At 34.1% G+C, this 65082-nt stretch overlaps 1 protein-coding gene and 1 long non-coding RNA gene across 2 annotated transcripts; both read left to right on the forward strand.

Moving 5' to 3' along the window:
* Positions 1–31106: 31106 nt before the first annotated feature.
* Positions 31107–57175, forward strand: LOC21410600. Its single transcript, XM_024175444.1, has 6 exons — positions 31107–31390; positions 31520–31693; positions 32191–32424; positions 32669–32758; positions 55923–56042; positions 56997–57175. The coding sequence occupies exons 1-6, from the start codon at positions 31205–31207 to the stop codon at positions 57054–57056; spliced, it is 864 nt and encodes a 287-aa protein (XP_024031212.1). The 5' UTR covers positions 31107–31204; the 3' UTR covers positions 57057–57175.
* A 6750-nt stretch (positions 57176–63925) lies between these two features.
* Positions 63926–65076, forward strand: LOC21410601. Its single transcript, XR_002903556.1, has 3 exons — positions 63926–64021; positions 64476–64568; positions 64862–65076. It is a non-coding gene; the product is annotated as an uncharacterized LOC21410601 (long non-coding RNA).
* Positions 65077–65082: the final 6 nt, after the last annotated feature.

Genomic DNA, 65082 nt, shown 5'->3' on the forward strand with positions numbered 1-65082 from the left:
ATAGGATAGAGGAAAAGAGGAGTTTTGGTTTAAAATTCAAATAGGAGATAATTAACAAGCTTTATCTTAGAGATAGAGATTGGATTCCTTCTAGAAGTTTGACTTCTACTTTATAAATACTATTTTTGAGACAATTTTCTGAATGGTTTTTTGCCCTAATTTTAGAGGTAGCCGAAATTTCTCTATAGAAATTTTAGAAACAATTTTTCAGCCCTAAGAGTTAAGGCTTGCCGAAATTCTCAAGAGAGAAGGAAACAATTTTTCTTCAAAAATTCCACATCGTGCATGTGATGGTGTTTGTGGAAATTCGAGTGTTTATTGTAACCCGTTTTGTCTCATGTGTGCCCACACACACGTCTTCGTGGATTCTAGGAATTGATGTGGAAGACATTGGTTTTCTAAACACAAAGATTGGAGCAAGGACTGTTCGTGGTCAAAGAACTCAAGTTATCATCCGAGTCGGCTTCCAGGTATTTTTCCTGATTGAGTTCTTAATAAATGAATTAATGAGATTAATTTATTCGTGCATAAATTAATATAATCTATAGAGTATCTCAAAAGTTTTATGAAAATTTTTGTTATACACGATCCGCCTCTTCCCCCCGCACCACCACGCTTCCGCAGCCGGATTCGATTCGGCAACCAACAAAGCTTATTCAGGTCGGCCAGACTTAACCTAAATACCTTTTTTGAAAAAAAAAAAATTTCTAAAATACTTTATAAAATTTCAGGCCAAGCCGGCTCTCGGACTTAGGCATGAACTTTCACCTTTAATCCCTTCATGTTGATTACTATCTTGCTAGGCTAAGACAATAGTCGTAGGATGACTACCATTTAGTGAGTGAGCACAAATATTTTTACTTATTGTGCATGTTTTTCTGTTATTATCATTATTTTCATCTAAGTTTTAATTGCTAATTCCTTAATTGTAGTTGGCGTGACAATGTATCCCTGATCTTCAAAATGCATCGTTCATTCTTTTTGAATTTATGAAATGTTAAAGTAAAACCCTTTATGTTATGATTTTTAATAGAAACAATTATTGGGAATGGTGTCCTAGAAGTATGAGATGTAATAGAATATTTATTATTTATTTAATAAAAGAGTTCATTAATCATTTTATGTGCATATATTTATGAATATGTTATGAATATCAAATGAAAATTTCATGATTATTTATGTGACCTTAAACATTATATATAAGTGTTACATGCAAGAGGACAATATTTAAAGATAATAATAAAAAAATGATGTTCGCAATGAATTTAATTAAAGTTTAGAATCTTTAATTAAAACATTACTAATACATGTCATTCCCATTTAGAATGGAACGGTGTTATCAGCACTGTTAATATAGTGAGACATTGAATGAGTGTATTACGCATAATGAGATTATGTGGAACAAGGACAAAGACACAATATGAATTTTTGATAATTTCCATTAAGTATAGAAATTCTAATGAGTCTATCGATGGTCATATATAGAGTGATTTTAATCATGAGTTCTTAGCAGCCTCTTATTTATGGATTTGTGTCTTTTGATTTACTCAGTACAAATTCTGAGATCTTGAATCCTATTCCTTGTACTTTAGAGACATGATGAAGTAGCTAGTAGCCAGGAGTGTTATTATACGAGAAGGAATCCATTCCTTCTTAAGAAAGAAGTAGATAAATAATTCCCTTGCAGTGTTGATTTGATACTTGGATTAGTAAGAGCGCTCTAGTTCATGAATGTGTTTTATGAATCACTGTCCATTAGAGAATTAATATTGCTCAAGGATAAAGATATAATTAGAGAGGTTAACGGATTTCAGCTAGCTCTAATTATGAATTATTTATGGATGATTGATCTATATGCAATGACTATATCAAATAGACACTTTAGAGTTTAGAAGTAATTTATGTCTATAATTGCGAAAGTGCAATTCCAAGTTTATAGTGGAGTAACTATTGAAATTAATAGAATTAAATAATTAATTAAAGTGATTGATTAATTATTAATTTTATTGGAGCTCGGAATTATAGGTCCATTAGTCCCCGCGTCGACACAAAGGGCAAAATGAGAATTTTAAAATTACAGAATTCTAAAATTAAACACTCGAGAATAATTAATTGAAAATTAATTATTATTTAAATAATGTGATTATTTAAATTTAAATTTAAATTTTAGATCACTTATGTGAAGGTGTTCACATAGTGTGAACACACAGTATGAACACATAGTGTGAATACATCTAAAATTATCCATTTAACTTATTCAATAAGTTGTTCAATTTAGAATTCAAATTAATTTAAGTTTGACTTAAATTGACATTTGATTTTGAGTCAAAATTGGATTACAAGATAAAGGACAAGTTTCTCTTCCTTTCCTCTATGTATTTGGCATCTACCTCAAGGATAGGATCCTCTAGGTGTGGCCGGCCAACAAGGGATAAAGGAATGAGAGATTTTATTTCAAATTTTAAATGGGAGATAATTAACAAGCTTTATCTTAGAGATAAAGATTGGATTCCTTTTAGGAGTTTGACCACTACTCTATAAATAAGAGAATTGTAGAAAATTGTGAGACACCTAACATCTATAATACTAAAACCCATAAAATCTAAGCTATTTTCTTCAGTTTTTATCCAATTTATACAAAAAATGAGAACATTAATGAAATTTACTTGATGTTCCTCGCTAATTTGTGGTCCTTCCAGGATTTATGGAGAAAACGGCGGCGGACGAAAGGAAGAATGGGCCTATTTGGGGTGGCGGTGCAGTCTGGGTAGATAGATTGGCAGAATAACTCTGTGGGCAGGCATTTTGATTTTGAGTAAATTTTTACGAAATGAAGTTTTTCTGGGTTAAAAACTAGATTCTATAGTTGAAAAACCATCATTAAAGATACCAATATTAGACGACGATTTTTTAAAAAACCGTCGTCTATAGTTGCCATGTCAACCATAGTGTTTTTAATGGCACGTTTGACGACGGTTTTGAAAACCGGCATCTAATTAGCGTCGTCAAATCCATAATTTTTTATAGTGCAATTAATTTAAACCATTCAAAAATACAGACAAAGAGAGTCTAAGAGGGGAAAAACATGAGCTCTCATGGCTAAAGGCTTGGTGTATTGTCAGGCCTCTGGTCACCAAATTTTATTTAGAAACTCGTCATTAGATGCTGAGTCTTTGGTAGGGTGAGTGCTACAAGCACATGAGGATGGTTGCTAGATCAATTATATGATAGGGAAGGGGCCATTGTTGGTCTTTAGGTGTTTTTAGATGCATTGGTCTTTTTTGTCAACCCGTATGAAGGTTTTGGTCTGAGAGAGAAGTTGCGTCGTATTGTGGACACACGTAAAGAAGTTGAGTCGCCATGTGAGCACTCATTGTCCTTTGTCACTATTGCCTGCATGTGTTTACGAACACTCATCTTTTTTGCCGTTTTCTTTTGTTGATGTTGAAGGACCTCGCTCTCCTTGGTGTTTTGATGCTCTCACTTGGGGATCTTTTCATCTTTCGTTTGTAATAATGGTAGTTCTTATCCAAATTAGTTTATATTATTGTTTTGTTTGCTTAGTGTTTTCTTGTCTATTTAGTATGCAAGATTTATTTCGTTGCGGGTTTTGTTTTCCCTTCATGCTAAAGGTTTCTCGACATAGGTTAATGAAAATTTTCTTCCATCGACTGTAGACGATTTATTAAATAGTCATAAATGCACTTGCATTTTATTGTACCTTTTTGAGTGATTTCTGTTTGTGAAGTTTGGCATACACTATTTTTCTTGAGTTTTAATCGAATATATTAATGAAATCAATTATTCATGGATACAATGGGCATGTTTGGAAGTGTTTTCAAAATGGTTTTGTTTTTGGTATGAAAATGAAAATGAAAACATTTTGAGATTGTGCAGGGACCGTTTCCAAAACTGCGTTTGGTTGTTTTATTTAAAGATTGTTTTGAATATAAGAAAAAAGATAAACCATGTTTAGTTATATATTTTTAAAAATATTTTTTAAGTACATAAGTTATTAATCTCTAATTAATACATTAACTAATAAATAATTAATAATGACAATAAATATTTTAGGCAAGGTCTCTGGTCAGGCACTTGGAAAATGCCTGACCAGAACGGCACTTGTATATTTTTGTATAAAGTGTGTATATTTACAGTAAGTTGTGTATATTCACACGTAAGTTGTGTATATTTACATGACACTTGTATAATTGTGCAATCGTGTATATTAACATGTAAATCGTGTATATTTACATATAAATCATGTATGTTAAGTTATAAGAAATGACAATGTATATTAATCCTCAAAACATGTTTTTTTTATAGCAATTAGTGAACACGTAGCATGAAAATATGTATATTGACTGATTTATTGTATTTCATGTTAAATATACGTGACTTTACATGTAAATATACATAATTTACGTATAAATATACACAATTTATACATGATTATACAAGTGCCTGACTGGTAGGCATTTTCTAAGTGTCTGACCAGAGACAATTCCTTTATATACACTAAAATAATATATTAAATAATTAATAATCAGTATATTAGTTCATATTAATATATTACTAGTATACTAATAATCATTATGTTAGTTCATAATTAATATATTACTCAATAATTAAAAACTTGAGATTGCATCTTTCTCGTTTCAAGGATTCTACCTAATGGTTTGATTGAGAGGGAGAGAGAACCAACGACCTGCAGAAGACAGAGAGAAAAACAAATCAGTTGGATTTGCAAGTTTTGTTGGTAGCTGGGATCACGGAGGAGTAGCTGTGTGTGCGAGACTGGGTTGTCGAATTGCTTGGGATTGCTGGTTCCCAAAGGAGAAGTTGGGTTTGTGAGATTTGTTGGCGGCTGGGGTTCACGAGCTTTGTCGGCGGCGTCTGTTGGGTTCGTGACATGGGCAGAGGTTGGAGAGAAATAGTGAAAGAAAGACAACTGTAAACCCAAACCAATAATCACCAAAAATAAAATCTGCAACGAAAATGGAAAATGAAAATGAAAGGGGGAAATGGTCTTTTATCGTTTTCAGAAACCAATTCAAAGAAGAGAAACGAGGAAGACCATTTTTCTGTCCTGTTTTTAATTAATTAATGCACCAAACGTGTTTTGCTCACCAATTTCATTTTCAGCGCCTCGAAAAAGGGGAAATATGTTTTCAAAAACTGTTCTAAACGTACCCAATGTTTTCTACAGTAAGAACTATATGTATGAATTGCTGTTTACAATTTTTTTCATAGTTTTGAATATATTATTCATTAGAAACAAAATTCCTCAAAATAACGACAAAAAATAGAGAAAAAGAAAAATCAAAGCAAAAATAGCTATTCCAAAATATTCATATTTTTTTTACATTAGAAAATATTCATACATTGATAATCTATATTTATACATACTTAAAAAAGTTAAAAAGTTACCTTTTAAAGAGTTCACGTGTTGGCCTCTATAGACCGTCACATGTTGATCTCAACTTTTTTATTTATCTTTTCATTCTCTTTTTTTTTTTTTTTTAATTTTTAGACTTTTTCTTTATATTTTTCTTCTTTCTCTTTTTTTTTCTTTACCTATTTCCTTTTTTTTTTTTTCATTTTCCCTTCACTATTGCCTACCTATTACCTTTAGCAGTAAATTTTTTATCTTTATTTCATTCACTAAGCGTGAATGAGTTTTTTTTTTTTTTTTTTTTTTTATTCTCTCATTTTTTCCCTACCTATTTCCCATTTTTTAATCCAGAAAATAACTTTCAATGTTATCAGGTTGCCGGTTAAAAGATAACTTACATGCCCTTCTAGAGATGCAACAATGGGCCGGGGCCTGTGGGCCGGTCCATGCCCATCTTGACACAGTGATGGGCCGGGCCGGCACGGCCCGTCACTGTTCAAGGCACGACTCAGCCCATAAATATTGTTGGGTTGGGCTGGGCCAACATATATCAGTCTATGGGCCGGCCCGGCACGGCCCATGAAAAATCATAGGCCAGGCTGGGCTTGGGCCGGCTTGTATAAGCCTATCTAGGCCCATAATATCTTCATGTTTTTTTTTCTTTTTTTTAGTAATTTTGTAAACATCTTATGTATAATTATCCTAATTGTACTCTTTTTTTCTTACCAAGGTTTTGTCTCACTGGGTTTTCCTTAAAAAGATTGTTATTTAAAGAGGTAATCGTAAATAAAATATCCCTGTTCATATTTCCATTGATTATTCAAACTTATATATTTATTAATTTGTTTAAAAATTCAAAAATAAAAATTAAAAATTACATGTTTAGATAGGCTGGGCTGGCCCATCTAAACCCATGATGGGCCAAGATAGGCCTTGAGTGGGCCAGCCCATTCAAGGCCCATGGCACGGCCCATCTTGGCCCACGATATGGTTCAACTTAACCCACGTAAAATTAGCCCATGGTATGGGCTGGACCAAGGTTATTATGGCCGACCCAGCTCACGAAATTCGTGAGTTAAGCTGGCCCAGCCCGCATGGACTTAAGGAGAACAGGACGGGCTGGCCCGTTCTTGCATCTCTATGCCCTTGAATGCCCTTGATCAGAACTCACCGTTCAATTAAACATAAAATGATAAATAATGTCACATCATGCATTTATACGGTCCAGATAGTGTCTGTGGAATAGGTGGAAATGCAATTTCGTTGGCTGTAGCAATATGTTAATAGTGTATATAAATGTTTGGAAACAGATTCATTTGTTTTAACAGTACTATAGCTTCCTTTAAGGAGCAGTGTAGCATCTACCACATAAAAAATTAAAAAAATAAAATCTTCTTAAGTCTATTAACATTAATAAAATCTTGATAAAAAAAATATTCAACGCCCCTACTAATGAATTCTGACTCTGTGGCTGTGCATCTATAACCACTTTTCTACCTGATGTACACTAATACATACGTATTCGTAGACTATTGGACTATATGCGATAAAGCAAAAATGTTTTCAGTTTTTACTTTCAAAAGAAAATGCAAAAAAAATAAAAAAAAATAAAAAAAAATAAAAAAATCTCTCTCACCTAGTATCTATTGGACACGATCCTCAATGTCCATAGTCTAATTAAGCCTCTCATCAGCCAGCCAATCAACTCTTTATTTATTTATTTGGTAAAAGAAAAAATCAGCATTATTCAGTAGGCCTGGCCGATTACATTACTATTCACTATATTGCCGTAGTAGGCCCGAGCAATAAGTATATAATGTTTAGCTTGAAAATTTAATATAATGTACAGCGGTCAGCAGATTTCCAATATATGTTTTAAGAGACATTATTTATGTATTTCGGTCATTTTTTAATAGTTATATTAAATTTCACTACAGTAATAGTTCTCAAAGTTAGCAAAAAAAAAAAAAAAAAAAAAAAAAATTGCAATTAGTTAATGGCTTAAGCAATAGAAAGGAACCATAATAAATTAAGCATGTAACAAAAGTTTAATTGTAATTCGTGGAGGTAAGTGATATTTGTGGCGGGCAAGAGGTGACTTCCTTTAGTTTCAAGTTCTATTTATTTTTATTTTTATAGTTTTAATGGTGACCAATTGGCAATTTAATTTTGAGAATCTGAGCCTTCACCTTAGATGCTCTTTCTATTGTTCACATAATGTTAAAAAAATATTGCACCTTGGTTGGATTTTGCCATCGATTTCTTCTGTAACATGAAAACTGTAAAGTAGGTTTTACAAATTTAGGATGTGCCATGCAACCTAAATCTAAGACGGACGAAATAAATGATTTCAGTCATCAAAAAAGTTTCAGTCTCGCTCAACTTGTTTCTATTCATCATTCAACAACTAATATTGAGCTGTACGATAAGTCCCCAAAAATATATAAGGATTTACTATATACTAAGCTTCTTTGCTTCTATAATTCTAATTTATTTTTAGAAGTATGGATAATACTCCCATTGAAATTATTGAATCATAATTTCTCTTGAGTGAGCCTTATCTTAATTTGTCCTTGTATCGATATTTTAAAATATATCAATGTATTTTTATCAGACATGAAGACATCGATCGATTGATGTGGAAAGTCCATATAAAAAACTTGCTCCACTGCGAGCCTTATTAAGCAATCATTCTTTCCATGATGCGAAAGAAACAAGCAATAAGGCCTCATTATTCTATGGAGTTTTATCATGAAAATCTTGAAATTGAGTTGAATGGTTGAATTTAAGACTCCCGGCCCTGGATGCTAAGTTACAGCATGCATCCTCTAATTCGTTAATTTGAAATTGGATTTTGGTTTTTCAGTGGGATTTGTATTGTTTTTCTCCGATTAGTCTGACAAAGTTGTCGTCAAGGTCATAACTTCGAGGACTATACAACTATGATCTTGATAAATATCACTGGCCCTTGTGTCCCTGTCTTAACACAGTTTCAATTTAATAAAATAGTTATCCATTCTTGTGCAAATATATTGCACAAATTTATGATCTAGGGGAAAAAGAGTGCTTTTGTTGAAAAATAAAAATAAAAATAAAAAACGACATAGAAAATGTGAGAAAAAGGGGAAAAAATGGATAAAATTTCAGCGAGTCGGGATATAATAAGGGTGCTTTTGTTGAAAGTGCTCTCTAGTTGAAGATCATAAGTTCTGACCTTGAACTTAAGTGATGACTTCAAAGGTCATAGTAACCATATTTCTCTCTTTCTTGGCCAGATAAAAGGTTGTAATAATTGTTTTTCTTTCTTTCTTTTGCGGGAAAAAGGTTGTAGTTACTTTTTTTTTTGTTTTTCTTTCTTTCTTTTGCGGGAAAAAAGGTTGTAGTAGGCCAGTATCAAGGATGAAAAATATTGATATTAGTGAAAATATCAGTACTCTAAATTTAAAGAAATTTTGGAGAAAATACGATATTGGTGAAAATATAGAAAAAAATTATAGAAACTACAAATATTTATTTTAATATTTATTATTTTTGTTTGACGTCTTAAAATATGATAAACATTTAAAAAAAGATGCATAAATAAACAAGTTTATATAAAATATATACAGTATGACCTCTACGAAATTGATAATTTTATCTATATATACATTCTGATATTTACTGATATTTTCCATGAAAGTTGGTAAAATTTCTTCGAGAACTTGTTAAACAAGTAACTGGATAACTTTGAGAGCAAGCAACTGAATCCAGAGTAATTCACTGTGCATGTTGGTCCTACCACATGTGTGTTCCAAAATACTTATTAAATAATCACATTATTTAATATCTAATTAATTCACAATTAATTGTAATGAGTGATATTAGTTTCTGATAATTCATATTGTCTCACAAATATTGCAAAGATGACGTGGGACTCATTGACCAATAATTTTGAACTCCAATAAAATTAATAATTAATAAAACTCTTTAATCAATTAATTAATTCTATTAATTCTAAAGTTACTCTACTAGAAACTTGGAATTGTACTCTCAAAATTATGGACATATAATTACTTTTAAGAATTTGAAACGCACATTTGATATAAATATTACATATAGAGTGATATTCCATAAATAGTAATTCATAATTAGAGTTAGGTAGAATCCACTCTAATTACATCTTTATCATTGAGTACCATTGATTCTTCAATGAACAACAAATTCATGAACTTAATCACAAATTTAGTGCTCTTACAATTCAAGATAGAATCAACACTCAAAAAAATTATTTATCTTCTTTATTCAAAAAGGAATGGACTGCATCTCGTAATATTAACATTTCCGCTGCCTACTTCATCTTGTCTCCAAGATATAAAGAGTAAGACTTAGTAATCTCAAAATCCGTACTGAGTAAGTCTAAAGATACAAATCCATTAAAAAAAGTGTGCTAATAATTCAGAATTAAGATCGTTTCATATATGACTATTGATAGATTCCATTCGAATTTCTATACTTAACGTAAATTACTAGTACAGACGGAAGAATTAACGACAGTTATTAACCGTCATTATTAAAAGATAAAATGACGATTAAAAAACCGGAACATATCAAGAGTCATTAAATCTCAACAGAATTTGACGACGGTTTCAAACCGTCGTAAAATACTAACTTTAGACGATAATTTTGTCCTTAACTGTCATCTAAAATGCACACAATTTGGCGTCTTCACGGATATTAGATGACGGTTTCGCCTAAAAACCATCATCCATCTTTGATGTTTAATGACGGTTTCCCTTTTTAACTGTCGTTATATAAAAAAAAAGCACTAAAAAAACTCAATTTTTTTTTATTTTCTTTTACGGGTGGCCTGTTTAATCCCGTGTGTTTTGGCATAATTCACAATTCATAGATACAAATTAAGTGCAATAATATACTAACAAAAAATATTTACAAACAATTACACATTTATATGTGTCCCTTTACAAAGTATATTCTTTCACCTTAGTTAGACTGTGAACTCCATTAAACATTACATTTTGCTTATATTTTAAGATGAAGTAACCACATTTAACAACCCCTTCTTGCGTCGGAATTTTCTAAAAATTAAATATTTTACGTTTTAGATATTATTTTTATGGATTTCTTATAACCGAATAATCAACATTAATGAAAGTTAGAATACGTACTTTTAGACGAAAAAAATTTGTTAAGCCGTCCACATGGCGGACATATTGCACATCTATTGTGTTCTTCCATTCACGTGACGCCCTAATAATTAAAGAAAATAAATTAATTCACATAAGCCATATTACAAAATGGTAATTGTAAGCACTATAAGCAAGAATAATAAACTTACCGCGCAATCGTCTTTTTGAAGTCTGATCGTACTTCCTTTCTAAGTAAATCCAACCATATGACCCTGTCTAGCATGGGACAAAGGATGACCACTTTTTTTAAGAATCAACATAATTAAATGTGCATTCATCCCTGAACAAATCAAGCTCCGTAATTATTGTTCAAAAATATCACATCCCGCCATGTTTATAAGAATTAGCATAATTAAATAACATTAATCCAAACCTAATCAATATTTAACGAAACATGTTCAAATACAACTAACATATCTAATTAAGAATCAATATTTAAACAAAATGAATTAAATAACAAAAATAAAAAAAGTAACCAACATAAAACTAACCTAATCTAACAATCAAAATATGTGTACATATTTAAATAAAACTAATCTAAACTAAGCTAAAATATATTTTTGCAAAACGAAACATCTAAGAATCAATTTATATATCAAACCTAAGGAAAAAAATTGTCGTCTAATAATAAAAAAAACTTACCTAAAACCGTCATATAATGTCAACCTCTTAAAAATAATTCAGAAAATTTTAGAAAAGTTAAACCTAAAACCAAACCTAAACTGGGGAGATTGGGTGATGGCCAAAGGCGAAATGCTCGCGATAGGTCTCGGAGGCGGTGGTCTTTGAGTAGCTTTCCCGAAAGAAAGAGAAAGTGTCCGCCATGAGAGAATGGCTGGACAACGATGGGTCTCGGATTGAGAGTTCGCGAGAATAATTGAAGGCGGAAGGCTGTAGGTGCGCGAAGGCGAAAAGTTGGCAGAATGGCCGGACGGTGGCGATGTTTGTGATAGAGAGAGAGAGAGAGCGACACGAGAGGAATGGGTCGGCGGCGGCAGACTTTGCGAGAGAGAAAGAGTAGGTTTTGCGAGTGTGCTTCGAGAAAAGAGAGAGAGTCGTTTTTTCAAGTCATATTAGACAATGGTTTACGTCAAAACTGTCATCTAAATTATAATTTTAGATGACGTTTGCTACAAAAACCGTCGTCTATTCTCTTTAATTCCCATGCCGTATTTCTAATGAAACTTATACGACGGTTTCAACATAAACTGTCATCTTATATGTGTTGTTATGTCTGCTATTGTTTGTAGTGAATTATTAGAAATTCAAATCGTGTTTGTGTCCTGGTCTTACATAATCACATTACATACAGTATACTCATTCAATATCCCCCATATTAATATTGCGAATAACATCATTCTATTCTTAATAGGAATGACATATATTAGTAAATTTTTAACAAAAGATTCTGAAGCTTTAATTAAATTCATTACAAACACATTGCAATTATTACTCTTAAATATTATCCTCTCGTATATAACACTAATATACAATATTTAAGATCATACAAATAATCGTGAAATTTTTAATGATATTCATAAAATATTCAATAATACATACAATAAAATAATGAAAATATAAATTTATCAAATAAGTAATAAATATCTAATTACATCATACGTTAAGGATACCATTTCCAATAACATTATCTATATGTAAATATTACATTGTTTGGAAACTCATATTATTTTTAGGGTTATTAATTCTTTTAATCCCTAAACTTTTAGTATTATGAGAATTTAGTCTCTAAACTTTTAATTTTAATAAACTACTCCTTAAACTTTTTTTAAAAATTTTTATTGTTTTCGTTTCTAACACTAAAATTGAGAAACAATTTTTTAGACTTAATGATAGTAGTGATGTTACATCACGTGAGAACTTGAAATTTTACTAGAATATTTATACAACTTGCGCAAAATGTTCCCTTCACTATTGGTAAAACCCATTCAGAATTAGAACATTTCAATTTTATATAATTATGTCTGTAAAACTTTTAATTGTTATGCAATATATATAAATATATATGTATATATATGATTATCAATGTCAAATTTCAGAAATCTGTTGTTAATTTTAGGACTAACTTTCTAAAAAAAATACAAGGATTAATCTATCAAGATTAAAAGTTCAGTGACTAAAACACCTCTTAAAATTCACGAACCGATGGCGTTAATAACCATTGTTTTTGTCTTTTTTACTTAATATAGATAGATAAATAAGCCATCCATAACTACAGAGATTGTGAGCATCAATTAAGACTCTCTCTTCCTCTCTCTCTCTTGGTAAATTTTAACATGAGAAAATTTGTTCCATGAACTTTGGTTTTGTTTTGTGTACTTATGACTTTTTAATTTGGTTGTTGGTTTGTATTAAAACTTCGAATGATAAACTTTTAGGCATTTTTTATTCTTAATTAGATTGTAAATTTTGAATGATATTTTTATTTATATGGATGAATAACTTTATAATTTATGTGAAATATTGAAAAACTTTTCGTCTTTAAGCTTAAACGGACTAAATTAAAAGGTTGTTTGTTTCAAGGGTTGTGGAAGGTTTGAACCATTAATTAATTAGCTGTTAAAACTTTGAACCTGAAATGTAGCTGAGAACCCAAAATTATGAGCTTCGGATAACTTAACCTCCTTAAGTTCTCATGGGTTTGAATTGCTAGATTATTTTAAGTTTAAAACTATGACTCGATTTTTGGTTTACTCTTAATTTTCACACTAATTAAACACCAGTTTAAATTTTTACTCTCTGGTATGATGTTTTATTTCTAGTTTAGACCTTACTCTTTAAAATGCCAGTTCAAATCACAAAAAACCTATATATAGGTTCAAACCCAAAAGTTTAAAACCACACAATTTGAATCACATGAGACCCAAATTGATGGAACCATGTATAAGTGATTTTATTTATTATTTTTATGAAAATATATCAAATAGCCCAAACCGTCTAAAAAAAGACTTTGAGAGTGTTTGGTATTGCATTTGATTTTTTTTCAAATTGTTTTTACATGTTTTTTAAGATAGAAAGACAAAAATGTTCTGTAATTCATGTTTAATTTAACAAATGCTTTGAAAACAAGAACGAAAACAAAAATGGTAATGATGGCTTTTACTAAGAAAATGAAAAATTATTCAAAGTTATTTTCTCATTTTAATTTTCATTTTCTAAGACATAACAAAGTTTTAATTTTTTTTTCTTACACTTGAAACAATCTAAAAAAGATAAGTAAATACAATTTCAAAAATAATCTCAGTACCATTTCAAAAAAAAAAAAATCTTTTTTGGTATTAAAAAAATCATTTTGAAAATCATTTTAAGGCAAGAAGTAAAAAAAGAAGGGGGTCAAAAAAAGGACTAAAATGAAGAATAAATAATTTTTAAGACATCTAAAATAAAAAATGGCCAAAATGAATAAATAAATAAGCTTTAAGACAAAAAAACCAAAATGAAAAACAAAATAAAATTCCATGACAAAAGTAGAAAAAGGTCAAAAAGTTCCAAAATGAAGAAATAAATAAGTTTTAGTTCAAAAGGAAAAAAATAAAATTTCAGGAAAAAATAAAAAGGGATCACATAGAACTAAAATGAAGAAATAAATAAGTTTTAGGGCAAAAGAAACCAAAATTAAAAAAGTAAAGTTTAAGGGGAAAATTTAAAATAAAGGTCAAAAAATGGCCAAAATTAAGAAATAAATAAATTGTAGGGCGAAAAGAACCAAAGCGAAAATAAAATAAAACCTAAAGACAAGAATAAAAAAGAGTGAAAAAAGGACTAAAATGAGAAAAGTTTTAAGATAAAAATACAAAGATAAATAAAAGACGGAGCAGAAAAGGGGGTGGGTTGGCTATTTCGACCAAAATGTCGCTGTTTTGGTCAAATATGACCTAATAGTAGAAAGTCAAGCGCTTTCTATTATACTAGTTCAATTCCACATGTGATGCACATGGGGAGTAATTCGAGTGTTAAGTTTTAATTACTGTGTTATTATTAATGTTGTGAATGGTGTCTTAGACGCATGCGATATAATATGATATTTATTATTTATTTAATAAAAAAGTTAATTATTTATTTTATGTGCATATATTAATGAATATTTTATGAATATCAGTGAAAATTTCATAATTATTTATGCAACCTAAAATATTGTATAAGTGTTACATACAAGAGGATAATATTTAAGGATAATAATCAAAACGATCTTCGTAATGATTTAATTAAAGTTTAGAATCTTTAATTAACATATTACTAATACATGTCATTCTCATTTAGAATGGAACGGTGTTATCCGCACTCTTAATATGGAGAGATATCAAATGAGTGTATTACGCATAATTAGATTCTATGGAACAGGGACACAGACATAATATGAATTTTTGATAATTTTAGTTAAGTATAGAAATTCTAATTAAGTCTACTGATGATCATATATAGAATAATCTTAATCTTGAGTTATAGCATACTCCTATTTATGGATTTATTTCTTTTGGTTTACTTGGTACAGATTTTGAGATGCCGAATCATATTCCTTATATTTTGGAAACATGATGAAGTGAGTAGCCATAAATGTTATTATACAAGATGGAATCCATTCCTTTTTGAGAAAGAAGTAGATAAATAATTCTCTTAAGGGTTGATTCGGTACTTAGACTAGCAGGAGCTCCGATTCATAAATTTATTTTATGAATCACTCTCCCTTAGAGAATCAATGGTACTCAAGGATAAAGAGTTTAATTAATTATTAATTTTATTAGAGCTCAAAATTATAGGTCCATGAGTCCTCGCTAGAGTTGTCAAGCCTGGCCCAGCCCATAACAATGTCGGGTTCGGCACTGCTCGGGCCTATACTGTTATGGGCCGTGCTAGCCCGGCACATTAGACGGACTAAGGCTGGGCCTCGGTTTCCCAACCTACAACCCAGGCCCGGCCCTAGCTCATTAAGGCCATGATTTGGCCCGTGATTCGGCCTAAGCCCGTGATGCGGCCCGCGATTCGGCCTGCCAGGCATGCTACAATGTGACCGTTGGGCCCGTCGCGTGCCCAACGGGTGGTCCGTTACGGGCCTGTCGTTAGGCCAGTAATGGGCCGACTGTTGGGCACACGACAGGCCCAACAGTCACATTGAGGAAAACAAGCCATAAAATGCCTATAAATACCCTTAAATCCCACACAACATTCACCTCAACAACTCACTCTCAACTCCTCATCTCAATCTTATTCTATCTCTCATCTTGTCTCTTTGATATTGATTCTTAGCTTTCTCTCTCGATTCGTAATTTTCTAGCTCTTTCATTTACAAAATTAAATCAATTTGAAGAAATCCTGAAAAAAAAGGTATTCTACTTATCAATTATATTACATAACAGTGTATTACTCAATGTTTACTTATATTGTTTATTGTTTGTAAATGTTTTGTTAACATTAGATTCTATTTTTTTTACATAAAATGGCCGCATCAAATTTCTCTGATTTCCTTGATATTGGAGATGAACCATTTTACGAGGATGAAATGTTGATGCACAACTCTAACCCTACTGAACCGGAAACTATTCCGGTTGATAATCAATCGGTGCACAATGAGGAAGTTGGAGAACATGCCAGGGAAAAAAGACCATGAACTGCTCCCGCATGATAATATTTCACAGAGGAGCCCCGACCAAATCTAAAAACAGGTGAAATAGAAATTTATGCGGTATGTAAATATTGTAAAAAACACTTTCATAACAAAAAGGGTGGGGGTACTCACCATCTTGATAGACATTAGAAAACATGTCTACCATTGCACCAAGGTGCTAGTGTGGACTCCCACCAACAAACATGGTCACTAACCTCACAAAGTTTATAAAATTTTACATAAGATGCACAACGTGCTCGTGAAGGACTAGCTAAATTTTTAGCTAGTGCCAAATTACCTTTGTCTTTTACAGATGATACAATGTTTGAAAAATTCATACAGACGGCCTTTTGTCCACAATTTAAACAAGTAAGTAGAAACACAACTCGATCTGATTGCATGAAAGTTTTTTATGCTATGAGACAATCTCCAGTTTATAATTTTAGGTCTTTCAATGCTACAATATCTTGTACTTCTGATCTTTGGGAGGGGTGCAATAAAACTGAATATTTATGGGTCATGGCACATTATGTTGACGGGGATTAGGTTTTACAGAAGAGAATAATTGGTTTTCATTTATGTCCATTTCCTCATAATGCAAATGCTATTTTTTCAACTATAATGGAAATTTTTTATTTTTATGGGATCGAAGATAAAATTTTAACTATTACTTTTGATAATGTGTCAGCTAACATAACTGCAATTAACATATATTTAAAGATAATTTGAAACCACCTTTTGGTGACGAAATGTTTCATCAATGGTGTGCATGTCATATAATAAATTTAGTAGTACAAGCAGGAATTGAATCTATTTCCTCTTATTTAACTTAAATTAGAGAATCTTTGTCCTTCATTTCTAGTCCTGGAGCTTGGCTCCAAGAATTTCAATAATATTACAGGAATAGCCAAATGCGCCCAAGAAAGTTTCCAACTGATGTGAGACATAAGTGGAACTCCACCTACTTAATGTTGAAGACTGCAATTCCGTATCAATAGATCATCACTACATACGTGAATAGTAATCATGGTGAGCATTTAATTTTCAATTTAGATTGGAATATTGGTGAGTACTTTTTTAAAATTTTAGAAGTATTCTGCAACGCTACCGAATTACTTTCTAGCGTTTATTATCCTACTACGCATCTAGCTTTGCATCAACTTTTTAATATTTTTGAAACATTTACATATTATAAGGATACTGATCTTTTTGGGCCAATAGTTAATCAAATGGAAGCTAAATTTTAAAGTTATTGGGCCGGTTGTCCTATGTTATATGCGTTAGAACCAATTTTAGATCCTAGGTGTGGATTAGATGGGACCGAATCGTTGATGTCTGCCACAGCAAAACTAACCGTTGTCGAAGCTAGGAACATGTTAGAAAAATTATTTGCTTTGTATGAAACAAAATACGGAACATGACAAAAAGAACAAGCAACTTCGACGTCGAGGAGCAGTTCGGGGCCTAAAGGTTCATCATGGAGCTTCTTAAAGAAGAAGGAGAAACTGGGGTCATTGTCATCAACACAAGCGTCTTCAGAACTAACCAAATATTTTGAAGTAAATTTTGTAATCCATGACGAGAAATTAGACATCTTACAATGGTGGAAGAGCAAGATAGATCATTTTCCAACACTGTCTACGATAGCACGTGACGTTTTGACAACTCTAGTGTCAACTATAGCATCGGAGCAAGCATTTTGTGCAAGCAACCGAATTCTTGATGAGAAGAGGAGCAAAATGTAGCCGGATATCTTGGAGGGACTAGTATGCGTTAAAGACTAGGAAGATGCCAGAAGTCGAAAACAACACTATACAGATTATACAACTCATGAATATTTTTTGAACTTAGATATAACAGAATCTTCTGGAAGCAATTCTTCCATAGTGTAATTTACTTAAAATAGAATACTGCACTCTTTTTTTCTTCGCTAAGGTTTTGTCTCAATCTCCCCACGGGTTTTAGTTGGTAAGGTTTTTAACGAGGCAGTCATTTATGTGTACTTATTCGTATTATTTCAATTCAATAAAATCGCATCTTTTGAGGGCATATGATACGTTTTTTTTAATTAAATATTGCAATAAAATTTAAAAGGGCTTCGGCCGGCCCGTGAAGGGCCTGGTCCTGGCCTTTATGGACGAGGGCCTAGGCCTGAGGGTCTTCCCTCAGGCCCGGCCCAGGCACAGCCCTGAATTGTTCAGGGTCGTCCTGGCCCGGCCTAGGCCCGTGGCAGGCCTGGTGTGGGACGTGTCGTGTCGGTCTGGCATGGCACGTTTGACAACTCTAGTCTCCGCGTCGTAACTCCAATTTAAGTCAACCTTAAATTAATTTGAATTTCAACTAAACAACTTATCAAATAAGTCAAGTGGATAACTTGGAAAGCAAGCAATTGAATCCTAGAGGGATTCACACTGTAGTATGCATTCACACTATGTGAACACCTTCATATGTGTGTTTCAAAATTTAAATTAAGCTTAAACTTGAATAATCACATTATTTAATTTATAATTAATTCTCAATTAATTATCCTTGAGCATTTTATTTTAGAATTCCATAATTCTAAAAATTCCTATTTTACCCTTAGTGTCTTGTAGGTTTACAAGAACGACGCAGTGACTCATGGACCTATAATTTCGAGCTCTAATAAAATTAATAATTAATTAAACTCTTTAATTAATTAATTAATTCTTTTAATTTCAAAAGTTACTCCACTATAAAATTAGAATTGCACTCTCATAATTATAGACATAAATTACTTCTAAACTGTGAAGTGTCTATTTGATTTAGTCATTGCATATAGACCAATCCTCCATAAATAATTTATAATTAGAGCTAGGTGAAATCTGTTAACCTCTCTAATTACATCTTTATCCTTGAGTAGCATTGATTATCTGATGGCCAGTGATTCATAAAATAAATTCATGAATCATAGCGCTCCTACTGGCCCAAGTACCAAATCAACCCTCAAGAGAATTATTTATCTACTTCTTTCTCAAGAAGAAATGCATTCCATCTCGTATAATAATATTCCCAGCTGCTCACTTCATCATGTCTCTAAAAGACAAGGAATAGGACTCAGGATCTCAGAATCTGTACCGAGTAAATCAAAACACACAAATCCATAATAAGAGTTTGCTAAGAACTCAGAATTAAGATCATTTTATATATGATCATCGGTAGACTCAATTAGAATTTATATACTTAATGAAAATTATAAGAAATTCATATTGTGTCTGTGTCCCTATTCCATGTAATCTCATTATGCGTAATACACTCATTCAATATCTCGCCATATTAACAGTGCGGGTAACATCGTTCCATTCTAAATGGGAATGATATGTATTAGTAATGTTTTAATTAAAGATTCTAAACTTTAATTAAATGCATTACGAACATCGTTTTGATTATTATCGTTAAATATTATCCTCTCGCATATAATACTTATATACAATATTTAAGGTCATATAGATAATCATGGAATTTTCATTGATATTCATAAAATATTCATTAATATATGCAAATAAAATAATGAATAAACTCTTTTATTAAATAAATAATAAATGTCCCGTTACATCTCATGCTTGTAGGACACCATTCTCAACAGTTTTAGGTGTGCCCACACACACGTCTTCGTAGATTCTAGGAATTTACAAGGAAGATTCAGGCGTTCTAAACTAGCTTGGTGCAAGGAACGTTTGAGGTCAAAGAAATCAAGTTATCGTCCTGATCATATGCTAGCTAAATAAATTAATTTGATTAATTTATTCGTGCATAAATTAATGTAATCTATAGAGTATTTCAATATTTTATGAAAGTTTTTGTTATACACGATCCTCTAAACACACGCTTATGCATCCAAAATCGTTTCAGAAACCAACAATTGGCATCAGAGCCAGGTTTATAGGCTATATTAATTTATGCTCTGAGTATACGATAATCAATATTGTATTAAATATGTGATAATTAATTTGTATGTATGTGATTGGTAGGCACTTTCATTGATTTATGGATGTTTCTATTAATTCATGTTGATAAATGTGTAGATGATGGATTTGGTAGTTAATTATATGTTTCTATGGATCGGTTATATTCGTTCATTAAATTATTTGTAATTTTTTTTAAAAAATTAGAATTATTGTAATTCTAGAATTTGGGTAAATTAGGGCAAGGAATCAACAGTACAAGAAGCTTAGAAAAATATGAAAGTAACGCCCTAAAGCATCTCTGAATCGATGCCCATACAAGCCTCGCGCGCACGGTCAGCACACGTAGGTGGGCCTCTTGCGGGCTTTTTAGGTTTTTAGAACCCTTGTTATGCATGCCATCGTATCCGCAAGAGTTTCGCGCCCCGAAAAAGCTAAAATCCGACCCGAGGATCAAGAACGAAGCCAATGAATGAAGAATTCAAAAATTGATGACTCGTTGATGGAACGAAAGAAAATAATTATTGTAATTATTTATTTATTCGATTTGGTTGTAATAATTCGTTCAATATGGTTGTAATTTATATTTTCTATGGGACCCGATCAAATTCATCTCAATAGCTGATTACATATTTTATACTTATATTTAATTGATGATTGTGTATTATATGTATCCATGCATATAACATGCCATATAGATATAATGTGCCTACTTATATGTTTTATAACATATCATGCATACACACGCATTATTTTATTTATTTAAAGGAGTTTTGAAAAATAAAATAAAATAAGAACCATGCGCTAAAATTGATTTAATATCATTAAATTAAAAAGTTGCAAAGTTCATTTGCAGGATTATGTTTTGTGTGAAATTGAATTTAGGAGTTAAATTTTAGAATTTCACATATCTAATAAATAAGTTGTTTATTTATAGGGATTTGAAAACCATTAGATGATTTTTAAATAAAATACATATTTGCAAGATATTGAGTGGGAGAGGATTGTATGACAATACGACCCACTAGTCTCCATCGTTAGTTCAACACCGTGAGATTCGAAAGGGACTTCACAGCGGCTAATTGAGAAGGTCTCGGTTCGATTTGTGAATATTTTGACTTACCCTACGGTGGCACTATATTCATGGTGAATTGGATTATTGTTGGCACCTAAAATTAAAACATGATTTACGTATTTTTCATATGCATCATGCATCATATTTAATTGTGCTAAAAACTCACATGTCCTGATATTCATGCACAAAAAAAAATTGACTACATGAATACTTTATTTAATTTCAGCAATATGTTTAATCCCATAATCTCACTACTCGAGGCTGAAAAATTGGATGGGGATAATTATACAAAATGGAAAGTAGCATGAATATTCTACTTTTTTGTGATGACTACAAGTTCGTCCTTCTAGAAGAATGTCCTTAAGAACCCGCGGTAAATGCATCTAAAGCCGTAAAGGAGCCTTATGATTGCTGGAGTCAAGGCCAACAACAAAGCAATGTGCTATAAGTTGGCCAGTATGAACGATCTACTTCGTAAGAAGCATAAGCAGATGGAGACCGCATATGACATTATGAAGTCTTTAGAAGCCATGTCGGCCGCTCCTTTAGAGAAGGCCCATTTAGATGTTGTAAGGGCTTTTATGAATGACAAGATGAAGAGTGCCAAATCCGTTCTTAACATGATTGAGCACCTCTAAGAGTTTGAAGTCAATGGTATCAGGATTGATGAAGCCACTTAAGTTGGCATCCTCTTGGAAAGCCTATCCCCTACCTTTTAATAGTTCGCTAACAACTATGTTATGAACAAATGGAAAGCCAACTTGACCAAACCGTTGAATGACTTGCAAAACTTTGAATCCACCAATAAAGGTAAAGGAGGAGAAGCAAATGTTGTTGTTGCAGCTGGATCTAGTAAGAACAAGGGAAAGAACTAGAACAAAGGAAAGGGGAAAAAAAGGGAAAACTAAGAAGAATGGTTCCAACCAGAAACCTAAAGGAAAGTGTTGCCACTGCAACAAAGATAGGTACTAGAAGAGAAACTGTAAAAAGTATCTCTAGGAGCTGAAGAAGAAAAAGGAACAAGGTAAATTAGATTTGCTAGCTCTTCAGGAATGTTTAATAGAGGGTGATACCTCGACCTGGATAGTTGATAGAGGAGCAACTAATCATGTTTGTTTTTCTTTGTAGAGCCCTAGTTCCTATACTGAGCTGGAATACATGATGAAAGAGGGCAATTGTGCAAGAGTTTCGGCAAAAGCAGTGGAAAAAGTTAGACTTTGATTTAGGGAGAATTAATTTTTAGTTTTGAACGATGTTTGTTTAATTCCAAATATTAGCAAAAATTTGATTTCTGTAGCTAGGCTAATTGAACAATTATTCAAAGTTTATTTTGATAATGAATTTGTTCATATTTCTCGAAATGGTTTTAATATTTGTTCTAGACGTCCGAATGATGGTTTATATTGTACAAAACCAATACCTAACTCACTACTTAACACTGAAATGTTCAAGGTTGCCGAACATATGCTACAACAAATATCATTGTCAATAGCTAACTAAAAACGCTATTAAGCACTACCAATAACGTTTTGTGGAGCGCTAGGACATCAGACGCTATTAAAAGTCCTACGAAAATGTAGCGTTCTGAGAACGATATGAGAAACGCTACAGAATTGAGGTCTTATAGCATTTTAGACATGTTATTTTCAGCCTCTTACAGCTATTTGGCATTGTTACGGTACAAATCAATAGCTTTTCTCCCTTGTTATGTTCATACTCCTGTAGCATTTTAAAATTATTATTAAATATTTTACCAATAATAAAAGTAATACATACTAACGTCCTATCTACTTTTATTATGTTAATATCCTTTTGAATTCATTCAAATAAATGGTGATTCCAAGCAACATCTTACATCCAAATAGGAATATTCAAATTAAAACATAAAAACATTCAATGTAATAATTGCTATTAGCATCTACAAAGTTGGCAATAAGATGTTTACAATACAAGTCACACCATTTGTCCACAACTTTAACATTAAAAGCAAGTAAAGAATACAGAGAAATAGCTAGAGATACCAAAATATCCAAAATGTCTAGCCAAATGAAATGGTTAAGTAAATAATCCATCTGGACAAAATGCTCCAACAAAAAGGTCATCTCCTCTAGGAAAGCAACTATTGACCTGTCACAAAATTAGTATAATTAATTAATTAATTAAAACATATAAATTGATTAACTAATGAAGCACAAAAAGAGAAAACCAGATAAACCATACAACTGAAGAGCATAATAAATTTTACTATAACGGCAGAAACTTGTGAGCAATAGCACTTGAGTTTCCTAGGACACTAACAACAAGTGCCTACGAGTTAACTCATACTTCATCTTGATTGCCAAATAACAACACAATTAAAATTCTTATGTCCAAAATAGGTCACTTTTTCAGTAATGGACATACAATCATGAGAGTCAGAGATAAAGGAATACTAACATTTAAGAAACTATGTTAAATTCTTTGAGAAACTACGTCAAAAGAACAAGCTACAGGAGACCAGCCAACAACATGAAATATAACAACATGAAAATTGTATGCCAAAAGTCCTTATTTTTAAGCCCTACAAATGAATGCAACATAGCTTTGCCAATTCAAGCTATGGTACCTTACGATTCTTTAGCTTAAAACCAATATCCATTGATTTCTCCTGCAGAACTTTTATATTTGAACTTATAGAACCAATCTCAGCTTGAAAGTGTTTGATGAAGTATTAGTTATCTTGACAATAATATTAAAATTTTAACAAAGAAATATACAGTATACTAGCATGAAAAAAAAGTCATGAATGAAAGTAAGAGTAAGATGAAAGTGAAATCATACTAAAGATTATAGATGCTTCATGGCTACACCTAAAACAACAAATAAGACAAGGCACCGCGACACCAATTTAAACATGTGTGGCAAAAAAGCAAATGTTAGCACTTGTCACTAAATAAACCATTCACAAGTTAAAACTACAAAGAATTTCATTAATCAAAGCAAGAAATTCATTATCACAACAAAGGATTTAGCAAGGGGCCTAATTAACAAAAGCTAGCTAGCTATTAGAGGGAATGTGACTAGTTGTTAAATTTTCCATAAGTTGGAAGGTTTAAAAATCTTCATTCATTTTATGCTCCAACTTTAGCAAAACTCCATCCAACAACTGAACAAAGTTAAGTATGAAATAACAAAAGCCAACAAAATAACAAATTACCACATGCTAAATCAAAAAATCAAAAAAACCTTTTAGGCAACTAGATGAAGGTAAGAGTATCAAATCCATAAGAACAAATAAATCAATTAGATAAGAATTCACAAAATGAGGGACACACTAATTAACTCTCAATACATCCTTCCAATTTAACACTAGCAGTGACAAACGAAAATCCAGAAAGTTTTATCTGTCGAAGCCCACAACAAAGCTGAAAGTAAAAAATTAAAATTAACATAAAAGAAAGGCTATGTCTTACCTCGTTAAAGGATACCATTCAATTAAGTAGATCAAGAGTAAGCAAAACTTCCTCATTGCAATCTATGTATAGCTCCTAGGCTAGATGCATGAGCAACACAAGCACCCCAGAATGTGTACACTATAAGAAAGATGAATGCTTTTAGCATGGAAAAGTTATGAATGATAACACATATTTGAGCTGAATATATTATAATGTATTAAAATTTCTCTGTTCATGGATAGAAAAGAAAGAGAAAGAAACTTAACCACGCCCTACTAACTTGAGAAATCTATCCAATAACCAGTGTATAAAGAATTGAAGGCATAATTATAGTCGAATTCGATAAACTTCGGAATTGAATTATTTTCGCCCTTGGTTTGCGGAAATGGAACCGTTTGTTCCGAATTCAAAACTTTAATCTTTGCTCAGCTCTCGGAGTCTCGATTTGAGAATTTAGGGGAAGCTACTTACATAACCCGCCAAAATATTCTTGGTTTTTTAATATATATATATATATAACATAACTTTTTTAGAATACAAGCAAAATAAGTTTTAATAGCGTTTTTTCAAAAACGCTATAACTAAAAGTTTTCAAAGACCTCCTCTATTGTAGTGGCTAAGAATAAGAAGCAAAAGATCTCTCACAATAAACATATATCTGTGGCATCTTAGGTTTGGTCATATTAACCTAAATAAGATTAAAAGATTGGTAAAAGATGGTCCTTTACGCGAACTAAAAGTTGGTGAGCTTCTAGTCCGTGAATCTTGTCTAGAAGGTAAAATGACCAAGAGCCTTTCATGGCAAAAGGAGAAAGAGCCACAAAACCTCTTCAGCTGATACATTCGGATGTATGTGGACTGTTAAACGTCTAAGTTATAGGAGGTTACGAATATTTCGTCACTTTTATTGACAATTATTCGAGATATGGTTATCTTTACCTAATGCAATAGAAATTCAAAACTTTTACAAAGTTTAGAGAATTCCAAGGAGAAGTGGAAAAATAGTTAGGTAAACTAATTAAGACACTTTGATTAGATCGCAAAGGTGAATACCTAGACTAAGAGTTTAGGGATTACTTGATTAAAGAAGGTGTGTTGTCACAACTGATAGCACCCGGTACACCATAGCAGAATGGTATTACCGAAAGGAGAAATCAGACTTTGCTCGACATGATAAGATCAATGTTTAGTTATTCTTCACTCACTACTTCATCCTGGGGATACGCCGTAAAAAATGCGGTGTATATTTCAAACATGGTACCATCTAGGTTTGTATCTAAGACACCTCTAGAATTGTGAAATGGTTAAAAACCTAGTTTGAGACACATTTGCATATAGGGGTGTCCAACACACGTGCTGAGGCAAAAGGCTGAGAAGTTGGAACTGAGGATGGAAGTATGCATCTTCGTGGGATACCCATAAGGGACAAGAGGAGGACTATTTTACAGTTAGGAATATCAAAAAGTATTTGTGTTGACAAATGCCACGTTTTTAGAGCATGACTATATGATAGATTTCAAGCCCAGAAGCAAAATAGTACTAAAAGAGTTACCTTCCGATCAGATCAGACCACAACTAGCAAGAGTTGTCGAAACACCAAGGGATAAGACCACAATTTATAATCAAACTCCTGTGGCACTTCATCATAGTGGGAGGGTAAGCAAGTTACCTGACTGGTATACCAGGGAAGCACAGGTCGTCACTACTGGTGACGATAAGGAGGATCCATTAACCTTTAAGGCTGTGATGGATGATTCTGATAAGGAAAATGGCAAGAAACTATTAAATTCGAGATAGAGTTCATGTACTCCAACTCAGTCTGGCAACTTGTAGATCTACCCGGAGGGATAAAACCCATTGGATGCAGGTGGATATTCAAGAAAAAGAGGGGAGTGGATAGAAAAGTGGAGACTTATAAGATAAGGCTAGTGGCTAAGGGCTCTACCTAGAAAGAAAGAGTGGACTATGAAGAAACTTTCTCACCGGTAGCCATGCTTAATTCCATTCGGAACTCCTGGCCATAACATCATATTTTGACTATAAGATATGCCAGATGGATGTCAAGATAACTTTTTTGAATGGCTATCTTGAGGAAACCATCTATATGGATCAGCCAGAGTATTACATAGAGAAAAGCTAAGAGTAGAAAGTTTAGAAACTGCAAAGATCTATTTATGGATTAAAGGAGGCTTCTAGATCATGGAACATCAGGTTTAATAAGGTTGTTACGTCTTATGGATTTGATCAAAATATTGATGAACCATGTGTCTACAAGTATAAGAAAGAAGAAAATGTGGTCTTCTTTGTTCTTTAGGTTGATGACATTCTACTCATTGGGAATGATATGGAGTTGATGACAGATGTAAAGAAGAGGTTAGCCAACCAATTCCAAATGAAAGATTTGGTAGAGGCAAGCAATGTTCTTAAGATTAAGATTTTTTAAGATCGCAAGAAAAAGCGTTGGCGTTATCTCATGCATCATACATAGACAAAGTGCTTGTTAGGTTTTCGATGCAGAACTTCAAGAAAGAGAATTTTCATTCTAGGCACGACATTCATCTTTCAATGGAGAAATGTCCTAAGATTCCATAACAAGAAAAAGATATGAGACGGTATCCCTATACATCTGCAGTGGGAAGCCTCATGTATGCCATGATATGTAGACAACCATATATCTGCTATGCAGTGGGAGTAGTCTGACTACTGCTCTATAAATAGGAGATTGCAGAAAATTAGAGAATACAATTTTTGCTCTCTCCTAGCAATAATGGTCATTTTTCTAAAGAGTGTGGGAAGGAAAATTTTCTCCAAAACTCCACGTTGCGCATGTGTTGGTGTTTGTGAAAATCTTGAGTGTTTATTTGCTAATCCTGTTTTGTTTCAGGTGTACCTACGTACACATCTTCGTAGATTCTAGGAATTGATGAGGAAGATTCGGGTGTTCTAAACTAGCTTGGAGTAAGGAATGTTTGAGGTCAAAGAAATCAAGTTATTGTCCTAATCATCTGCTAGGCATATAAATTAATTTGATTAATTTATCCGTGCATAAATTAATGTAATCTATAGAGTGTTTCAAAGTTTTTTAAAAATTTTTGTTATATACGATCAACTAAACATATGTTTGCGCATTCGAAATCGTTTCGGAAACCAACAATTAAAAGCATATAAAATTTGATTATAAATCACAAAAAGGCAAAGAATTAAAAAAAAAAGTTTTGAATGCAAAAAGGTGTAAAAAAGGGTTAAAATGACTAAATGAATAATCTTAGGGCAAAAGGGACCAGAATGAAAAAAATAAAGTTTTAGGGTAAAATTAAAAAGGGGTTTAAAATGACCAAAATGAAGAAATAAATAAGTTTTAGGGTAAAAGACACTAGTAGAAATCTAAGATTTAACGATAGTTAAAAACCATTGTTAAAAGATTAGATAACGGTTATATGTTACACACGTTTAATGACGCTTATAATCCGTTGTTAAAACTTACTTTAGACGACGATTTATTTCAAAAACCGTCGTCTAAATTTGTACTGAAATGCTAATTTATGCATTTGCGGACTACATCAGATGACGGTTTCTAGTGAAACCATCGTCAAATACCTATCTTTAATGACAATTTAAGTGAAAAATCGTCGTTATATATGATGCTTCAGGGATAAAATTTATGTTCTTTTATAATTTGTCCTATGGGTTTGCCAATTATTCCCGTGTTTTATCAAGATTTTGGCCACAATTAATAGAAATAATATAATAAACAAAAACAAATATCAAACTTTAAAATTAAGATGAATTATAAATATTAAATAATCATCAATAAATGTAGTTTAAGATGATTAATATTACAACAACAATGGCTATATTAAATGTTCATATAAGAAACACATATAAATACATGATTATTTTTTCTCTTTCTATTATTTTCTATACATGTCCATTCAACATCTAAACGGACAAGGCTTGAATCATCATCATCAAAATATCAACCTCGTCAACGGGTGCCAAGCCTCTACTCACCGATAGAATAGCATTGCAATAATCATCATCCCATTCACATCACGAATAGCTCTTGACTTCATAGGAACAACTAAGGACAACTCCAAATCTTTGGGATTGGTTGTATAGAAAACTTGTTTTGCTTGCGTTTCAAAAATGAAAGGATCATTCTTGTAGCCCATCCTTCAAAAGTCAATCATTGTAGCGCCGTCACCATTAACCTTCACATAATTATTGTCGGCCCACTTACACATAAAAAGTGCCACTCGTAATCCGCAATAGTCAAGCTCCCATATGTCCTCCATAAAACTGTAGTAGGTCATTGTTCCATACACGAGATTCTTGTCTTTTGCAAACAAAATATGCATAGCATCGGCACGAAGACTAACACCACTATTCTTGTCTTTTGTAGTAGATATAGCCATTTATTGAGTATGACGTGCATTTCATTACCGTCGACGAGTGTCCTCTGGCTAACTTAAACAAGTCTTTTGACATACCTTCATTTCCTGACTCGCGAACCTTAGAGTAAATGTGTGTCCTTATCTACTCTCTAAATGTCCGGTTATGTTCATCTGGCAACCACTTCTCATTTCTCCCTCTTTTTGGGTTTGCCGCCTTTATTTGTTTTTTGCACACCTATATGTATAGTTCCAGCTCATGAGCATTATGTAGAACATAGAGACAAGCTTGTTCTCATGCTTCACAAGAAACCAAGGAAGGAATGTCGATAGATTTACCTTTTGGTCTTTGGTAAACCAATTGCTTCCACGTTAGACAAGTACTCCGAGGAAAATTCCACAGCTGCTTCAGCTATTTAACTTTCCACGATGCAACCCTCCAACCTATTTTGATCTTAACAAAACCTTTTAGAATCTTCATGTACCTTTTGAAATGGTACATCCATCTTAAGTACACCGGCCCGCAAAGCCTAACTTCACAGACTAAGTGTACCGTTAGATAAATCATAATGTCAAACGATGATGGTGGAAAGCCATCATAACCTACCTTTGCTGCGAAAGCCTAGATCTCTGTTGTAATTTCGCAAAGCCCTTTCCTTACCCATGTGAGCCAGATCTTAGCAAAGCTAGAACGTCGGCAGCTAGATCTTGTTGTGTCTTCCCTCCCCTTAGCAAAATGAAGCCAGATTGCCGTGAACCCAGTTCTTCACAAACTCGTAAGGCCATCGCTTAGATATCACCGCCTCTCCCTCCCCCGCCATAGTGCCAATTCACACACACACACACACACAGTCTTTCTTAGGTTTGCAGCTCAAAGGAAAAACCAGATCTTACGTGTACTATTTGGTTGGATATTTCAAAGTAAAAACCACATAGTCAAAGGAAGCATATTTTAAAGCCCAAGTTAATGTGTTCTTTGCAGCAAAAACCATTTGGGCTTTAAAGGGAACTACCAAAAATTTTAGGCTTGGATTGACACATATGAGGAGACATAAACTCTTACAGAGAATATCACACCCACATTATCAAACTGTATTTAGAATACCAAATATACCTTTAGGATACCACTAGGTCTCTGGCCATGATACTAGTATCCAACCAAGATACTTGTCGGAATCCAACCAAAATACCCGACCGTATTTGGCAGACAACCGCCAATATTAGCGGCCGTAGTCGCCGGTAGCTACCAACCACTAGCGCTAAAGAGTCATTGGTATTTTGTTAAGATACCGACTGGTATCTGCCAAGATACCAGTTACTGATCGGTTACCACTGAGTCACAGGCCAGTAACCACCCAAATCTGCCAGAAACCACCATTATAATGACCGCCAGTCGAAAGACCAAATCACCATAACAATCAAAATCACATAAATAAACCAAACATTCACAGAACCCACAAATACTACATAAAAAATTACAAACATCCAAATCTTCTTGTCCGGGTGCAAATCTGTGCGCTCTCATTAATGAACGAAAAAAAGAACACTTCCACGAGGTTGGAGTTGCGCAAAGTAGGAAGCCGAGAACTTTTGGCATCGTGGAAAAGTTTCAATCTTCGACTAGAGGGAGCTGGCAAAGTTTCAATAAAAAAAAGAGCTTTTTCTTTTAGAATTTTTTTTAAAGATTGGTTTTTTGTTAAATTTATAAATTATTATTATTTTATTGATATACTCTCATATACTGAAGCACATGCCTAGCACGTGATGAGTTATGTTAAAAACTTAACATAAATTGATAAAAAATACACGTAAATAAAAATAATTTTAATTGTATGATTCTAATTTATGAACCAAACGTCTTAATTATCAATGGTGTGAGAGTTCAAGAATTATTTTGTTAAAATAAAAGAAATGGAATTAAAATGTCACCAACTAAAAAATTAAGGACTAACGGTGCAAATTACTCTTATTATTATTATTATTATTATTATTATTATTATTATTATTATTATTATTATTATTATTATGCCTTTTACTGTCGCAAAGAGGGATCTCTACCCCTGAACTTCCAAGGTCGAAAGTCGAAACATCCCACGAAAAACCGTGACAACAAAAACCCAGAAGAGAACTCCTCACAAACAGTGAAGAGAAGGGTCCGTCTATTGTCAAAAAGCAAAACAATGGAGGTCAGAGAAGATACACTGTACCTGCAATTACATAAGCTCTCAGCCGTGAACTCTGAAGAAGTTCTCGACGCACTGATTTCTACTCTCTGGCAAACCAGAAAAACCGGTCTCCGCGGACACCACGACAAGTCCCATTTCCTGTCTCTCCTCAATCTTCCTTCTCTCTCCGACCTCGACCCAGTGTCATATCTTTCTCTGCCTTTGATTTTCTCGTCAATAATTATTCAGAAATGTGATTTTCCTTTGATGGGGTCGTTTGTTTGTATGTTTGGGATTTTTTTTTAAACTCTTGTTGTATGTGTTGGACAGGTTTTGGCGTGCCTTCGCTCGCTTATTAGAAAATGCGCTTATGATAATAACTTCACTGGTGATGAGATTCTGAAGTTGTTCCCACACGATTTACCTCTTCATCTTCAGCAAATTCTGTTGATTTTGTTCCAGAAATATCAGAGTCAGTGGAAAGAAGAGGTGTCCACTGAACAGGTTAGCTTTGTATTCTGTCTTACCTTGCTAGGACTTTTCAGTTTTGTGGTTCGTATTATAATGAAATAGTGTGAAAACTTGTGCAAGTCAACCCACAGATGTAATTGGAATTCCTAAGATAAAATGTTATCAAGATGTAAACAGATTCTAGCCAATTTCTATAAGTACTTTCAATAAGAAATATGCTAATAATTTGTGAGTTTTGGAGTCGGTATGAGAACCTGTGATTGGTTAAAGTTTGTTAACACATAGCACTTGTTGCTGCTAAGCCACAGTTCTAAGCCACAGTTCCACTTTGAAGAAATTGTCTCTTTTTAATTTTCGTCTTTAGACCTTTTTTTTATTTTTTTATTTTTTATTTTTTATTTTTTTCCTTTTGGTTATTTTAAACTCTAGTTGATAGTATGGCTTTTTTGTTTTGTTTATTTTTTTAGAGATAAAAATTTTTATTTTATTGTCATTTCATTCGTTTTATTCTTCATGTGTATATTCCCCAGCGTTCAATGCCGAGGACCAGTGTTTCCTATCATGTTAAAATGGGTGATCCACCAACTGTTACAACTGTCCCATCTTCTGGTGTCACGGCTGCGCTATGGCCTCGCCAGGATGATCGTATTTCTCAATTATATCAGAATGATGTCGGGGCAGCTACTCCAATTATTTCGGAGAATAATGTGTCGCAAATAGCTCCAATGGCTCCGCAAAGCCATATTGGCCCTTCTGAGAACCTGGTACAAAGAGGCTTTATTGAGTTTGTTTCTTGATATCTTTTGTTATGATAATTGTTAACAAGTAGTTTATATTACGTTACAAGTTACTAAATCTTTTAGGACGATAAGATATCAGAAGTAACTTAAGGTATTTCAAACCTTTTACTAGGATATCAGGAGTTATCTAAGTGCTTTTATTTTTATTTCTTAGCCCGAAAATATACATGTTTCTGTACTAAAATAGACAGGTTCAACTGATGTGCAGGGAATTTTGCCCCGTCTCAAGTCCATGACGTGGACCATGGAGAACTGCAGCTCAGATCAATCTAAGAGAGTGGCTGTCATAACACTTAAGGTATGTAGAATTGGGAAAAGTATTTACGATCATCAATTGTTCCATTTCTTCTTTCTTTGTTGGGTATGATGCCAATGATGCTGCATATTTTCTGTAAGAGAATTTTCAAACCATCTCATGCCTTAGGAGGATTTAGATTTATAGTGATGTAGAACTACAAGATAAGATTTAGAGGGGAGAAGAGAAGAAAGAAAGAAGTGGAGACAGATTAAAAATTTGATGAAGGGAAGAAAGTATGAGAGAGTTTAAGGGAGATCAATGATATAGGAGGAAAATTGTATAATTCATAATCCATTTTATGATACAAGATGAGCTATTTCTAGATAGGAAATTTAGCACACGCGGCTCAGAGTGAGAACTAATTTACAAGTTGGTCCTACTAACATCCAACCTAATGACAACTAATCATGCCGTGGCACATGTTGACAACTACTCTTAGCATGCTAATTGGTGGATAGGGTGGTGGAGTAGTCTCTATTTAAACCTCTTGGTGTGGCTAGATCCGACATTTAGACTTCTCAATTACAATTTGCAGATGGCACTCTGTTTTTGGGAATTCTTGACGAAGATAGTTTTTTCCAATGTAATGTCCAGTTTAGGTGTTTTCTGTCTCGTTTTCAGACTAAAGGTTAATCCAGTAAAGAGCGTGATCCTTGATATTAATGTTGATGATGATCCTTGACTAGCTTGGCAAACCTGGTGGGTTGTTATGTGGTGTTTGGCCTTCTAAGTACTTGGGACTACTGCTTGGTGGTAACCCCCTGTTATCCTCTTTTGGGATCTAGTGGTGGTTAAAGTGTCAAAGATTGGCGGATAGAAGAAATATTTCTTATCCAAAGAAGGGAGACTCTTTTTGATTCAATTGCTGCTCTCATCACTCCCTATTTATTTTTTATCCATTGTTGTGAGTTTTTTTATTTTTTATTTTTTCGAGAAGGTATGACAATGAAAATATTGAACACCTAATTGCATGGAATTCGGTTCGACCAGTGGTGATTTGGGAATCGGCAACGTTCTGAAAGAAATGAAGCACTGCTGGCTAAATGGATCTGGAGATTCCCCTTGCGGGCAGATTCTCTTTGGTAAAAGGTAATTAAAGGAAAGTATGGTATACGACCGAATAAAAGGGATTCAGGTGTAGCTAATAGAGTGACCTATCAGTGTCCTTGGAAGGCTGTTTAGCAGTTGCTGCCCATTTCTTGCAACATCTTGGATGGAAAGTGGGTTCATGGAATAGAATTCAGTTTTGGGAAGACAATTGGCGTGATGAGCAATCCTTTTTAGCCAAGCTTCCAGCTTTGTATAGGTTGTCCTGCCATATTGAACCCTTTATCCACACCTTATCTGGTTCTAATCAAAGCTCAATGGTGGAGTGTCTTTGGGATTTAAAATTCTCAAGGAATTTATTGGACAGGGAAGCTTTGGACATTTTGGAGCAAATATCACTTTTAGTGTCCTCAGGTGGGAAGGGTTCAAGACTGGAGGATTTGGAAGATCGACATTCGGGCTTCTATTATGTCCTATTTTATTTTTTTAATACCTGTTGCCTTTGATTTTCAAATCTTCAATTTCATTTGGAAAACCCGTATTCCATCGAAAATTTTAGTGTTTGATGCTTATTATTTCTTCATAAACTGAATACGAACGATCTTTTGTAGAAAAGGAAACTGTTTCTTTATGGGCCTGTTTGTTTCTGTTTTTGTTTCCATTTTTCACAGTTTTCGAGAATGAAAAATGAAAATGGTTCCACAAAACGCGTTTGGTGTAAAATTTTCTAAAAATTAAAAACAAAAACGTTTTTCTCCTTTTCTGAAAATCTGAAAACGGTTTAAGACTGTTTTCATTTTCTCCGTTTTCCTTTTCTCTCTCTTTCGCTCTGGCTCTCTTCTCTGATCTCTCTCTCTCTCTCCTCTCCCCACGTTTCTCTCTCTTCCCCGAACTCAGGACGCCGTTTTCACAGAAGCACGGCCGCGGAGGTGGCAACGCGATTCCCTGGGCTCGCCGGAGCTTGGCCATGAAGTTGGCAGCGGGATTTGCCTGGGCTCGCTAGAGCTAGGATGTGGAGGTGGCAGCAACGGATCTGATTTGCAGAGATGGAGGGAGTAAGTTTTTGGCGCTTTTTTTGTTATGAGATCTAATTTGCAGGTTTAAGTCTCTTTCTTGCTCTTGTATGTTGGCAGATTATAGTCCGTCGTCTGTAGATGTTCAAAAGCTTCAACAAATTTTGCAGCTCTTGTAATGCACACCACCTGTTCGAGAAAAGTCCTAAGAGAGACTTTTCGGAATCCACTAACTTGCTTTTCGAGTACTCTCGTAATGGCTTTAACCATGAAGCTCTGAATCTCTTTGCCGGGCTTTGCCGCTCCGGTTTTCTGGTTGATGGGTTAGCTCTGTCTTGTACATTGAAGGTTTGTCGGTGCTTGTTTGATCAAGTTGCGAGTAGGCAAGTGCATTGTCAATGCGTAAAATCCGGGTTTGGGGAGGATGTTAGTGTTGGCACTTCTCTTGTTGATATGTATACGAAAACTGAGGGTATTAGAGATGGAAGGAAAGTTTTCGATGAAATGCGGGAGAAAAATGTTTGTTCGTTTGGTCCTGAGTTTGTGATTTTTGTTGATCTAATAATATATTAATATTATTATTTATTTAATATATTTTAATTTTAAATATTATTACATGTTTTTTAAAATTAAACAACCAAACACAATTTCAGTTTTTTTAAAACTGAAATCAATCTCAGAATAAAACTACCAAACGCATTTTCAGAAATGATTCCAAAATGAAAATGAAAACGTTTTCGTTTTCATTTTCATACAAAAAACAAAAACGTTTTGGAACGAATTCCAAACGCACCCTATGTTTCTCCAAGTTGGTATGTGTTTGGTAAAAGCAGCGTGGAGACAATGGACCATCTTTTCCTCTACTTTCCGTTCTCATACATTCTCTGGTGCCTTCTTGTTAAGGAGTTAGGCATTGAGCGTGTGATCTCGAAGAGCTGCAGGGGGATGGGAGTGTCCTTGCCCGGGTCAAGCTCAACTTATAGGAGGAATCTAATGGGGAAGGTTGTGCCAACTCATGATCAGTTGTCATTACATCGGGTGTTAGTGGACCAACCTGTAATTTGTTGTCACTTGGAGCCACTTGTGCCCATCTTGTACTATGAAATGGGTATCTGGTAATATTAGGGTGGGAGGACATTTTGAGTTAAGAGGGGCAATTGAAATTTTTTCTCGTATAACCGGTTGAAGCACACGTTGTAATGTGTCGTGAATGGTAAATAGGAATATTTTTCATTAATTCAAAATAATCTCGTGTACACATTGAAGGGAATAAAGCAATTGACCTTTAAAGAGAAGTTGTTAGATGAGGCTACTTGGTCATATGTAGGTGATGCAAATACTATGTGGGATGCCATGGCTAGCTGCATTAGAAAAGTGGCAAAGGAGGTACTAGAGGAATGTAGAGGTAAAGGCTCCCTTGGGAAAGAAACCTGGTGGTGGAGTGAGGAAGTTCAAAAGGCTATTAGGACCAAGAGGGATTCATATAGAGATTTACCAAAGCGTAAAGATGTTGAAACTTTTAATAAGTACAAAGAAGCGAAGAAAGAAGCTAAGCGAGCAGTTGGTAAGGCTCGTTCTACTTACTTAGATGAGGTATATAGTGAACTTGGGACTAGGGAATGAGAGAAGGATATATATAAACTAGTTAGGATAAGAGAAAGGAAGTGTCGGGACCTAAATCAAGTGAGGTGTGTTAAGGATGATACGGATCAGGTTCTGACAAAAGATAAAGACAGGGAAAGGTGGAGGAGTTACTTTGAGAAGCTTTATAATAATGATCATGCGATAGAGTTTGACAATGCTAGGTCACAAGGAGAACCTAATGTGATGTATACAAGAGGAATCAGAGTCTTGGAAGTTAAAACTACACTACAGAAGATGAAAAAAGGGAAGGCATGTGGGCCAATAGAGGTTTGGATGGCGTTAGGAGATGCTGGAATTGTGTGGCTCACTAAGCTTTTTAATGAGATATTAAAGAAGAAGCATATGCCTGATGCATGGAGAAAAAGTATTCTTGTCTCCATCTTCAAGAATAAAGGAGATGTGTTGAATTGTAACAATTATAGGGGCATAAAGTTAATAAGCCACACTATGAAACTTTAGGAGAGAGTTATCGAATGGAGATTAAGGGCCACAACTACCATCTCAGGTAACCAATTTGGCTTTATGCTAGGCAGATCAACCACAGAAGCCGTTTTTTTTCTTAAGATGCTGATGGAAAGGTATAGAGAAACCAAGATTGACCTACATATGATCTTCATAGATTGCCGATGGATGTTTTATGGTGGGTGCTAGAAAAGAGAGGAGTGCATGTGAGGTATATCAAGGTAATTAATGACATGTACGATGGGGTGGTCACGAGCGTGAGAACTGTTGGAGGCTACACGGTAGAGTTCCCCATTCGGATCGGCCTTTATCAAGGATTTGCTCTTAGTCCTTATCTTTTCATCATCGTGATGGATGAGCTGACAAGAGAAATTCAAGTAGAGTTCCTTGGTATATGCTTTTTGCGGACGATATAGTTTTTGTTGATGAACATAGGGAATGAGTTAACCGTAAGTTAGAACTGTGGAGACACTCTCGAGGCGAAGGGATTTAAGTTAAGTAGGACGAAAACTGAATATATGCATTGTAGGTTTAGTAACTCAAGTAATCAGAGTAATAAATTTTTTTTAGATGGTGTGGAGATTGGGGTTTCAAGGAAGTTTAGGTACCTTCGGTCTATAGTCCAGTACGAAGGAGATATAGAAAATGATATTCAACATAAGATTAAGGTAGGGTGGGTTAAGTGAAAGAATGCTACGAGAGTTTTATGTGATGGCAAGATGCCTATTAAGTTGAAAGGAAAGTTCTATAGGACTGTCCAGCTATGTTATATGGTAGTGAATGTTGGGCCATTAAGAAACAACATATATCTAAGATGACTGTGGCAGAGATGCGTATGTTAAGATGGATGAGTGGCCATACGAGAATGGATCGCATAAGGAATGAAGTTATTCGTAGTAAAGTAGGTGTAGCACCAATAGAAGATAAGGTGCGCAAAGGTCGCTTGAGGTGGTACGAACATGTCCAACGTAGACTGCTAGAAGTACCAGTTTGTGCTTGGGAGGACATTCTTATATCTAATACTAGGAGAGGGAGGGGTAGACCAAGAATTACGTGGACCGAAGTAGTTAGGAAAGACATTCTAGATCTAGGCCTTCAAGAAAGTTTAATTTCGAATAGAGCTGTGTGAAAAAGTGAAATTCATATAGCCGACCCCAATTAAGTTGGGATTATGGCTGTTGTTGTTGTTGTTGTTGTTGTAGCTGTTGTAGTTGTTGTTGTTGTACACATTAATACACGGCTAAGAGCCAAATCAGGAACCTAGCTACAAATTGGGAAAATATCCTAACAAAAATATACAACTCACCAAATAATATACAATTCACCTAATCCCTAAAAATCAGGGATCACACAAAATCACCTACACTACACCCGGATTCTTATTATAACTGTATCTCACAATAGTCCCCCACAAGTTGGTGAATGGATATCTTCCATTCCAAGCTTGCTGACAGTGTTCTGGAAAACAGTGCTCGGAAGTCCCTTTGTAAGTACATCAACTAATTGATCTTTAGTTGAAACAAATGGAATACAGATTAAGCTGCTTTCCAACTTCTCTTTTTTAAAGTGTCGATCGACCTCAATATGTTTCCTTCGGTCATGTTGCGCTGGATTATGTGCAATGCTTATGGCTGACTTGTTATCACAAAATAATTTCATTGGACCTTCCCATTTCACCGGCAGATCATCCTAAATTATTTTTAACCACAGCAGTTCACATATTCCAAGCGCCATTAACCTGAACTTGGATTTTGCGCTTGATCTTGCCACCACACTTTGCTTTTTACTCCTCTACGTTACAAGATTTCCACCTTGGAAAGTGCAGTAACCCGAAGTTGACCTCCTGTCAACTAAAGAACCTGCATAATCCGCATCAGTGTAGGTCTCTAGTGTCATGCTTCCTCCTTTCTTGAACAAGATTCCTCTCCCAAGAGTACCCTTTAAATACTGTAGGATCCTGTATACAACCTTGAGATGCATTCCTTTGGGATTATGCATAAATTGACTAACAACACTCACAGTAAAGGTAATGTCCGGTCTCGTATGTGCCAAATAAATCAGTCTCCCAACGAGTGTCTGATAAGAACTTCTGTCCACCATCGTGTCTTCTAGAGCATCACATAACCCATGGTTAAACTCGATGGGTGTGTCAATTGGTTTACACCCTAGCATCCCAGTCTCCTTTAATAAGTCTAACACATACTTTTGTTGTGATATAAAGATTCCCTGTTTTGAATGCGCTACTTCAATACCTAGAAAGTATTTTAACTTTTCAAGTTCTTTTATGTCAAACTCCTTTTCCAAGCACTTCTTTAAGCTTTACATTCCTTCTAAATCATTGCCTATTACTATAATATCGTCTACATATACCAACAATGGCGTCACTCCCCGTAACTTCGAGTGCTTCACCAACAGAGTATGATCTCTTTGACTCTATCGATATGTTGTCCCTAGTAAGGCTACCCAAGAGGGGGGTGAATTGGGTTTTCAATATTTTTCGAGAATTTATAGAATTATTTGAAGATTAAAAACAAATATAGACAATTAATTCAACAAATTACTTTTATCAAGCATTCGGTGTGCAGAGAACTATGTAAGTTAATGCAATAGCACAAACACTTAATATGAACAAGATGAATCAATCTAATATCATGTAACAAGTTCAATAAGCTTATCACCAAGAGTTAAATCAATCAATGTCAACTATCAAATTAAAGTGCGGAAATTAAAGAGATAGGGTTAAGAGAGATGCAAACGAGATTTAGAGTGGTTCGACAAATAAATTTGTTTACATCCACTGTCGCCGAGATATTTCGCATCTCGACCTCTTCTTCCACTATACGATCGACTTTCCAGGACAATTACTCCTCTTACAAGATGGTGGATCTTTCTATCCGAGGCTTCGCCTAACCTCTTACACAATATCGATTTTCTACAAAGATCGACCAACTAAGAAACCCAATACGAAATATGGATTATTAATAGTGAAGCACTCAGTTATACACTCCTAACAATGGTTTTACACAATTAAAATGACTAGGACATGATGAAATCACACTATCAAAAGAGAATTCAAGGTACGCTTAAGTATGTATGAGAGAATGAAGTAAGGATTTAGAGAAGATGATGATTATGTTGGCACTTTAGAGAAACCTTTTTGGATTTTCAGAAATTTGGGAGCTCTGAATAAATTCTCTAAGGTCTCAAAGAAAAACCTTGAGAGAGAAAAATGATTTTTCTCGATTTAAGCTTACTATCCAACGGTCTTATTTTTGCCCGTTACCCAGTACCGGTCGACCGGAGTGGTTGATCGGTTGAGACAAATTTTAAATTTCGCTGTTCAACGGTCTTATTAAATATCCGTTGAGCAGAACTGGTCGACCGGAGCGGTTGACCGGTTGAGGCAACACCGGTCGACCGGTGGATTTTGCCTTCTCTGTCACCGGACGATATAAGTCGACCGGTTGACACTGACTTTGCCTCAAACCTTCACAAAATTGCACTTTTATGCCAAATGATATTATGCACTTAGTTTAGTCTCATTTTTAAAAGAATAATGTTAGTGTGTGCATGAGCCTAATCAAGAATTAATCATTGATAGTATGAAGTCAAAACTAAATACAAGGCTAAGGAGATATAAAAACCTGTTAGAATTTGTCTTGCTTGATTTTGTTTGCTTGCTCTTGATCTTTGGTATTTCAACACTTCAAGCCTTGAATTCCTTCTTCAATTTGCATTTCTCAAACTTGAATGTATTTGCATTGTATTCCGCAATATGATTCTTGAGTTGATTTATAATATCAATTATACTAAATACACAACTCAAAATAGAATAATTAGTAACATAATAAATTGTGTTTATTATCATCAAAACATGAGAATATTCAACCTTGAGCCAACAATCTCCCCTTTTTTGATGATGACAAACACTTGATTGCTAAGATAATAGAGGCAGTACCATGTTCTCCTTTACAAGTGTATGTCTCCCCCTTATTTAATCACTTGATACTAACTTGAAAATATTCTCCTCCTTAATCTATTAATCCTTTAAAGAAAATACCTCAATAAACATTTTCATGTCTCCCCCCTTATTTTTAAGCAAAGTCAGAGTGACAATGGAACATCAAGTGACAATAGACTAAATAAATAGCTGAATCAAATAGCAATCACTCCATCTCCCCCATTTGTCATCAACAAAAAGAAGAAAAAAAATCATCAAATCATAACATCAAGTGACAATGGAAGAAAGGAAATGTGACAGTAATCATCAAGGAAATGTAAACATTAAATGATAGAAAGAGAATTAACAATGGAAGAACCATTAAAAGACAGTGAAATCAAAGAGGGGGGAGGCCCTTGAAAATTGAGATGCCGAAGTTGTTCGAGAATTTGTGCTTAATGATAGGCTTGGTTGCATAGGCTTGGAATTGTTAGAGAAGATCGTTGCGGAGGTTGGAAATCCTTGAGTCGACAAAAGAGTAGATATTTTGGATGCCATTGTTTAGTTGCATTCTAAGCTCCTCATGACTTGCACATAGAGACTCAATCCGTCCATGGAAGTTATTGAAAGCCTCTTCATTGAACCGAGTTGAACTATTTCTAATATCTTCTTCGCATCCTTCATCCTCAACTCTGGCCCTTTTCTTGAGAATCCATCTTCTATTTTCAAACTTCTAACCCATGAGTTTGATTGTAGTTTTATTGTAGTCAGATTTGGGTGGACTAAGTTCGGTTTTGTCATCAAGATTTACTTTGAAATGTCGAAAGATCTTTGTTAGTACCATGCCATAAGGAAGATTAGGATCCCTAGCTAAATTATTTCTACCAGCCATCTTATGAAGGATCACATAGAGAAGATTTTTCCGAATACCTTGGAGAAGGCAAAACATAAGATACAGATCGGTGAATGAAACCTCATCCATATGCCCTCCTCTAGGAGTGATATTGTTGGAGACAATGTGATGAAGGATTCTACTCCTAAGGGGTAGTTCATTGGCTTTTGGCTTTGGGGGTAGAGCCTCATTATCATCTTCATTACTCCCTTGAGTTGTGATCATTTCCATAATAATCCTTGACATCGTTTCTCCATTATAAGCCCAAGAGTCATAATTATGCACACATCTCCCAACATTCAGAATCCCTAAAATTTCTTAGATCACCTCTCTATCAAGTTCTATACGTTGTCCCTTAAGAGTGCAGGTTATTTTGATGTTGGTGTCACAAACAGTGTATTGCATATGTGCATAAAAGGCTTTCACTAACCTAAGGTAGACTACTTCCTTAACTTCCACAAATGCTTTCCAACCTAAAACCTCAATCAATCTTTCAATAGTCAGCTCTCTAAACACACTAAAATCCACAAATCTCCCTTCTATAATAGATTTCTTTTCAAAGAGTTTAAAGTTATGAGTATTGAATTCATCGTTTGATACCTTCTTTCGTGGACCAGAGGAAGTAGCTTTCACATTTTTTCCTTTGCCATGTGAAGATTGAGCCCATGAAGCCATTGAAGCAATTCGTCGAGCACTTGGTGGGTGATTTCGGATTAGAGTGGATTGGGAGTGAAATTTGTGAAAAAGTGGAGAGAAAGGAGAATGTGAAAAGGAGAGACGATTCTTGAGAAATTTGAATATGATTGTGGAGGAAATTTGATGAATTTTGGATGATTTTAAGGATTGTGGTGATTTGGGTGTGTTTTTGGCGCCTAGGGTGCGAACTTGAGTGAGAATGAATGAGAGAAAAATTTTAGAGCTGATTTAAAGTGCTTGTCGCGCACCACTGGTCGCCCGATGCGGTTGACCGGATCAAGCTTAACCGGTCGACTGGTTGATTATAACGTCTCTATCTCCGGTCGACCTATGTATAAAGAAAACGTGAAGAAAATAGTTGATTTTGATAGAAAAAGCAGAATCAACCAATAACTAAATATAGCATATGTTTCCTCATATACCATCACACAAACAAAATGACAATATCAATTTGTTTAAGAATAATAATCATCAAATCATAGATCAAACACTTAATTCCTAAGTGATCAAGTGCAATTCTGTAGCATCTAACAGTCCTAAATCTCTTATAAGTGAAGCAAATCTTTCAAGAGCTAGAGGTTTGGTAAGGATATCCGCAATTTGATGATTAATGCTACCCTTTTGCACATGATCACGCAAGAAATGATGTCTAATCTCTATGTGTTTGGTGCGTGAATGCAAAATCGGATTTTTTGACAAGTTGATCGCACTAGTGTTATCACACATGATAGGGACATGATCATAGCTCAATCTTAGGTTTAGAAGTGTTTGCTTCATCCAAAGAACTCATGCACAACAGCTGGCTGCCGAGATATATTCGGCTTCTGCGGTTGATAGAGCAACCGAGTTTGCTTTTTGCTAAACCAAGAGACTAGTGCAAATCCTAAGAAATGGCATGTACCACTTGTGCTCTTCCTATCTATGGTGCAGCCTATCCAATCGGCATCCGTATAACTAAATAAGTCAATGTGTGTGCCCTTTGGATATCATAATCCTAAATTCTTAGTTATACTAAGATATCTAAAAATTCTTTTTACCGCATTTAGATGTGACTACTTAGGATTTGATTGATATCTAGCACACAAACAAACGCTATACATAATATCTGGTCTACTTGCGGTTAAGTAAAGTAAGGATCCGATCATACCTCGATATTTCGTTATGTCCATGGCCTTATCATTTTTATCCTTGTCTAATTTAATAGATGAGCTTATTGGAGTAGATAGAGGCTTCATTCCTTCAAAGTCAAAACTTCTTGAGTAGATCTTTGACATACTTAGCTTGATTGTTGAAGATGCATTCCTTTGTTTGTTTGATTTGAAGACCAAGGAAGTAGTTTAGCTCTCCCATCATACTCATTTCGAACTCACTATGCATGCCTTTGAAAACTCTTCACAAAGGAAAACATTAGTAGAACAAAAAATAATATCATCAACATAGATTTGTACAATAATTAGATCATCGCCCTTGGTTTTTGTAAAAAGTGTAGTATCCACTTTTCCGATTGAAAATCTATTTTGGAGTAAAAATTTGCTAAGTCTATCATACCAAGCTCTAGGAGCTTGCTTTAAACCATATAAAGTCTTTTTCAATTTAAAAACATAATCTGAATACTTGTGATTTTGAAAACCGGGTGGTTGTTATACATATACTTCTTCTACAATGTATCCATTAAGAAAAGCACTTTTAACATCCATTTGATAAAGAGTGAATTTTTTGTGGGATGCACAGGCTAATAAAATTCAAATGGATTCTAATCTAGCAACCGGTGCAAATGTTTCTTTATAATCGATTCCATCTTCTTGATTGAAATCTTGGGCCACTAATCTAGCATTGTTTCTCACAATCACACCGTGCTCATCTCTCTTATTCTTAAAGACTCACTTGGTGCCAATCACGGATTGAGTATTAGGTCTAGGGACTAATTCCCATACATTACTTCTTTCAAATTGATTTAGCTCTTCTTGCATCACCAAAATCCAAAATTCATCATTTTCAGCATCTTTAAAACAAATATAGACAATTAGTTCAACACAGTACTTTTATCAAACATTCAATGTGCAGAGAATTATGTAAGTTAATGCAATAGCCAAACACTTGATATGCACAAGATGAATCAATCTAATATCATGTAACAAGTTCAATAAGCTTATCACCAAGAGTTAAATCAATCAATGTCAACTATCAAATTAAAGTGTGAAAATTAAAGAGATAGGGTTAAGAGAGATGCAAACGAGATTTAGAGTGGTTTGACAAATAAATTTGCCTACATCTACTGTCGCCGAGATATTCCGCCTCTCGACCTCTTCCACTATACGATCGACTTTCCGGCACGATCACTCCTCTTACAAGATGACGGATCTTTCTATTTGAGGCTTCGCCTAACCTCTTACACAAAGCTGATTTTCTTCGGAGATCGGCCAACCAAGAAACCCAATACGAAATATGGATTACTAATAGTGAAGCACTCAGTTATACACTCCTAACAATGGTTTTACACAATTAATATGACTAGGAGATTATGAAATCACACTATCAAAAGAGAATCCAAGGTAGGCTCAAGTATGTGTGAGAGAATGAAGTAAGGATATAGAGAAGATGATGATTATATTGGTACTTTAGAGAAACCTTTTTGGATTTTAAGAAAATTTGGGAGCTTTGAATAAATTCTCTAAGGTCAAAAAGAAAAACCCTGAGAGAGAAAATGATATTTCTCTATTTATGCTTACTGTCTAACGGTCTTATTTTTGCCCGTTATCCAGTACTGGTCGACCGGAGCGGTTGACCGGTTGAGACAAATTTTAAATTCCGGTGTTCAACTATCTTATTAAATATCCGTTGAGCAGAACCGGTCGACCGGAGCGGTTGACCCGTTGAGGCAACACTGGTCGACCGGTGGATTTTGCCTTCTTTGTCACCGGACGATATAGGTTGACCGGTTGACACTGACTTTGTCTTAAACCTTCACAAAATTGCACTTTTATGCCAAATGTCATTATGCACTTAGTTTAGTCTCATTTTTAAAAGAATAATGTGAGTGTGTGCGTGCATGAGTCTAAACCAGAATTAATCATTGATAGTATGAAGTCAAAACCAAATACAAGACTAAGGAGATATAAAAACCCATTAGAAGTTGTTTTGCTTTATTTTGTTTGTTTGCTCTTGATCTTTGGTATTTTAACACTTCAAGCCTTGAATTCCTTCTTCAATTTGCATTTCTCAAACTTGAATATATTTGCATTGTATTCTACAATATGCTTCTTGAGTTGATTTATAATATCAATTATGCTAAATACACAACTCAAAATAGAATCATTAGTATCAAAACATGAGAATATTCAACCTTAGGCCAACACGATATCCCAAGGTTGTCATCACTTTCGTAAATCTCTCGAACCAGGCCCTTGGTGACTGTTTGAGCCCATATGGTCTTTTTCAACTTGAACACCATCCCTTCTTTGGATTCAAACCCGGGAGGAACTTCTATGTAAATTTCCTCTTCAAGATCACCATGTAAAAACGCATTTTTGACACCAAAATGCTGTAAGCTCCATCCAAAATAAGCTATCAATAATAGAAGAACCCATACCATGTTCATTTTTGCAACCGGGGAAAATGTCTCAAGGTAGTCTACTCCATAGGTCTGAGAGTAGCCTTTGGCAACCAATCTCGCCTTGTACCTGTCCAAGGAACCATCTGACTTGTATTTGACGGTGAAAACCCACCTGCATCCTTCTAACTTCTTCCCTTTCAGCAACCTGACCAAATCCCAAGTTTTTTTCTTCTCTAGTGCTTCCATCTCCACTTTCATAGCATTCTCTGATTTCTCATTTCCTAATGCCTCAGATAGGTTTCTGGGAATGGAAATTATGTGTGTCTTACTAAGGAAGGCTCTATGGATCTGGGATAGGTTTTTATAGGACATGAACAAGTATAATGGATGTTTTGTGCAGGCTCTGGTTCCATTTTAAGTGCAATTGGTAGGCCATAATCACTTGGTTCAACAATTTCATTTGTGGATTCCTTAGGGCCCGGTGATTGTGTGGTGGTCTTGGCAGGGCTTGGCGGTTGTATGGTGGTCTCAGCAGCTCGAAAAGGTTAGGTTATCTTGGGTGATTTAACACGCACAGGTTGAGAGATTTCCTTTTGCTTCCTGGAATAAACCTATAGTGGTCGAGTAAGGTCTTGCTTTCCATTTTTTGACACTATTTCAGACTGAGAATTGAGCTGATTAGGCTGATCAGGTGATGGACTAATGACTGGTACTATAACAACAACAAGCCTTAACTACAACTTAATTGAGGTCGGCTATATGGATTTCTACGCAATTCTGTTCGAAATTAAACTTTTCTAAAGACTTAGATCTAGAATGTCTTTCCTAACTACTTTGGTTCACGTAATTCTTGGTCGACCCCTCCCTCTCTTAGTATTAGGTATAAGAATGTCCTCCCAATCACGAACTGGTGCTTTTAGCGGTTTACGTTAGACATACCCGTACCACCTCAAGCGGCCTTTGTGCACCTTATCTTCTATTGGTGTTACACCTACTTTACTACGAATAACTTCATTCCTTATGCGATTCATTCTCGTATGGCCACTCATCTATTTTAGTATACGCATTTCTATCACATCTTAGATATATATTCTCTTAACAGCCCAACATTCACTACCATATAACATAGGTGGGCAGATTACAGTCCTATAGAACTTTCTTTTCAACTTAATAGGCATGTTGCCATCACATAAAACTTACATAGCATTCTTCCACTTAACTCACCATGCCTTAACCATATGTTGAATATCTTCTTCTATATCTCCTTCGTACTGCGCTATAGACCTAAGGTATCTAAATTTCCTAGAAGTCTCAATCTCCATAGCATCTAAAGAAATTGCATCACTCTAATTACTTGAGTTACTAAACCTACAATGCATGTATTCAGTTTTCGTCATACTTAAATCCCTTCGTTTCGAGAGTTTGTCTCCACACTTCTAACTTGCGGTTAACTCCTTCCCTATATTCATCAACTAAAACTATATCGTCCGCAAAAAGCATACACCAAGGAACTCTATTTTGGATTTCTCTTGTCAGCTCATCTACTACGATAGTGAAAATATAAGGACTAAGAGCATATCCTTGATGAAGGCCGATCCGAATGGGGAACTCTGCCGTGTAGCCTCTCGTGACCACCCCATCGTACATGTCCTCAATTACCTTGATATACCTCACATGCACTACTTTCTTTTTTAGCACCCATCATAAAACTTCCCTCAGCACCTGTTGGTGTAAATTCACTACGCAAGTGCACGTGCCGAACAAGTAATAAAGTGAATGAGTAAAGTATCGTTCACACGGAGAAAGTTATCAATATTTTTTCTGATAAGATTTAAGAGATGCAATGTAAACAAATTTAATGGTTTGATTCAACTACAAAGACTAAAAAAATTACAGTAAACAGAAGTAAATAAATACACACTCAGTTATCGAAGGTAAAAAATCAATCTATGCTAAAGACTGGGACTCAATTTCTCCTTCACTGCAACCTAGGCTATTTATGCTACGACTTTTGTTACAGCAATGCTGTCAGTTAACCTGAAACACGAATTTTACACGAGTCTCCCGATCTATTTATAATTTCGCCTCTTTTACTCAAATTTCAACATATTCCTATGAGAAAACTAAATAGATAGGTTATGTTAAGCATGGGTTGCAATTGGGCTATGTGAGTCAAGTGTATATATACTACTCGCAAATCAACTAGATTTCTTTATGAAATTTAGCTAAACAACACACTGTTCAATATTGGTCTAATCCCAATCAACTTTTCAGCAAATTGAAATCACTATATTTTGCTTATGATGGCCGGTCAGTAAACAAAAAATGAACAAGAGAGATTATATTATACAAACTAATTAATATCAATATAGCAAAAGTGAGCATACACTACGTCAAATTACAGATTTGGGTACTCTATCATCCCAGCCAAATTAATTTAGCTCATAGTTCTGTTAATTTCAACAAAATAAACAGCCATGATTTGAGTACAGAGGAAGAGGAAAGATAAACCAAAATGGAGAGAATGGCAGTAAAGACAAGATGAAGCTTGGTAGTCTCCTCTTGTGGCTTCACTCCTTGAGATTTCCAGCTCCAAATTCGTCTCCTCCCGTACTCGTCCTTCCTTTCTTTCTCTCTCTGGTTTTCTTTTTGCTCTCTACTGCCTTCCTTTCTCGGTACCCTGTTCTATTTTTTTCTTCTTTCTATTTTTGCTTCCTTTTTCCTCCTTGCTGCGGCGCTCCTCTTGAGGAAGATAACGTGCACTTCTCGAGGTTGGGTCCAACTGACTAAGCACTAAATCCACCTTTTGTTTACTTTGTCCTAATTCTCTCACAAAGATGCGCTGATGTCATCCACTATCTGTGTGCTGTCATATTTTTACTGCAGCAAATGCTACAACATTTATCCTTACAAAACCTGCAGATCAGAAACAACACCTCTTGGACACAAGTTAGCCCCTTCCTTGATCAAGTTTTCTTCATAAACATCACAGAAACAACACAAATAAATCTCAGCAGAGTGCACAACATGAACCAAAAGTTGAGCAAATAAAGCAGAAAATTAACAACTAAGCCTTTGGATAGCCAACTATAAGCCTAGAAATGCCTAAAACAACTCTAATTCCTAGAGTTATCAACACCCTATCATATGCCTTTTCTAAAGCTATAAAGACCATTTGTATGGCTGTCTTGACTTCTTTGTACCTTTTCATCAGCATCCTAAGAAGAAAAATGGCTTCCATGGTTAATCTGTCTGGCATGAAGCCAAATTGGTTACCTGAGATGGTAGTTGTGGCCCTTAATCTCCTTTCAATAACTCTCCCAAAGTTTCATAGTATGGCTTATTAACTTTATGCCCCTATAATTGTTATAATTCAACACATCTCCTTTATTCTTGAAGATGGGGACAAGAATACTTTTCCTCCATGCCTCAGGCATATGCTTCTTTTTTAGTATCTCATTAAAAAGCTTAGTGAGCCACACAATTCCAACATTTGCTAATGCCAGCCAAACCTATATTGGAATTATCATCTGGCCCACATGCCTTTTCCTTTTTCATTTAATAGTAGTGCAGTTTTAACTTCCGAGACTCTGATTCCTCTTGTATACATCACATTAGGTTCTCCTTGTGACCTAGGATCGTCAAACTCTATCGCATGATCATCATTATAAAGCTTCTCAAAGTAACTCCTCCACCTTTTCCTAATGTCTTTATCTTTTGTCAGAACCTAATCCGTATCATTCTTAACACACCTCACTTGATTTAGGTCCCGAAACTTCCTTTCTCTTATCCTAGCTAGCTTATATATATCATTCTCTCCTTCTATAGTCCCAAGTTTCCTATATACCTCATCTAAGTAGAACGAGTCTTACCAACTACTCACTTAGCTTCTTGCTTCGCTTCTTTATACTTATTAAAAGTTTCAACATCCTTACGCTTTGGTAAATCTCTATATAAATTTCTCTTGGTCCTAATAGCCTTTTGAACTTCCTCACTCCACCACCAGGTTTCTTTCTCTAGAGGGCCTTTACCTCTAGATTCCCTTAGTACCTCATTTGCTACTTTTCTAATGCAGCTGGCCATGGCATCCCACATAATATTTACATCACCTATATATGACCAAGTAGTCTCATCTAAGAACTTCTCTTTAAAGGCCAATTGCTTTATTCCCTTCAAATGCCACTAACGAGTTCGTGGGAGGTGGTTTATCTTAGTCCTTCTATAGTAAAGCTTCATGCTTACATCTAAGATCACTAACCTATGTTGGGTGGCTAGTACTTCTTTAGGAATTACTTTACAATTCTTACATAGAGAACATTCTCTATATCTTGTGAGAAAATAATTTATCTGGCTCAAGTTCCTCTCATTCTTAAAAGTGATCAAGTGAGAATCTTTTTTCTTGAAAAATGTGTTTGTTATGATAAAATCATGTCCCAACACAAATTCCAAAATAGATTTTCCTTCTTCGTTTCGAGCTCTAAAACCAAAACCACCGTGGATCCTTTCGAAGTTTTTCCTATCCTTACTGACATGCCCATTGAAATCGCCTCCAATGAAAATGCTATCCTCATTGCCTATACAACACACTAAGTCATCCATGTCTTCCCAGAACTTGACTTTAGTTTTCGCATCCAATCCTATTTGTGGAGCATAAACACTAATTACATAGCTGAACTTATTTCCTAGTACCAATTTGAGCATGCTAATTCTATCCCCTATTCGTTTAATCTCAAGTACGTCATCCTTCATAGTTTTGTTCACTAGAATACCAACTCCATTGCGATTCCTTTCCCAACCTGTATACCGTAACTTGTGTCCTAAATTTCCAATCTCCTTTGCTTTCTCTCCTGTCCACTTTGTTTCCTATAAAATGTTAATTCTTCTTCTTACCATAACATCTACTAACTTCATAGATCTACCGGTTATAGAACCTACATTCCAACTACCTAAACGAATTTTCCTATCATGGGCTAGCTCTGCCCCTTGCACACGTCCATGAATGTGCAAGGACCACCCTTGCATATTTTTCACCATATCTGGGGCCCGACATGGCGCATGGGCTCGCTTTTCCCCCCGCACACGTCCATGAATGTGCGAAGACCCCCCTTGCCTATTTAATACTATACCCGTGGCCCGGCATAGCGCGTCGCACGTAGGGAACGCCCCAACAAATTTGATGTAAGTGAAATCCATGAGAGTGACTTATTTTTACGCTGGCCGTCAACCTACCGCAACACTCCTCCTTTACCCGGGCTTGGGACCGGCTATACAAACGCATAGGCGGAGTTGGACTGACGACTGGTACTAACTCAACAAAACTAGCTGACTAGGAATTGACTCAGTGGACGACTGAATAGACTCGGTAGACTCAGTAGACTCAGTTGACTCGGTGGACTCGGACTGATTAGGAATATCAAGAAGGAACAAGTCTCTTTCCACCCTAAAGATAGGAATGGAAAAAATATGACTCAGTTTCGACAAAGGTGATATCAGCGGAAACAAAGAATTTTCTTATTGGTGGATGGAAACATTTGTACCCTTTTTGAGTGGATGACTAACCAACGAAAACACACTTGAGAGCACGTGGATCGAGTTTTCCCCTGTTTTGAGAGTGAATATGTACAAAGGCAACACTTCCAAAAATTCTTGGAATAAGGTTGTTTGAGGCACCGAAATTTGGAAAGAATTTTGTGTGAGCTTCCATGGGGCTTTTGAAGTCAAGATCTCATGTTGGCAGTGTATTTATGAGATGGGCAGCGGTTAAAGACGACTTCACCTCATGTCTCCTTTGCCGTGCCAAGACACATACATGTGTCACTGATTTCTGGCTGCATAGAATTCCACAACCAGGACATCACAAGAGAATCTTGTTCATCCCAAGCATCAAACTTGGGATCCCCCGGTTTAGGACCAGTTCCAAGTAGATGACTCAATTTGCCTCTTCCCTTCAAAAACGCGCAAACCAATTGGGACCACTTCAAATAAGTTTTTTCATTCAATCTGTACGCTGTCTGAATGTTTTGCAAATCCCCTGTTGAAGAGTTGTTGTTGCTCTCAGTCGGAGAAGTTGCAGGAACCCCTGTTGCGTTGCTGGCTGCAGATGATTCGGACATGATTCTTGGGTATACAAATCACGAACTTGAGGGTGATTATGAAGGGAAACAACGGACAGGTCTCACAAAACTAGGTTTAGCGAGAATAGATTGAAAAACCAAGGACATAAGTGAGTAGCAATAAGGGTGAAAAGAACGAATTACCAAAAAAGAGCCTAGTGCTCTGACACCATGTCGTGAATGGTAAATGGGAATATTTTTCATTAATTCAAAATAATCTCGTATACACATTTATAATATACGGCTAAGAGCCAAATTAGGAACCTAGCTACAAATCAGGAAAATATCCTAACCAGAATATACAACTCACCAAATAATATGCAGTTCACCGAATCCCTAAAAATAAGGGATCACACAAAATCACCTACACTACACCCGGATTCTTATTATAACTGTATCTGACAACATAATGTAATCTTGTATTTTAATTTTTTCTTCTAGTTTTCTTTTGCCTTTTGGATGGATCTCTCATCCATTTTTAATCTTTTCTATACTCTTTGTTCTGCATTTGTTGTTTAATAAAATTTTTGTTGTTTCTTATGAAAAAATGGAAGACTTTGATTATGAATTGTACAGTTCGCCTCCTAGCATTCTTTGTTCAGATAATTGTTTTTCCCTAGGTTTATTTTTCTTTCTTGTTTTCTTCAAGGAGATCTCATCCTTTTCCTTTTAATTGATTTTCTATCAATGAAAAGGGTTTTTTTTTATAAAATGAAGGTATTATTGCTCTCTTTCTAAAACTCTTTCATACTCTCTTCTCTTCATCAAATTCTTAATCTTTCTCTAGTTCCTTTCTTCTCTTATCCCCTCTAAATCTTATCTTGTTCTACACCAAGTTTGGTATCAGAGCCTCGTCAAAATCTTGGCTGAAATTCTCAATTCCCATATTCAACAAATTTCAATTCCCCAAGACCCGTTATCACAGAAGAACTAAGTTTTTAGTTTCAAATTCTTCACAATCTCTTCTTAGGACCAAAACCAAATAAATAAATAAACTGCTACCACCACCAGAAGTCTAGCGCTACCATCTGTCTTTGCAAGTCGCCGCTCGCCAGTGGTGTCTTTCATTTTGGATGGTCAACATTTACAAAACCACTCTTCAATCATGGCCAAAGGATGCCATGATTATTGTTGCTGAGTTCTAACGCCATGCATCCGCTTCTCAACCTCCTCTCAAGTTGCACAAAATGAAAAAATAACAAAATACTAGATTCTAATTCTTCTCAGTTCTTCTTGCAACAACACCTAGTGTATGTGTGTAATTTAGCATCTCGTTGCTCGTTAGAAAGGGAAGGTTAAACGCCAATGTACTTCCTAAATTTTTGGTGTATATATGTGGTTGTTTACAGATTTATAAACAGAAGCATTTTTGCATGTGCTGTGAAAGGTTAAGTATTTTTTTTTTTTTTTTTTTATAAGAAACGAGAAGAATATTATTAATAACGATAAAAAAGAAAAGGCACAACAGGGGACAAGGAGTCCACCAAAGCGAAACAAACAAAAGAGAACTAGAAGCACAAAACTAATGTAGGACTAACTCCCATCCTCTAAGTAAATCTGAAAAGGAAAAGGCGTTGAAGCCTTTACTTGAGATAACCACAATGCCACAGTAAATTTAATTCTGTCCCACACTACATTAACATCCCCTTCTAAGTCCTCAAAAATACAGATATTCCTCTCTAGCCAAACAGCCCAAGTGACGGAGAGTATTGCTACATTCCAAAGCTTCATCAGCCTACTGTTGAAGGAGTCACCAATGAAGAGCTCCGCAATCTTTCTAGCAATCGTTCTAGGAATCACTGTGAAAGGTTAAGTATGAGTGTCAATATTTAACATCAAGGGAATAGAATCTTGACCACACCTAAACAAAGGTGACAAATCGTATGTAATTTCTAGTGTTTTACCTTCAAATGGAATCGACATAATGTTGCCTTTAATAATCAATGGAATGAAACTCCCCCAAGTATAGCGTTCAAATATGAAAAAAAGAAAAAATTTAGTCATTTCATGTGTACATGTTTAATAGCGCATGACCATTAACGAAGCCAATGAACGGCCGGGGGGGGGGGCTAACCTCCCCTCAAGTATCTATATATATGTTTTTGCACTAAATTTATATATAGCCCCCACAAAAAATAAAAAAAACTTGATTTTTATTCACCAGAAAATGAAAATCCAACTAGTACTGCTAACTTAGCAAGATCTTATCCCCCTAGTAATACTTCGATTGTCCTTCAAATAGCGCTATTTATTTTTTTCCTCGTCTTTCTTACTTGAATTTTTTTTCCCCTTAGTTTACATATCCCCTTTTAAAGAGGAAAGTGTACGCAATAATTACTTGGAAAGAATGCCATAATTATGTCCCATAATACTTTTAGATAAGAAAAATATAGCATGCTAGTACAATAATCAATTAGACGTGACTGCTATATGTTTATAACATTTATTCCTTTTGCTTCTGTGAATATTTTTGTTTGCGTTAATTTTTTTTTTTTTTTTTTAAATTTATGTTCTCTAACATATAGATAGAAAATTTATGGAATGCATGTCAGATTCGGAAGAAAAGAAACTAATATTTTGTAAAATGGTAAGGATTGGACAAGAGAAGAGTTGATCCTCACCAAGGTTTAAAATTGCGTGAAGTGGTACTGAGGCATTTTCTTTTTGTGAGCGAAGCATAAGCCTCGAGGCATTTCAAGGAGTAAGCCTCAATTTTTTTTAAAAAAAATATATGTAAATTATGAAATTCATATGTTTTCACTTTCACAAACCATATATCCTGTAATTAAGAAGTAATAGTTTTTATTTTTTAACTGAGAACATTAGTTTAAGAAGAAAAAAGACTTACCAGGCTGTGGAAATAGAGGTCATTTCAGCAGGTAGTAGCAGCACTCCTTTTCTGTGGGGTTTCATTTGGATTTAGTAGTTTTGTCTAAGAAAAACCAGTTTTTAGGCTCATTTTTTGCTGATTTCACTTATTTGGGCTTTGTGCCTTTTAATCTATTTCAGCCCAATATAGTATATAAACAAAAAAGAAAAATTTCATTTTGGTACTCTGTGTTATATCAAAATATGAGTTTGGTACCCTTTGTTTTTAATAATTTCATGTCGGTGCCTTAACCTTTTAAAAAATCTTCTTTTAGTACCTCAGGGAAGTTTTTTAAGACACGAAAAGACAAAATTACCCTTATTATTAAATATATAAGAAAGCTTTTTAAAAAATCTTAAACCTGCAATCAAGATTTTTTTCTTTATGTTTGGGGCTGTTTAGTTACAGGTTTTAAGATTTTTTAAAAAGCTATTTTATATATTTAATAATAAGGGCTCACGGAGTGTTCCCATTTATGCTCGTCTTACAGTTTTGATTGGTTTTGTTAAGGTGAAGATTGTTGCAGGTTTGAATATAGCCTCGTTGTTGTACTGAAAACATTTTATAATTCTGACATTTTACACGAGTGCTTATCTTGGTCTCTGTATTTTTCTGTTTACTCTTTTGATTTCTTTTTTCACCAAGTAATGCTCACCAAGTGTTCCCTTTTATGCTCGTCTTACACTTTTGATTGGTTTTGTTAAGGTGAAGACTGTTGCGGGCTTGAATATGGTCTCGTTGTTGTGCTGAAAACATTTTATCAGACATTTTACACGAGTGTTTATCTTGGTCTCAGTATTTTCTGTTTACTCTTGATTTCTTTTTAACCAAAGTAATGCTCACCTCTCACAGAGCGTTCCCATTTATGCTTCTTACTTAGCACTTCCTGTGTTCTTCTTTTATTCATCTTTTACCTTATACTACTATTTTTGCAGCTGCAAGACTATACCAAGTCTCCTACAGGAGAAATGGAAGTGAAGTTTCAGCTTACTAGAGATACGCTTGAGGCTGTGTTGAGGTCGATGACTTACATTAATGATCAGCTCTCGGGAACAGTAAGAAATATCAGTATTTAATTTATGGTTCTGAAGAAGTTAATTTAGATTGTAGCCTAAGAGAAAACTCAAACAGGATATTTGTGACTCTTCTAGTCTTCCAAAATCTTCCAAAAAGTTACCCGTTACCGTATATCCTTCCTTTATTAATTTATTTTTGCTGAAATCCATATATTCTACATTGACAAGTAAGAACCGTCAGTTCTCTTTTATGTTCCAATTGTCTTCTTGTTATTGGCACAAATCTCTGGTGGAAAGTTTCGTGGAACGAGAGGAAGGAGAAAATTGAGGCTAACAAGCTAAAAGATGTTTACACACTTGAGTCATACTGCATCCATTAGTTTTTACTTTTTAGATTTGTGTTTACCGGTATTTCTTTTCAAAGATAATATAATGGTAAATTTGGTTGAGATTCTCAAAGTTTACAATGGTCTGGTTCACTATAATAGCATCACCTTATTCGTTTCTTATAGAAAGAAAACACAGCACTTCAGGAGCAGTTCTGTGCCATAGTTAATCATGTGTAGTGATATTGGCTTATAGTGAGGAATAAACTTGTGCACAATTTTTTTCTCCTTATTTCACTAAGGATGTTCAAAATCATTCTTTCTTGTGTTATGAAATTAACATTCTTATAAGAGACCATATGGGTTGGGAAAAAAATGAGATCTAGTTTGTAGATGATTTGTTTCTTTGTCCTCCTACATTCAAATACTGTAAATCATGTTACTAATGCAGAAATTGGGTTAATCTTGTCATATATATTATATATATATTGGTGTCATGCCACGTCATCAGATTTTCATATTTAGTGGTAACTACTGATGATGAAAACGTTATCATTGAAATCTTGTCCATATATATGTATGTATGTATGTATCTATGGTGAAGTTAATGCGTTATAGTATTTAGATGATTAATCTAAGGTTATCTTATGGACATTGCTTCTCACAGGTTGGAGATTCTTTGGAGCCAATGAAGAAGAAACAAAAGCAGTCGGAGAACTTAGCTTGATATTTATCTGTTTTGACTTAACTCAATGTACAGATTATTAATTTATTATCATATACGGACGTGAATCGTTCTGGACTGCGCCAAGCTAATATCTTCCTTCTTTTTTCTTTTCTTCTCTTTCTTTCTTTTTTTTTTTTTTTTTTTTTTTTTTTTTTTTTTAAAAAGTCTACGTCAGAACAAACTTGACAATTCATAATTCATCTTTTCTTTTTATGGTTTTTTTTTTCGCTTATCCTTTTTATGCTTATTTATTATCTGTTATTTTGCTGAATTCTTTGGGCCTTTCTCAGTGGGTAGAGAACACCTACAAGCGCAGGTTTTTGAAAAGTCGGATCATATTATTATAGGTTAATTGCATAAATGGTCTTTCAGGTTGATTTTTAATTTCATTTTAGTCCTTAACTTTTCAAACGTCACACAGTCCTTGAGATTATATTTTGTTTCAGTTTCAATCTTTCTGTTAACTTTTATTTTTGTTGAATTGAAAATTTTAGTACCGACCGAGACAAAGGGTTTGACTTGAGGTTTTATTTTGTTTCAGTTAGTCCTTGAGCTAACAAAGGGACCGAAACTAAAATAAAGTAAAACCTTAAGGATCAACTATGAGACCTTTTAAAAGTCAGTGACTAAAGTGGGATTGAGGGTAAACCTCGAGACAAATTGTGAGATTAACCCATTATTATCACTGATACCCTTAAACTTTAGGGTATTCTCAATTTGCCTCATAAACTTTAAAAACTCTCATTTTATACCCTGAATTTTGAATTATTTTCACTTAAGCGCTTCTGTTGCAATTTCTTTCAAAAACATGTAGGAAAAAAAAGACAAAGAGAATAATAAAGTCACGTGGTCTTTTTGTTTGGATTTTTGTTTAAAAAAATAGATAAAAATCACATGACAACACTTAACTCCCTCTTTTCTTGTCTAATTTAAAAATAAAAAAAAAAAAAAAAAAAAAAAAAAAAAAAAATAAAAAAAAAAAAAAAAAAAAAAAAAAAAAAAAAAAAACTTATAACAGAAGGGGTTAAGTGAGAATAAGGGAGGAAGGAAATAGGCCAGATTAAGAAGGAAATAAAAATTAAAGAGAATGAGGGAAATAGGCCAAGATTTAAGGGGAATAAAAATTAATAGGCCAAAATTGTAGAAAAGTTAGTAAATAGGCAAATTTGAGGTAAATCTGGATTTACAACCACATAAATTTCTAAAAATACCCTAGATGAGAATGGCACAGTCAAAACCCTACTCTTTGTCATACTCGTCTCTCTCTCTTCACTCTCTTTACACGGTAAACCCAGGATTTACGTGGTAAATTCATAATTTACTAAGATAACTTCACTTGACGTTTTATAATGAAAAGGCTATAAATTGTGATGGTAAACCTAGGATTTACATGGTAAATTTATGATCTATCAAGATAACTTCACTTGGAACTTTATAATGAAAAGGTTATCAAGTTTAATGGTAAATCTAAGATTTACCAAGATAATTTCACTTGAAATCTTATAAGGAAAAGGTTATCAGTTTTAATGGTAAACCCAGGATTCACGTAGTAAATTTAGGTTTACCAAGATAACTTAACTTGGAATCTTATAATGAAAAGGTTATCAAGTTTAAGAGTAAACCCATGATTTACGTGTAAATTTAGAATTTACCAAGATAACTTCACTTGGAACTTTATAATGAAAAGTTTATCAACTTTAATGGTAAACTCAAGATTTACATGGTAAATCCAAGATTTACCAAGTTAACTTCACTTGGAATCTTATAAGGAAAATGTTATCGACTATAATAGTAAACTCAAAATTTACGTCAGGATTTACTAAGATAACGTTACTTATAACCTTATAATGAAAAGGTTATCAACTTTAATGATAAAGTGTAGTAAATTCAGAATTTACTAAGATAACTTCACTTGGAACCTTATAAAGAAAATGTTATCAACTTTAATGGTAAACCCATGATTTACGTAATAAATTTAGGATTTACCAAGTTAACTTTACTTGGAACCTTATAAAGAAAATGTTATCAACTTTAATGGTAAACCCACGATTTACATAGTAAATCTAGGATTTACCAAGTTAACTTTACTTGGAACCTTATAATGAAAAGACTGTAAATTGTGATGATAAACTCAGAATTTACGAAAAATGAAAAATGAAAAATAGAAAAAAAATGGTAAATTTGGAAAATGATAAATTAAACACATAAAATGGCCTATTAATTTCTATAAGATAGTAAATTGGCTATTTACTTCCGTAACTTTAAAATTTTGGCCTATTTTTTACAATTTTCTAAAAAATTAATAGGCCAAAGTTCAAAATTAGTTGGGGCCCGTTTAGTTCGCTGGTTTAAGTTTTTAATTTTAGTTGAGATGCATTTTATGTGAGAATTTTTTACTGTAGTAAAAAAGTTAAATATGACTATTTTTGAGAGATTTTTACTGTAATAAAACTTGAATCGATACCGTTCACTTCGCTGATTTGAGTTTAGAATTCGAGTTGAGATGTGAGTTTATATGAGAGCTTTTTACTGTAGCAAAAAAGTTAAATGTGATTGTTTGTGAGAACTTTTTACTGTAGTACATGGTAAATTTACCAGTAAGGCCAAATCCAACGGTGTTGTGTGGTTAGATTTCATGTGGGTCCCATTAAAATATAACTAAAAGTTACAAAATGAAGCACCCGATTTCCTCTCTTGATGATCCGGCGGCAGAGCACCCTTTCTCCGATCCGCCAACGCTGGAGGGTCATTCCCCCAGTCGTCCAGATCTGGGTTTTCTTCTTCTCCATGGGAAAATTTTCAAAGAAAGTTATCTTTTCTTAAAAAAATTTCAAAAACGAAGTGCATTTTCCATTTATGAAAAAAGAAGAATAAAAAACCATTACACAAAAAGAAAATAAACTCAATCACGTTTATAGTAGAAAAAATTGGAAGATTTATTCTTTAATTTGAATAATAATTTATGGTTCGTTATAATATTTTTTTTTATAAAAAATACACATAAATTAAAAATAATTATAATTTTATAATTTTAATTCATAAACTAAACTGATTCTAACATTTTTTTTTAATTTTTAATTATAAAAATTTTAAATTAAAAATTTAAATCGATAAAATGAACTATATTTATATATAAAATAGGGGTATTTTTTACTGTTTATACACTCACAAAATACTATTTATTGTACAGAAAATGAGCAGTAGACGGTTTTTCCCCTTTTTGTTTTCAATTTCTCCGTTTCTGGGCAGAGGGTTTTTGGTCTTTTCTCGGCCTACAGTGTGTTGTACGTGCATACGGAGCTATCTATTCCTTTCTCGATACTTCCCTATGCACGTACAATATGTGCCTCTGAAATCCTCTCTCTCTCTCTCCTCCGGCGAATGCAGACGCAGAGACGAAGGTCTCCGCCTCTATCGTGGCGGCTTCTCCGGACTCCAAAACTCGCTTTCTTCCTTTGAAAGTCCTTCAGTAATTTGGTATCTTATTGCTTTGTGTTGTTTGGCTTTTTTTTTCTTTTCCTGTTTTCATCTTCATCTCATCCATCTCTTCTTCTTACTTTTGCTTGGAGTTTCTGGTGTGTGTTGTGTGCTTATTTCATGTCTATGAAACCTTACTTATGCTTTCTTTCTCAGTTTGGATCTTCTCCACGACTTTGGTGGTTTTTTTTTTTTTTTTTTTCCCTTTTCCTGTTTTGATGTTGATTTCATCTATTTTTTTTCCTTGGTTTTGATTGGGGTTTAATTCTGGTGTGGGTTTTGTGGTCATTAAATAGCCGTGGAACACTATGTTTGCTTTCTTTCTCGGCTTTTGCCTTCTGAGTTGCCTTATTTTTTTTCCCCCTCTTTTTTTGCAGGTGCTTTGATTTATCTCTTTTTGTTGGTTTTGGCTGGAATCCTGCATCTATCCTTTGGAGATTATGCTTCATTTTTCTTCTGCGTTTGATCTTCGTGTCTCAAATTTTTTCTTTGTTGTACATTTTTTGTTCTGCCTTTTGCGTATGTTTCATGGGTTACATCATTTGTTTGTTTTTTTAAGTTTTTGCTCTTACTTTATCAACTATTATTTTTTTGAGTAATACAAATGTTATTTTATTAAAAAATTTTCGGGACACTTGACCTTTTCTTTTGATGGATAGGGATTTTATATGCATGAGTGAATTTTCCCTTGGTTCGTTTGATGATGTATATCAGTAATTCTTGGTTTTATCTGTTTCATTTATTGCCTTGATGAGTTGGGTTATTTGTATTGGTTATCTGATCTCCTAGGTTGATGATTTGTTCTGCTTTTGTTATGGATATATTAAATGAGCTGTTGATTTTTCTCTCCTTTCTATTATCTGGAATTTTCGACAGCTTTAGTTTGCATTATCTGGAATTCCCGGTAATTTTAGGCGAAACAATTTTCTTGAACTTTTCCTATCTCTAGCACCATTAGTATTTAATAATTTTATATCTGAAATTGTATTTGTTTTATCTGAGTTTGATATGATCTGTCAAATATTGCTGTGAATATATTATCTTAATTCTATTCTATTTTTGTCCATTGTTTTTTATTCAAAACTTTTAAGTTCTTTTTTTTCTTTTGTTTTTCCTTACTTTCATGTCCTTACCCTCTTATGACCAATATTTAATACAGAAGTTATTTACATATATATATATATATTTTTTTCAATATTAAATTCTTTTTTTTTCAATGGTTTTAAATTATTTTCAATCCCAGGTGTTTACACTTACACTCTGTAAATAGAACTTCATTTACTTATATAAAATGTTGCTTTTTGTTCTTTTTTTTTTTTTTTTTATCTATCTTGCATTTTAAGTCTTAGTTATTTAACTATAGTTATTTACTTATCCTAAAGGCTCATGTTATTTTATCGGTTTTCCTTTTTTTTCCCCTTCTTTCTTCCCTTTTTCCTGTTCCTCAGCAAGCAATTTTGGATTTTTTTAAACTTTAAAGTCTACTTATAATATTCTAAGCTTGATTTACCATTCTTTTCTCTTGGGGCAAGTAAACTTTTAGGTCTTACTTCTTTCCCAGTTTCCTTATGTTTTCTATTTCGTCCACCGTTTTCTTCAGCTTTTTTTTCCCTCCTTTTTCTTTGATTTGGTCTATTTTTCCTTCTTTCTTTTTATTCACCTGGTAGTTGCTGGACGGATCTATATCTTATTCTGGTCTTTTTATTTATTTTTCTTTTTGGGTGGGATACAAGTTATAACCCGTGTGATGAATATAACATCTTATTAATTTTCGTGCCTTTATGCAGTTGCCCATAGTAGGCAGCCATAAAATGGCTATGAATATATGAGTTTGTTTATTCATCCCACGTTGATGAAAATATCCAATATCTGAGCCATGATTTTTGCATAGAAATATTATGATATTCATGTTTCATCAACTTCTTTTGATTTCCCAACCAAACCCACCCCCCCTCATTTTTTATTCTTGAAATCCCCGTACATTTTTAATTACTATTGCTAACATTGAATGCATCAGCTTGCTACAACAATGTCAGGATTGGTTGTTTATGTTGTCTCATCTTTTTCCGTACATGCGTATGCTATTCTACTGATATGTATTGCTGGCGTGGAAAGTTGACAAGAATTTATTCTTATTCTTACGAAATATTAGTCATTTGTTTCTATTTCATGTTTTGCTTCCTAAATAAGTAGTGTTCGCAGATTGATTTTTTTTTTTTTTTTTTTTTTTTTTTATCCCTTCTTCTATTTCATCTTTTGTTTCATTTTTTGTTCTTATTTTACTACTGTATGTTTTTATCACTGTATCTTGCATCAATATTTATACTTGGTTAGTCTATATATGGCATTTGGATGAGTATTTGCAGTGTCTGTGGTATTGTTAAGAACTTTCTTCCGTGCATTTATAATAACTGTTGCTGATACTCAATGTACTAATTTGTTATAATAGTGTTCGTATTTGCTGTTTATGTTCTTTTATTTATGTTAACATAAAATTTTGTTATATTATTGATGCACATTAACTCCGCCTATGTGTTTGTATAGCCGGTCCCAAGCTCGGATAAAAGAGGAGGATTGCAGTAGGTTGACGGCCAACGTAAAAATAAGTCACTCTCATAGATTTAGCCGACCCCAATTAAGTTGGAATTGAGGCTTGTTGTTATTGTTGTTGTATTGATGCACATTGCTAATTTAAAAACTTCAGAAACATTCCTTCCTATTCTCAACAAATTATAGCGACCTATATCTATTTTTCTCTTTGCTTCATAAATAAATGGCCATGATCTATCAATGTTTTTTTTTGTTTTTAACTTCTTCAACCACACATGCATACGAATATTGGCAATGATCATCATTATTGATTTATATATGTTAAACATTATATGATTTATCTAAAAACTGTTATGGCTGCGTGATTCCTATTTCAATATTTACCTTGCTTATTTTTTCAATTTTTTTTTATCCTTTTCTTAAAGTTCTGGCCTACTTTGTTCTTCTCTTTATTTATTTAAATATTTTTATCTTTTGTACGCCATCTGTTTGCTTAAAAAACTGGAATTATTAATATCGTGCTATTACATATGCTAAAGGAACTATACACATACATATCTCTGCTTGGTACATTCTATTTTAAAACGCTGTTTTCATATATTAATAATGGTCGTACTCAATATTATAAAATACCAATTTCTTAGCTATTGCTTGGTATTCTTATAAAATCACTGAAAATCCATTATGATTCTCATCACTAGATAAAAAAACAAACTAAAATGTTGCAACATTTATGTTTTTTCACTTTTTAGTTTTCATTCTGTCGTGTTTTCCTTTTTAAGTTTTTATTTACTTATTTAATCATTCACTTATTTATTTGTATTTTTTAGAGTCTCCTACCATTTAACACTGTCTGTTCTTATCGCTGTATCCTTAATCAATATCTACACATAAATAGCCCATATTTAGCATTTGGAGTGGTATTTGCAGCGCTTGAGGTATTCTTAAGAACTTTCTTCCATGTATTTTTAATAACTTTTGCTGATAGTGGATGTAGTAATTTGTTATAGTAGTATTCATATTTGTTATTTATACTTAATTATCTATGTTGGCATAAAGCTTTGTTATATCATTAATTCACATTACTAATTTAAAAACTTGAGAAATATTCTTTCCTGCTCTTAACAAATATTACCAATCTATATCTATTTTGTCTTTTGCTTCATAAATAAATCCAAATATCTAATCATTGTAGTTATTTGTATACTACTTTAGTTCAAATGTATTGTACTGACAAATATGTCATTCAATAAGTTTATTAAGTATATTGATTATTAAGTGACTATCATGGATGTTAATATTCTTGATATATGAAAGATAAAACGAATTGACTATTATTATAGGATTATTAATTTTATTAATTGTTACTAATTTTGATATACTGTTATTCAGTGTATACAGATTACTTGCGTGAGCATATTTAGTCCTTGTTGACGTTTGAGTGCTTGCTGTTTCATTTTTAAAACAGGGTTCATAGCGTTCCAGGTATTAAAGATAGTCTCTTCCTATAGCAGTTTAATATCCACTATTGATTCTTAATGTAGTATGTATATATAAATTAATACTATAATGTAAGAACTCTTGACTTCCTCTATAATATAACAATCTTCCCCGCAGCAACGCGCAGGCAAAAAAACTAGTTGATCTATAGGCTAGTTGTCAAATGGGCTGGACTTTATTTACTCGTCCATGGAGAAAGCCCAGATTTTTTTTTTTTTGGCTTATGCTCGAAGATTATTTTCAAGATTGATTTTGGCTATTTGTGACTTTTGCTACAGTTATTTCCTCTTTGATTTCTTTCGCCTTCTGGGTTTTGCGCTCTGGTCCAAGTCCCACGACTCACTCCTCGTCGCCGCCAATGATGACGACTCAATCAAGCGCTTCTACGACCTCGCGTCGAGCACTCCCGCGAGGTCCGATTCTTGGTGGTTGGATTGTGTTTTTGATGCTTGCTGTTGCGAAAGTGGGTGATTGGATCGAGAACCTGAGAAGGGAAAGA

The sequence above is a fragment of the Morus notabilis genome, unplaced genomic scaffold (genome assembly GCF_000414095.1).
Source record: "Morus notabilis unplaced genomic scaffold, ASM41409v2 Scaffold78, whole genome shotgun sequence".
NCBI lineage: Eukaryota > Viridiplantae > Streptophyta > Magnoliopsida > Rosales > Moraceae > Morus > Morus notabilis.

Coding starts and splice junctions, on each gene's coding strand:
- LOC21410600 (XM_024175444.1), top strand. CDS start 31,205: ATGGAGGTCAGAGAAGATACACTGTACCTGCAATTACATAAGCTCTCA. Junction 31,391..31,519: donor CTCTCTCCGACCTCGACCCA/GTGTCATATCTT, acceptor TGTGTTGGACAG/GTTTTGGCGTGCCTTCGCTC. Junction 31,694..32,190: donor AAGAGGTGTCCACTGAACAG/GTTAGCTTTGTA, acceptor TATATTCCCCAG/CGTTCAATGCCGAGGACCAG.